At 36.9% G+C, this 72,089-nt stretch overlaps 3 protein-coding genes across 6 annotated transcripts; 1 reads left to right on the top strand and 2 right to left on the bottom strand.

The window, feature by feature from the left end:
• Positions 1–27,547: 27,547 nt before the first annotated feature.
• On the bottom strand, positions 27,548–43,760 carry LOC114311871 (Glutaredoxin family protein). Of its 4 annotated transcripts, XR_014342848.1 has the most exons (6): positions 43,361–43,673; positions 41,896–41,969; positions 41,577–41,675; positions 41,328–41,466; positions 40,226–40,307; positions 27,548–27,835 (listed from the first exon to the last, which is right to left on the bottom strand). XR_014342848.1 is itself a non-coding variant. In XM_028258047.2 (4 exons), the coding sequence occupies exons 1-4, from the start codon at positions 43,540–43,542 to the stop codon at positions 41,411–41,413; spliced, it is 411 nt and encodes a 136-aa protein (XP_028113848.2). In that variant the 5' UTR covers positions 43,543–43,760; the 3' UTR covers positions 41,119–41,410. The 4 variants fall into 4 exon arrangements, 1 of the variants encoding a protein (XP_028113848.2); XR_014342850.1 differs by lacking the exon at positions 40,226–40,307; XR_003646659.2 differs by lacking the exon at positions 27,548–27,835 and having other exon boundaries at positions 40,008–40,307.
• Positions 33,816–35,352, top strand: LOC145822258 (zinc finger BED domain-containing protein RICESLEEPER 2-like). The gene is made up of 3 exons (XM_082918878.1): positions 33,816–34,030; positions 34,143–34,821; positions 34,915–35,352. Exons 1-3 carry the CDS (start codon positions 33,816–33,818, stop codon positions 35,350–35,352), a joined length of 1,332 nt encoding a protein of 443 aa, XP_082775004.1.
• A 9,802-nt stretch (positions 43,761–53,562) lies between the features above and the next one.
• On the bottom strand, positions 53,563–53,913 carry LOC145822249 (uncharacterized). The gene has a single exon (XM_082918870.1). The coding sequence runs from the start codon at positions 53,911–53,913 to the stop codon at positions 53,563–53,565; it is 351 nt and encodes a 116-aa protein (XP_082774996.1).
• Positions 53,914–72,089: the final 18,176 nt, after the last annotated feature.

Below are 72,089 nucleotides of genomic sequence, written 5' to 3'. Positions count from 1 at the left end.
CTACAAGTAAAAACCTCAATCAAATCCTTTCATACAACTTCGAACTTTAAGGTTTCAAATTCCCATGGGAATTGCTAAGAAAGCAGAGGAATATGAACCAAACAAATTGTACTCAAACGAATCTTCATCAATCTTCAACGAGTGAAAAAACTAATTTCTCCCAAGTAATACTAAAGTTTTCAATCACTTTTTTCAGCAACCAACATAACCAAGGAGGTGACATTTAAATACCCAAACAGTACCCCCCCCCCCCCACAAAAAAAAAAAAACTTAAATCCAAGTACTTAAATCCCTACATCTCTTCATCAACCAAGTAATGCGTCCACAGTTCTGCATATAACATAAAATCAAAACATAGAAGGAAAAAAAATGAATAAATAAAAATTAACCACGCAGGTAGGGGTGGAATAAGTCTAGGTTGCAAGGTATGTACATAAAAAAAAATTGAGTTAGTTTGGTACATGAAGAGAAGTATGTCATGAAGAGAAAAATAAATAAATCTAACAAGCATTTTTTTTAAAAAAAAAAGAAGTTTTGAACTATTAATTAGACCAGTTTTAAGAATTTTATTGATTGATATAAACAAGTAAATAAAAAGCAAAAAATAAAGGCAGGAAGCAACACTTAGAATTCTTATAATGAATGCCAAAACTCATTAGCAGAAATTGTGGGCAACACAAGAAAAAAAAATGCATAGATGTGATGTGATAAAATACACAAACTTTAAAATAAGCAATGCATAAGTAGTTAGATTGGCCACAAATGGCAATAACATAAGATTAAACAGACAAAGAACTTAAGAGCAGTAGTTGGATTGACCATATATGTCAATAACACTATCTCTTAAACACCATTAGCTCCATTACCCCTTAAAGAAAACAACTCAAAAAAATAAAAAACTAGAAAACAAAATTGTTGAATTGAAGATCGATATTGCTAAACTAAGTAAAGAACAAGACAAACAATATGTTTGGGTAATCTAACAAATAACATACAGATCGAATAAAAAAGGTTGATTGAGAGAGAGAAATAGAACTGAGACCTTTTTAAGGGATCAAGTTGGGATTTGGCGGAGACGGAGCACTAGAGAGGTGTATAAGCTTCAAACAAAACAAGCAATCATAGAAGTGGAAACCCTAGAAATCAAAATCAAAGAGATGAGAGAGAAGAAACTGAATTAATTGAATAAATTCAATAAAGTGTTGCTCTGTTTTTTTATGCATATCTGAATAAGTTAATCGAATAAGGGATGTAATTCAAGGCTCTCACATTCCCAAACTCCAAATAGATGTGCAAACACCAAATTAATCAACTAGAGATTGAAAAAATAGATATGCAAGCAACAATATATGCCAAATTAATCGAATGAACAACCTGATTCAAAATCAAATCAAAATCAAAGAGAGATGAGAGATGAAAACCCTAGAGATCAAAATCAAAACCCTAGAAATCAAATTAAAATCAATTCAACAAGGGAAACTTAATTGGTAAATTACGGAAACAAATTAACTGATCTCCTATACCTTTATTAACTAATGTAGATTAGATTTCAAACCAAATCAAAGACCCAGATACCTTTATTAAATCCAATTGACACAGGTCAATGAACATATAATCCAATATGATAGCATCACATTATTTCTTGCCCTCACATGATAAGTATTTATAAGCATGCTTATGTAGATTAGACTCAAAACCAAATAGAGGACCCAGATACCTTTATTAAATCCCATTGACACAGGTCAATGAACATATAATCTAGTAGATGACAACATCACATTATTTCTTGCCCTCATATGATAAATTTACAATACTCAAATGTTAGGTGAAATGATGACTTATCGGGCTTGAAAATGGCAAATTCTTGCTCAATCCAACTTGAATTTGGGATTTCTGTGTAAAAATCAACACAAATCCTATACCAAGTGTGGGAAATCAACACAACATTAACTCAAATTAAACAACAAAAATCATATAAAACCCTAGGGCAAGTGTGAGAAATGGAGAAATAGAGGAAGAGAGAGAGAGAGAGAGAGAGTGTGTGTGTGTGTGTAACAACCCCGATCCGCAATTAGCCACAAATCTGTAATTAAGGATGTTAATTAAGTGGATTAAATAAATTAGGTGTTTATTATGTATTTTTGCATGATCTTTGACTTTCTATCTGTTACTTGTAGAAATATCTGTCTGGAACTCCACTTTAACATGAAAATTGAAAATCTTATCGGCATCCGACATCGGAATTGGTTATATGAATGTGTTATTTGGAATTTTTAGAACCATATGACAAATTTTATTAAAAACTGATTCAGTCTGATTCATTAAGTTGCGTTTGGCAAGCCTTATGTTCTAATTAATGTATTTTAGCATCATAGCTATATATATGAGCCTTAAGCTCATTTTTGAGCTCAATTCTTTTACCTTTTAGTGCCAAAATCTGAGAATTTATTTTAGAGAGAGAGAGAGTGCAATTCTAGAGAGAGAAAAGAAGAAATTCAAGGTAGAGTTGAAGATTTTGCTTGAGTTCATCAATATTGTGCAAGAATCTAGTTAATTCAAGACTATAGGTATGAATTCAATCCCTAATTTATGAATCTAAGTTATTAACATGAAGATTATGAGTTTAAATGTGTACTTTGAGCTTAGGATAAAGGATTGGGTTACAATTCATACATACATGCTCATGTAGGTGTTAAATTACCAAGTTAGCTATAAGTTTCACCAATTGTGTTGAATTTGGAGGTTGAATTGTACATGCATGCATATTTCATCAAGTTTTGTAAGTCAATCCCATGTTTTTGAAGTCTTGAAAGGGAATTTGGAAAAGAAATCCACATGCATGCATGAATATATGGAGTTGACATGTTAAGTTTGATTTTGAGCATCTAAGTTATTATGGTAAGTTATTTGGTACATGCATGTTAGAATTACCATGTTAATCACTTGAATTCATGTTTTGAGAAGGAATTTCTTACATGCATGGAGCTTATGAGCTCAATTTTGTTAACTTCACAAGCTTTAGAGAAAAGAGTTTGAAAGATTTTACATGCATGTCTTATTTCTTAAATTTCAAGATGAATTGTGAGCTTTTGGCAAACTCTTGGGCCATGATTTTATGAAATGATCCTTAATTCATCACATTTTACAAGTTTACTATGTTATCTCAAGTTTTGGGGCCCAAGAGATGTGTTTTGATGAGTTGAATTCGAGTTTTGAGCTTGGTGATTAAATCTGGAAATTCCAGAATTTGCATCTATGCTCGAGCGTAGGAGTTCACGCTCGAGCGACCACTCTGAGTGCGTGCACTTCCGTTCGAGCGACCAGAAGTCCGCTCGAGCGTGAAATGCAAGCTCCCAGAAGTTTCCTATCTTTGCAGACTGCTCGAGCGAAGGAAGTCTCCCTCAAGCGACCCTTCGCATTTTGCATGTCCGCTCGAGCGAGGAAAACTACGCTCGAGCAGGGACCCTGTTTTCAGAAATTTGACTAAGTGTTTTTCAATACATTTTGGCACCCTCATTGCATCTTAGGCATTCTTATGACTTAATTAAGCCATGGTAATGAGGTTATAGATTAGAAACACACTAAGAAAATGAATGTACTATGTTAAGAGTTTATAAGTGTGTGTTTTAAGCAATGTGATAAGAAAGAATAAGAACCATTGTAATGAAAGCTAAGCCATGATTGCCACATGTATTCGTAATGATAAGATATGTTGGTGTTATATACTTTTGTGTTTGTAGGTCCACGTCTGGAGATTGATTGACCGTTTGCGAGAACCACTGTGAGTAACATTTCTGTAAAGATATGTTAATATGAATTATGTTCCAAACGAGACATGACGAGTTATTATTTCTGAAATGATCATTTACGTGAACGAATGTCCTATGCTTGAAATCTGTTATGGCATCCATAGATAGTCCCAAGTCATGGGGGACGGCATGTTAATGGGGGTTCATGACATATATGTGATTATGAGATCTCATTAGCCACTTCATTGTGGTGATATATGTTTAATCGGTATCCGGAACCGATTCCTCTAGTCGGGAGACGATATGTGATGTGTTCTATAGGATATACCATTATTATGTTCAGATACAAGAATGCTTATGCTATGATCTGTTTTACGCTTATGACATGTTCGAATTTCGTTCACTAACCTCTTTACCTTAATGTCATTCACTGGGCTTTAGCTCACTGTGTGTATATATATGTATAGGTGGGCATTTTGGAGACCGAGCCTAAGGGCTTTTGTTTGGATCTATGTTCTGTTGTCAGCCAACCATTGCACCTCACGTGGAGGTTCCAGACGTGTCACATGTTATGAGTTCTAGTTACTTATGTATATCAGACTTTAATGTTTTTGTTGGCTGTACTTAACTATGTGTGTGGGTATAATGCAAGACTGACTTTTGGTTATGTATATAAAGTTTTAAATATTATGTTTCATGCAAGTTTACACAGCTCACTGGACAACTATACTTATGTATTTGCTTCCACTAGCTCCTTAATTTTGCTAATTAGTTCAGAGGCCTTCGGTAATCTAAGGATTACTGGTCGGTTACGATGTTAAACCTATAGGGGCGGGTTTAGGTCGTGACAGAGGGGCATCAGAGCACGAGTTATACCGCACACACGAGTTCATATGAGCTATAGGATGTTCTAGAAATAAAATAGGGACATTGCATTATCATGTGTAAATATGGGACCTATTACGAACATATCTTTAATGAAATGACATGAAATGAAACCTATGAGCATAAACAAAGAAGTTATGAGAAATAACATGTAATATTGATTTCGATATTGAACGTGTAATTCTTGTAAACGTGACCATATGAACGTGAAAGACTACGTGACCTATGTGAATATATTTGAGTTGATACAAAATGACGAACTGTTTGATTCAAAGTGAAAGATGAAACGTGAAATCAATGAGAACTTTCCCTATATTGATAATCACCCTGTTTGTGTGTAGACAATGGAAAGGACAAGGAATGTAGACGAATCTGAATCTTCTGATACTAGAATTAGCCGGTTAGAAAGAATGGTCGAAACCTTAACCGAATCTCTGAGACAACAACAACAAAGGCAAATACTTGTACCTGAACTAGCTAATTATGATATGATAACACTGACACCGAAATATAATAAGCTGAAGCCATCGGAATTTCTGGGGGGTTTTGAACCGATAAAAGCCGAGGCTTGGGTTTTAGAAACTGAGAAAATATTTGAAGTATTTCCGTGTGCTGAGGCACAGAAAGTTTTGTTGGCAACATTCACACTTAAAGAAGAAGCTAGGAGATGGTGGATGTTAGTAGGGAATGATAATGAAGGCGTAACATGGAATAAATTTAAAGAAACTTTCTTTGAAAAATATTTTCCCTAATGCATCCGAGATAGAAAGGTATTCGAATTTGTATAACTAAAACAAGGTGATATGACTGTGGTCGAATATGAAGCAAAATTTACTGAACTAGCCTGATATGCACCACACATGGTAGACACTGACTACGAAAAGGCTAGAAAATTTGAAGATGGGCTTGACCTAGATGTGTATGACCGAGTTGGCGTTTTAAAATTGCCAAAGTATGTGGACGTTCTTGATAGGGCCTTAATGTCCGAGGCAAACATAACAGGCTTGAAAATATCCAAGTCAACATTATCAACTGAATCAGAAGGAAAGAAACAAAAGAAACAGAGAGTTGAAATGACCAGTAATTCAATGACCTCTTTGAACGAAAAATCTAAGGCAATGACTTTTGACAACGTAAGTCGGGAAAACAATGTGAATAATGATATACCTATTTGTAAAGAATGTGGGAAACAACATTGGAGCATTTGTCGTCGCCTATCAGGGGCTTGTTTTAGATGTGGACAGAAAGGACACTTGGCTGAATCTTGCTTACGAGCTTATCCGAACAACACTAAGCCTAATGTTAGTACGACTGGTTTTGTTCCTGTACCTAGAGGCAAGGAAGGGTTTACACCCTAGTCCTAGGAAATGCTCAGAATACTGAAACAACTGATGCAGGTATTACCTTATTTATGTGTAAAAGTATGTATGAAAAGTGATTTGGGAAACCCGTATGACCATGACTTGAACTGACCTGTTATATATTGACTAAAATCATTGAATGATTAGACCCATGATCTCGAATCGTATACATGAATCAGTCACGTATGGAACTTCTGAAATTGAGAACCTATGTCAGTATGGAAGAATGAACTCTTGCTTATGAATTTACGAATGAATGCCTAAATGATAATTGATTCTAGACTCGTATCTGCATGTATATGTGTCCTTACTTGCAATGCTATTAGAATTGATGGGGCTGAACTGTGGTTAATAAACGCTTTGAAACCCACTGCCTGATGTGAACTAAATGTACGACACTTTGAACGCTTATGTTTAACAATTATCTATGCTATGAAAAATGTTTGGACTTATATATATGCATACCTATGCTTGTGGATGTTATTAGACTCTGGACATACACATATATGACTATACCTTTGCTCAGAATGATTGATATGTCATTTGTTTTATAACTTGACAGTTGGGATTATGACTCTGGGATTGTGTGACTAAGTAAAGACCTCGAATGGTAAACTCTAAACTATGAACTGTGATTGTTGAAAATTAACAAGACTATTTGACTAGACCAGCGAACCTATGCTTTAGTGACTATATGACCAATTTGGGACTTCTACATAACAACTTGCTATTTGTGGACGCGCCACGAACGTCCCGGGGAAAATCCCGTTTCATTCATCTGGGCTTACCACAGTTTGGACTCAAATGTCACGGTTCTGAATCTAATCTCACAATGTGCGATGTAAGATTGATAAATCACCAAAGAGTCCAAATTCGGCAAATCGTTTTGGAAAATTGATTTTTAATAAAGAAGTGCCAAACATGGACTGCTTTGCCAGATATAGAGTCGCCATCTAAATATTTTATTTTGGGGAAATTTAGGAAACCCTGACTCGTGCCTAAGGCCACGTGTCTGTCATCACCAAAGTTGCCTCGGCTCGGGAATTTGGCTACGATTGGGGAAGGTCATTTAATGAGCATCCCTGCACGCCAGATCAAAGATCGACCTGTACTAAGCATGATATCTTATTTTTGAAAACACATGTGTTCTTATTCCGATTAATTAGCTAGTCTTACTACGTGATGCGCACAGCAAACAAGTATAGACTAGATCGCCTAATTTGGAACGAAGCATCGCATATCCATTTGTTTGGAAAATGGTTTGAAGTTTGCTACTCGTAAGTAGGCTAAAATATGGATTTCAATGAATTGTTCCAATTCAAGTAATCCAACATTCACCCACAGGCGTTCAGGCAGTTAATCACATAAGCAGTTAGCCTCATGGCAAGCATGCTTTCATGGCGACATTAACACACGTGCAGTATGCTAAAGCGTAAACACTCACAGTGTACTCCGAGCCAAAATAAAGAACTAGTTAGAAATCATGTATGATCCTAGTTCATGTTAAGATGACTAATGTAACACATGCGACAATGCAACTAAAATAGGCTCGGCTATCCTAAGATGTCATGTGAAACGTAACTTGATAACATGCTGTTAAACACATATTCAAGTAATGTTTTGGAAATACAATGCAATTAGTATGATGCGCCGAGCCCGGTGCATGCAATACAAATAAATGGATGCACACATGCGAGCATAAGGTATGCTAAATGAAATATGCCCTAAAACTAACCATCGTAAGCGGTTAAGTAAAAAGGAGAAAGAAATGGAGGTTGGAAGACATGCATCACACACACGCACGCTTATTACAACAATGTGTTATCTCGAGGGAGGGACCAAATAAGAAGCTAACTAGCTAATCTAAGCTAATTAAGCTAATTATTACACAACAAATTAATTAACTAATCCTAGTTAACTACTTATTACAAAATGAATTGAATAGCTAACGCATTAACTAATTAAGAGTACAAACCAAAGCAAAAGCGAGCTATCTAAGCATGGCAACTAAGGAAAGCAGTAAATCAAGAGGCTCAAAGGGAGAGGAATGCATGCAAGCCCGGTCGCCTCGTTCGGAAATTCAATGCGATGCCCCGATTTGCCTCTGTTTTCATCTGCCCTCAGAAACTTGCACCAAGCTCCAGAAAGCTGAAACTCCACCTAAGGAAACTTGTGGGAGGGTGGCCGACCACTTTTGGTCTCTCCAGACACCTGCCGACCACTTTTGGTTGTTGAAAAACTAGAAAAGTGGTCGGCCAGCTAGTTTTTCTGGCTGGCCGTCCAGTTGTTGTTGCTGAACTGCAATTTGCTGCAACAGAGAGCAAAAAAGGGCATGGCAATGTATTTGCAAGATATGTGTGCACAACCACCCTCCCTATCATGTCATGAACTCAAGGGAGTGTAGGTTCTCGACCCTCAGGTCACCAATCGCGCATTTCAATGCATGATGGCTGAAAGACGAAGTTGCACAATTCAATGTGAAATGAATGCACAAGTAAACATATAAAGCCTAGAACTCTATCATGTATGATTAAGAGCGTCGGCGACCGAGAATTGAGGCACGTTTCATCACTTTAATTATGAAACGTCCCTATTTTCTCGTGTTTGGACTAACACCTATTCCAAACACGATGCAAACAAGAAACATGGCATGCACAATGCTATGTAACGCAACCTTAGCATGCGAACATGCAACTACATGGCATATTTAATGCAACTAGCAACCTAGCATACACAATGCAAGGCATAACATGGCATACACAATGCTAAATGTTAAGAACTAGATGGCATACTCAATGCAAGGCAATCATGAGGGTTCTTAACACAATGAAATGCATGCATGCACAATGCAATGCAACAAGGGCAACAATGTGTAATGCACCGAACATGCTACAACATGCAAACCATATACTCTATGGACTTAAACCGAAATGGACAGACCTCAATCATGCCAAAACAATGGCCATAAGGATGAAATTAAGGCACATAAAGCACATACAAGCATGCACAATGCAATGGCCTATCAAAGAGACCTAAGAGCACAACTCTCAAGAGTGCTCAAAGAGTGACAAATGTGCAAGTGTGACAACACTAAGTGCACTGAAATTAGACAAGAAATGATGCCAAATCACTTAATCAACACAAGCATGGCATGCTATGATCCTTAAGCATTAAAGTTAGCAAAGAGGATTACAAAGGAGGCATGCAATACATTATGGCACAAATGCATGAACTAAGCATAGACATAGCTCAAGTAGGTCAAAACAAAGACCTAAACATGCTGAGATAAGGGCTCAAATACCTAGGCTTGCAAGCATACAAGCTAAGGCATAAGCTAGGCAACAATGCATAACACTCAAAGGCACTTAAAGGGTGAATGAAGTGAGAACATGGCAAGTCTATATGCTCTGAAATGTCATGTTAAGTAATGCCAAATCATGTACACAACACAAGTGAAGCATGCAATGGTGCTCAAAGCTTGAAGCAAGCAAGAGCATTTGTACTACAAGTATACAAAACATGAAGCATGTGACCAAGGCAACCCAAAACAGTCCTAGAACATGTTAAAATGAGTCTAAAACATGCATGGAAAGAAGCCAAAACAAGCTATCATGAAGGGCATAAGGCATGATGCATACAAGGCAAATAAGGTGGATTACACTACACCTATTAAGACCAAGCATGGAATGACTTAACCAATAAAAATCAGAGTTATATCATAGCATAATAACCCCAAATAAGCACTGAAATGATGGCTCACAAGTTATGGCATGAAGGCATACGTAATGACCCATGTTAAGGTATAAAACACAAACTATCCAAAGCATGGAATAAGTGATAAATGCAAGTGTGTGACCATGAAACATGGACTAAAATCACATAACAATTGATGCCAAATCATTCAAATAGTCCAAGTAATGCATGCTAGAGGACTCAACACACAAAGCTAACAAGCTAGGTTGAACCATAACTATACAAAGCAAGTCATGCATGTCCAAGACAACACAAATTAGACCTTAAACATGCTAAAACATGAAGATAGTCTTCTCAGAGCTAAGCCAAAAGCATGCTAAAATGACATGTTATAGCATGATGCATGTTAGGCTATTTCATGGAACTACACTACAAGTGTATGGAGCATGCAAGGGCCAACAAAACCAAACCAAAACAGAGTCATGATATGGCAAAATATCACCAAAAACATGCTGAAATGGAAAGAAAAAAAAACTAGAATGACATGCTACTTCATGAAGCATATAAAACTAGTTTGTGTGATTTACATTACAAGTGTATTAACCATGCATGGAGTGACCAAACTAAGTAAAATAGTGGTATGCCTCAGCAAAATAAGAACAAATACATGCTAAGAACAAGCTAACACAAGCTTATCAAAGGTGCTCAAACATGAGGCATATGAAGCTAGTAAACAAAATACAAGGAGAGGGGATGGCCCTCTCCTATTTAGGACCTCAAAACACCATCCCCCCCACTGAAATCCAGAGATTTCAGTGGTGAGAAGGCCAAAACAAGGTGGTCCCGAAGCTCACAAAAAGGGTACAAAAACAAGGCCAAACAAGGCCTAAGAGGGGCTAAACAACCCCAAACACAAAAGTGACCTTAAACAAAGATCAAAAGCATGCAAAAAAAGAACTTTTATCCATTAAGAGTTAAGCTTAAAATAGCATGCAAGATAGGCTAAAAGCTTAAGCAAGAAAGGAGGATTTAAGGGTTAGAAACTCACCCTTGAAGACCTTCTTTATAAATGCAACTCCAGCAGGTTTTTCAAGCTCAAAGCCACCCAAGAACACCAAAACCAGGCCCTAAGCACCTCAGTAGCAAAAAGAAAGTGTTTGAGTGTGTGTTTGTGTGTTAAAGTAAGACAAAACAACACTTTAAGGCACAAAAATGAAGTAAACAAGGCAATATAGATACAAAGCTATATCTATCTCTCTAGACTCAAGTTTCTGAACCTGGAAGAGGGAGGAGGAGCCGCCCTCTTATAGAAGAGGAAAGGCAAAGCTTCTAGGAGAAGCTAAGCACCAAGGCAATCCCTCCATACATGTGTATGGAGGATGGCCCTAATGTCCTCCACAACTGAAGGAAAATATCTCCAAAAAGGTATCAAAAAGTAGTGGTCAGCCGACCACTTCAAGTGGCCTCTAAGAGCGAAAACTGGTCGGCCATAGTGGGAGAGAGTCCAGGGCATGAAAACAATGCAGTGGTGTGGTAGCCGACCAGAAAAGATGGCCCAAAGACCAAGAAAGCCAGTTGTCCGACCAGAAAACTGGCTGGCAGAGGAAGAAGTGGTTGGCCAGGAGAATACTGGTCTCCCACCCTTGGACCACCTTCCAAACAAGGAAAACATGGTTTGTACCAAAAACAAACTAAAGCGGATGCAAGACGAGAGATCAAGAGGCAAAGCACGCGGCCGAAAGCCTCGAAAACTAGTCTACAAGCATCAAAAGTGGTATGCAACCACAAAAGTGGTCTCCCGGACCACAGTGTCCCTCTAGGCAGAGGCGACAAGGTGTGGTTCAAAAACCACGCCAAATAGAGAACGCTAAGCGGTCCCGAGACAAGGCGCGCGACCAAAGGCTCTAAAAACCAGAAACTAGTCTCCATACGGGAAAAGTGGCGTATGACCACAAAAAGTGGTCTACGACCACAAAGAGATGGTCTACAAGACCACTCCCTCCCTCTGGGAAGAGAAAACAAGATTCGGTCCACAAATCGAGCCGAAGCACAAAAGAGTTCAGAGACCTGGGGGTAAGGCTCTTAGCCAAAACTCCAAAACCTCTAAACGAGTACAACATGCACCATCACCGAGTGCTCAATCGATGACGTCTGAGTCTTAAAGTCTGTCAAAAATGGGGTGTCTACACTATTGTGTGCCATCGAAAAACTTTATATGATACGCTGTTGTGTACCGTATGCCTATATGAAAGACTTATTTGGGAAGCTGCCATGTTGACTATGATACTTACCTCTTGATATGGACAACTGCATGCCTGTGCATTTACCTGTAAACTTATTTGGAGAATACATGGTCTATGACCTGAAACACTGTGACATGAACTATTATGATACATGACTCTGAGGTGATTTTGAGAACTGATGAACCTAAAACCACTATAGAATTGATGATTGTGTACCTAAGCAAATGTAGTACGAACTATAGAACCAAATGTACCTTGTTTGAAAATGATGGGAATAGAACTTTACCTGGTCTGATCTGATAAAACTATTAGGTTGATGAGACCTTTGTTTGGACTGATGGGACTTGTGTTTAATGACACATATTCTGAACTTTTGTTAGATATAACCCCATAGAACTTCCATTTGATTCGATCTGAGAAGACCTTTACCTAAATTGAGAACTATTATCTGATTTGTTTACGATATGGGGGACTATGAATTACTTATGATTGAATGACCGGGCTGTGTTGCTAATCGACTGAGAACTTGAATCAAATTTGAACACTTATGAAAAATGTGAACTGTCAATAGCATGCTATATGAATATAAGCAACTTTTAACCATATGCCTATAACTAATTGGGAACACACGTGAATGGGATTATAGGAATTTGTAACTTATGCCCTAGGCATGGAAATGTTATATGTATGGCATGTGGTTAAATGGTCCGGTATTACCGTTGCTACCGTGAACTTGTTTGAATCAGAGAATGATTGCTTTTATGTTACTATACTTCAAAATTGATACTATGGGACTTGTTGACAGCAGACCAGTTTGACTATAACCCTGACTATTTGGAAATACACGAAATCAGTATGTTCTGTGATTGACTACTTCCGTGGTAGCATGTGATACAATTGAATCTGTGAAAATTGAGGCTAATGATCAGTGTGGGAATGATTACTTCAAAATTTTGTTTATTGCTATGGGATTTATATGTTAATTTGTCTGGTATACTGATAACTTTCGAATGACCTGAACTAACTGTGATGGATTACCGAATTGAAAACCAAATAGAACAAAGACCGGACGAATGACTCGGAAATGAATAAATCAAGTCTCTGTAACTTGATGGGGGAAATTACTTATGAAAATGGAAACAATGTGAATCTACGATCTTCGATAGGTATTTGATATAAGTAATGTGAGTAATAACTTTGTAAAGTTATATTTAGCTTTAATTATTTTCTGATGATATGAGATGATAAGTTTCTGAAATGCTATATTTTGTATGAATGAATGATTGTCTAATTTTCTTTGAAATGTAATTGTGGTATCCTTAGCAGAGGTCCTCGCCCAGGGGACATAATACTGTGGCTTATGGTCAGGAGGCCTAAGCTCGGGGGTTAATACCATGGCCCAGGCCCTCGCCCGAGGGAAATAATACCGTGGCCAATGTATGAGATATGTTACTCGGTACCGGAGATTCTTTTATGGAACTAACAAGTATGACCTTTGATGCTTTATATGTAAATTGTAGCGCTAACGAATGTGCTATGTAAGATTAAGCATGAACTCTGATCTCTGTATATGATTTATGATTCTGTTTCTGGTACAGAGATAGTGTCAAGATTGGGTTTTGAACGTATTTATGAATATGGTTATGCTTCTGTTTTATAAAGAGTTGAAGTTATATTTATGATGGGCATCATTTCTTTTAATATAAGATAACTCAAGTTTGGAGGACCAAACTTCTTAAGGTGGGGAGACTGTAACAACCCCGATCCGCAATTAGCCACAAATCTGTAATTAAGGATGTTAATTAAGTGGATTAAATAAGTTAGGTGTTTATTATGTATTTTTGCATGATCTTTGACTTTCTATCTGTTACTTGTAGAAATATCTGTTTGGAACTCCGCTTTAATATGAAAATTGAAAGCCTTATCGGCATCCGACATCGGAATTGGTTACATGAATGTGTTATTTGAAATTTTTAGAACCATATGGCAAATTTTATTAAAAGCTGATTCAGTCTGATTCATTAAGTTGCGTTTGGCAAGCCTTATGTTCTAATTAATGTATTTTAGCATCATAGCTATATATATGAGCCTTAAGCTTATTTTTGAGCTCAATTCTTTTACCTCTTAGTGCCAAAATCTGAGAATTTATTTTAGAGAGAGAGAGAGAGAGTGCAATTCTAGAGAGAGAAAAGAAGAAATTCAAGGTAGAGTTGAAGATTTTGCTTGAGTTCATCAATATTGTGCAAGAATCTAGTTAACTCAAGACTATAGGTATGAATTCAACCCCTAATTTATGAATCTAAGTTATTAACATGAAGATTATGAGTTTAAATGTGTACTTTGAGCTTAGGATAAAGGATTGGGTTACAATTCATACATACATGCTCATGTAGGTGTTAAATTACCAAGTTAGCTATAAGTTTCACCAATTGTGTTGAATTTGGAGGTTGAATTGTACATGCATGCATATTTCATCAAGTTTTGTAAGTCAATCCCATGTTTTTGAAGTCTTGAAAGGGAATTTGGAAAAGAAATCCACATGCATGCATGAATATATGGAGTTTTGACATGTTAAGTTTGATTTTGAGCATCTAAGTTATTATGGTAAGTTATTTGGTACATGCATGTTAGAATTACCATGTTAATCACTTGAATTCATGTTTTGAGAAGGAATTTCTTACATGCATGGAGCTTATGAGCTCAATTTTGTTAACTTCACAAGCTTTAGAGAGAAGAGTTTGAAAGATTTTACATGCATGCATTGTTTCTTAAATTTCAAGATGAATTATGAGCTTTTGGCAAACTCTTGGGCCATGATTTTATGAAATGATCCTTAATTCATCACATTTTACAAGTTTACTATGTTATCTCAAGTTTTGGGGCCCAAGAGATGTGTTTTGATGAGTTGAATTCGAGTTTTGAGCTTGGTGATCAAATCTAGAAATTCCAGAATTTGCATCTATGCTCGAGCGTAGGAGTTCACGCTCGAGCGACCACTCTGAGTGCGTGCACTTCCGTTCGAGCGACCAGAAGTCCGCTCGAGCGTGAAATGCAAGCTCCCAGAAGTTTTCTATCTTTGCAGACTGCTCGAGCGAAGGAAGTCTCGCTCGAGCAACCCTTTGCATTTTGCATGTCCACTCGAGCAAGGAAAACTATGCTCGAGCAGGGACCTTGTTTTCAGAAATTTGACTAAGTGTTTTTCAATGCATTTTGGCACCCTCATTGCATCTTAGGCATTCCTATGACTTAATTAAGCCATGGTAATGAGGTTATGGATTAGAAACACACTAAGAAAATGAATGTACTAAGTTAAGAGTTTATAAGTGTGTGTTTTAAGCAATGTGATAAGAAAGAATAAGAACTATTGTAATGAAAGCTAAGCCGTGATGGCCACATGAATTCATTATGATAAGATATGTTAGTGTTATATACTTTTGTGTTTGTAGGTCCACGTCTGGAGATTGATTGACCGTTTGCGAGAACCACTGTGAGTAACATTTCTGTAAAGATATGTTAATATGAATTATGTTCCAAACGAGACATGACGAGTTATTGTTTATGAAATGATCATTTACGTGAACGAATGTCCTATGCTTGAAATCTATTATGGCATCCATAGATAGTCTCAAGTCATGGGGGACAGCATGTTAATGGGGGTCCATGACATATATGTGATTACGAGATCTCGTTAGCCACTTCATTGTGGTGATATGTGTTTAATCGGTATCCGGAACCGATTACTCTAGTCGGAAGACGATATGTGATGTGTTCTATGGGATGTACCATTATTATGTTCAGATACAAGAATGTTTATGCTATGATCTGTTTTACGCTTATGACATGTTCGAATTTCGTTCACTAACCTCTTTACCTTAATGTTATTCACTGGGCTTTAGCTCACTGTGTGTATATATATGTATAGGTGGGTATTTTGGAGACCGAGCCTAAGGGCTTTTGTTTGGATCTGTGTTCTGTTGTCAGCCAACCATTGCGCCTCACGTGGAGGTTCTGGACGTGTCGCATGTTATGAGTTCTAGTTACTTATGTATATCAAATTTTGATGTTTTTGTTGGCTATACTTAACTATGTGTGTGGGTATAATGCAAGACTGACTTTTGGTTATGTATATAAAGTTTTAAATATTATGTTTCATGCAAGTTTACATAGCTCATTGGACAACTATATTTATGTATTTGCTTTCGCTAGCTCCTTAATTTTGCTAATCAGTTCAGAGGCCTTCGGTAATCCAAGATTACTGGCCGGTTACGATGCTAAACCTATAGGGGCGAGTTTGGGTCATGACAAAAAGAGAGAGAGAGAGAGGGAGACCGAGATGCACAGAGAGGGAGAGAGAGCTCCATCAACAGATAGAGATAGTACCTGAGAGTGATAGAGAGGGTCAGAGACCGAGAGTGACAGAGCGAGAGAAACATACCTAGGATTAAGTGGCGCTGGTGCTTTGCAGGTGGCAGTGGCGATATGCGACGATCTCTGTCATCAGTGGCCAATGAAGGTAGTGAGCAGGGTGAGGCTTGGTAGTGTCGAAAGAGAGCGAAATTTGTTTGAGACAATGTACATCGTGTGAGTGTGTGTGAGAGACAGATATCGGGCGCCAAATTATATTGGTTTCCCTCTAAAAAACAAAATTTCAACTTTTAGCCACTATTTCACATTTTAGTCGCCAAATAGTACTGAATAACGACAACCAGTTTTGCAGCCAAAAGATTATGTATTAGCGACTAATATATTGGTAGCCAAAAGTATCTTTTGGCGACTAAACTATATTCTTGTCGGCAAATCAACTTGTTCTGCGACTAAGCTTAGAATTAATAGCGTAAAATATTAACTTGTGGTGACTAATTGTTTTTTAGTCGCCTATAACTATATATTTCGCGACTAAATTTTTTTTTAGTTGCCAAAAAACAATGTATGTCGACTAAATTAAAATGGTAGCCAAAATTTGAACCTTTGGTGACTAAAAAAAAAAAAATTAGTCGCCAAAAGGACTATTTTTGGCGACTAAATTTGTTTTAGTCGCCAATTTTGGTTGCCAAATGTATAAATTCTTGTTGTGATATTTTAATCAAAAAATTAAAAAGTCATTATAATTTATCATATCATTCTATTTACTCTTTTACATATTTTTTCATAAAAAATAAAAAAATTATTACTTGAAAAAAAATTACATAATATCACAATTGTATTCAATATTTACTGTTTGGCCACCATTATATGGGCCGGATAATTATTTAGTATTTTCGAAGTATGGACACGTGGTATTTCGTAAGGTTTTTATTGGTAGAGAGGGGCAGGACCCTACGATTTATGTTGAGAATAAAGAAACGACATAGAAATTAAGTAATTAATAATTAACTTAATATATGATCACGTGATATTTCAAAATTATTACACAATTTCCCATAGGGGCCTCATTTTAACCTAATCGCTAGTTGTCGACGCAATAATGCACTATTAAAGTTGAGAATGACTTTGGGGTGTACTATTTGCTTTTCAGTTTAGGAGAAAAATGAGTCAACTCAGTACAAATGTACTTACTACACCTCGTTGCATAGGCATTGCCAAAGCGTGAACCTTTTTCAATGTAAAAAAAAAAAAAAAATTATTTATATAGGCACTTCTTAAATTATTAAAAAATATTATATTGATCTTTTAAATTATAAAAACGTATAAATGAATCTCTTAAATTATTGAGAAATTACTTTTTGTCTCCTAAATTATAAAAATATACAAATAGACTCCCTAAATTATTGACATGTTTCACTTTGACTCATTCCATTAGAGAGTCCAATTAGTACGTTTTTATATTTTAAGGAGTCTACTTGTATACTTTTATAATTTAGAGGATTAAATTGATATTTTTCAATAGTTTAGATATGCTAGGTATATGTTTTTATAATTTAAGGGGTCAATATAATATTTTTCAATAATTTAAGAATTTTTTTATGTAAATAGCATGAAAAAAATTGCCAAAACATGATAGACTTTTGCTAATAAAACATTAATACTTCGGCTTTCATACACTGCGATTTTTCAAAGTGCTGTTTCGGTTTAGTTAGGAATGTTATTGGTTCAGTTCAATTAAAATTAAAATAAAATTGAGAAAATTAGTGATAAATTTAATTTAGAAGATATCTAAGGCATTGAGTCTAGTGTATTTTTTTTATTGGTAAAAAGTTCATCATTTGTAAAATAGTTTGGTAAGAGGTCATTTTACTTATTTTGAAGGACATTTTATTTTTAATTTTATCTCTTAATTTATCTGTTGATTTTTTTATCTATTACTTTTTTGATTATCTGTTCAGATTATTTTCTATCTATTCAATTTTTTTATCTATCTGTTTAATTTTGTGTCTCTATTCAATTTTTTTCTATGTACATTTTCTATCTGTGCAAATTTTATTTGTATAATTTTTTTATCAATCCAAATTTTACCTGTCTAATTTTTTATCTGTTCAATATTTTTATGTATACAAATTTTCTATCCAAATTTATCTGTGCAAATTTTCATATCTGTATGATTTTTATCTGTATAATTTTCTCGGGCACCACCACTTCTTCCCATATGTCCTTCTATACCTCTCTTTTCTTTCTCTATCTATTGAAATTCTCATTTTTTCACTTATCTGTTTAAATCTATCTGTCTAAATTTTATTATTTATTTTCAATTTTTTTTTTATAATTTCAAATTTTTATTTTTTTCTATTATTTGTTCAATTTTTATCTATTGAAATAGGTCTGATCTATTGTTTTATCTGTTGAAACAACTCTCTTCTTCTTTTTCTTCCTCCTCCCACCACCACCACTATCGAAGAACATACCTACACTCACCCCACCATCGCCAGGTGCCGCATTTATCAAACACAAAAAAAAAAAAAAAACACAAACACAAACAAATTCATTTCTCTCCAGAATCATCCAAACACATAAAAACAACAAAAACAAGAAGAAGAAAAAAAACAAATCAATTGCTAATAGTCTCTCTCTCTACAGTCTTTGTATAGGCTTTTGTTAAAAATAATACAGTCTTTAAAAATTGTATTTTTTGAATGAGAATATAAAGAGTTGTTAAACCTTCTAGGACACAATCTTGAAGAGCTGAAACAGAAAGCCTTGAACTGGAAAAAAAGGCCAAGGCAAGCAACACACCAAAAAGCAATCTCTCGCTCTCTAGTCTTTTTGTACAAGCTTTTGTTGAAAATAATAGAAGAAACAATATTTGAGGTTCAAGGAATTGATATATATATATATATATATATATTCACATATCAATCTTTTTTTTCTTTTTCTTTTGCTTTTTCTTTTTTTAACTACACATATCAATTACCACCTGATTGAGCGCGTGCGCGCGCGCGCGCGCACACATATATATAAATCTAAATAGATTTTAAACCATGCGTAACGAAGACAGAATCACTACTAGGGGTGGCCGCAGTTCAGATTCGGACGGTTTGTGGATCGGTTTGGACCTGCTTGCATCTATGCGCAGTTTGGGAAAAAGTCAACTCGCAACTGCCTGCAGAGTGATTTGCGGTTTGTGCGGATAAGGTTCGCGGATGTGCGAGCGGTTTGCAGATTGGACTTTTTTCTTCTAAAATTTATTTTTGAGCCTTTTTTTCCCTATTTTGTAAATATTTATTTTGGGCCATTTTCCCTTTATTTTATAAAATGCTCCAACATTAATAATTAATGAATTAAAACTTACAAAATTAAAAACATAACAAAATCCATTCCTAACACAAATAAATCATTCAAAGTCCTAAATCAAATCATAAACTAACATAAGCACATCTTTCAAAATCCTAAACTAGATCATCAATCCTATTCACTAACTATTATCCAACAATACAATTAAAGTACAATCATTCAAAATCCTAAACTTACTTAAAAGTAATTCTTCATTAACTTTTATATTCATCCAAAATGTAATAATAATAATAATAAAATAAAAAATTATTGTCAAACTTCATTCAATTCAAACCCATTAAATAAAATAAAAATATTTGTAAGATCTCAAACTCCATCATGAATCATATCCAACTTTCAAAAATTTCAATTCCATGCATTTGGTTGATGAACCATGCATAAAAACAAACTAAAAAAATATAAACTTTAATCTTCAATCTTCATAATTCCTTCGACAAAAAAAGTGTAAAAGAATAAAGTAATGAAAAGATAAATAAATGTCTAAAAAAATGTGTTGAGTATATGAAAAATTTTACCAATGAAGAAATAGATATTAGAGTTCAATTATAACATCAACATTATAGGTTGAACTTGAAGATGAGCTTTGACTCCAAAGTACCTAATTAGGAGTCAACAAGAGAATATCAATAAAACTTACATTAGAAAATGAACAATACAAAAATAAAAATAAAAAATGAAGATAAATAAATTCTCATATTACCTGAGTCATATTGCTCAAATTCCTTCACATCATCCATCGCTTTTTGAAGAGAAATTGGAAAGTTGCGTCGAAGTCAATTTTGAATACATATAAGAGATTCAACCATAGAAGATGAGAGTGAACTACGAAATGGGTCAAGAATACGCCCCCCCGTACTAAAAGCCGACTCCAACGCAATGATAGAAATAGGCATGGCCAACACATCCCTTGTAAATTGCGATAACACTCTATATTTGGTTGCATTCACCTTCCAATAATCCAAAATCTCAAATGTTTGATTCTTTGCAAAATGTTCAACCTCGGACAAATATTGTTCTAATTCCGACTTAAATCCATTAGTGCATCGCCCCTCCAAATAAGAATTAAATTGGGAGTCAACCAAAGAATAGGGATCATCATCATCATCTTCCACCATATTCACAGCTTCACTCACACTTGGAAGTTTCTCATTTAAAAGATAAAGTGTGACATAATGGCTATACAAACTACTCAAACAACTCTTAACCTTGTCTACCATATCTTCCACCTTCTTATTATCTCCAATAAATAAATTTAAAAAGCAAAACTCCAAGTTTGCCATTTTTTTGGTAGGATCAAGAACAACCGGAATATACAATAACAAATTGATCTTACTTCCACCCCTCCAATATTAGCTAAACTTTTGCTTCATAATCTTTTCCATTCTGCTCAAAGTATCATCCTACTCCAAAATTAATTAGTTAATTTTGCTTTCAATAACAAATATTTCTTTGTAAAAAGTATTGGAAGTAACAAATAGAGACCCCAAAAACTTCTTAGTTGCAAGATAAAATAATTTTAGAAACCTAAAAAACAATCTACATTTTTTTCCAATCTAATTAATTCGGACTTCTCCTTATGCCACCATCAACATCCTTGAAATAAGGTTCAAAATTGGAATCCATAAACTTCAAGTGATTAAAAGCCTTCTCATACTTTTCGGTGCCTCCAACATCAAATAGGTAGAGTTCCACCTAATTGGTACATCTGGGCATACAAGAGCTTTTGAATCAAGTTTGAGTATGGCCGCACACTTCTTAAAAATATAATTCCTATGAGGAGAAGACCTCACATAATCTCACCGCAAGTCTAATGTTGGCAATAATCGTCTATTTCATTCAACCCATCACTCACAATGAGATTAAGAATAAACTCATGTTGCAAAATAGTCCCCTTCCATTAATCTTTGGTTATCGTTTTCAAATATTGAATGGTAAGATTACTATTATCAACTGTTAAGATGAATATGCTATCAATGTTTCACTCAATCAAATACGACTCAATTTTCTAACCCAATGTTTCTTCTTTGTGATTTTCAACTTGTTGAAAATTTATGATTTTTTTTTAAGTTTCCAGTTATCATCAATGAAATGAGTAGTCAAACACATGTAACACAAATTCTGAATAGATGTCCAAGTGTCCGTAGTAAAGCAAATTCTACGACTCTTCATGGCTTTTTTGAACTTATCCTTTTCATTTTTGAATATGTTAAGCACTTCTCTAGATATGGTTTGACGAGAGGGAATTGGTGTGAATTTTACATGACATTACAAAATCTTTTAAACCCAACTCCCTCTACAAATCTAAATGACAACTCATTAATGACAACCATCTCCGCAAGAGACCTTTTACAAACATCAAAATTAAAAGTTGTTCCTACAACCTCAACACCCTCTTCATTTTGTTTGGGTCTAAGATTTAATGTTTGTTGACCATTTGTATCCCTATTTGGATATTCTTTATAATTAGGTGTATGACTCTAGTCCCATGAAGTCTAAAGTCAGCCAAATACTCTTTTTTGCAATATTTGCATACAGCTCTATGCTTCGCATCGGTCCCTACAACCTTATCAAAATGATCCCAAACTGTGAATCGTGTTCTCCCCCCTCCACCCTCACTCTTTCTCTTTGAGGGTCTAGGAGGCTTGGGTTCGGGTTCGGGTTCGGCTAAGGGGAGATTCATTTGAGAATTAAAGGATTCTGGAGGTAAAAGATTGATTACGGGAGATTCAACACTATCCTTTATTTAAACTGGATTACAAAAATTAGAATGAAAATTAAATAACAACTAAATGATAAATATAATATAAAAAGTAATTAACATATTCAATTTCCTCTCTAAATAACAGATTTAGTAATTAACAGATTCAATTTCCCCTAAGTATAAAGATCAAACCCACCCACCATATCACCTTCTAAATAAATTTCAATAATAGAAAACTCCCAAAAAAAAAAATTAAAAAACAAAAACAATTAAAATCAAACAATGTTCTGTACAAGTCTATGAAGAATCTAAACAGATTCAATTAAACAGATTCTAAACAGATTCAATTAAAATTCAATAGCAAATTCAATGTCCACTTCTAATTTTTTAATAATATAAACAAGTCTGTTGCAAAATAAACTCAGAGAATAAACAGATTCAATTTCCACTTCTAATTCAATTTCCAAAATCTTAATCACCATTGAAACATAATCTTAGTCACATAAACAGAAATAAACAAATAAACTTAGAGATCTATTACTACACGTCTGATTGCATAAAAAAAATAAAAATTCAGAGATCGAAGAGAGACAGACAGACAAATCTGATTGCCTAAAAAAAAAATCAAAGATCGGGGAGAGAGAGAGAGAGAGGTAGAGAGACGCTTACCTGAGAGTTGCCGGAGAGAGAGAGAGAGAGAGATGGAAGAACGAGAGAGTGAGATTAGAAAAGAGGCTGCGCGTAGAGAGAGACAGGTCTGATTACCTAAAAAAAATCAAAGATCGGGGAGAGAGACGCAGACAAAGACAAAGAGACGCTTACCTGAGAGTTGCCGAAGAGAGGAAGAGTCGATCTTGCGAAGGTCGATTGGTGTGATGAGAAGAGAGCTGAGCAGATGAAAAATGAGACAGAGTGAGATGAGAAGAAAGAGAGCTGTGCAAATTTTTTTTGAGATATTAGGGTTTGGTTTGGTTTGTTTAGGCATTGATGAACGGTCCAGGTTTTTTTTAAAATAAAAAAAAAAATTAATGCGGCGAGTTGTGGCAGGTGTAGTTAATACTTGCAACTCGTCCACAATCTGAAAGTTAACCATAATCCAAACCGCACTCGACCCTATTGTGTTTGTAAAATCGCCCACATGTGTGCGGGTCAATTCGGGTAGGGCGGGTTATGCGGGTCGGATAACTTTATGCCCAACCCTAATCATTACTTTCCTGAGGTGTTCAAGGCTTACATGAACACGACTCGAAAGAGAATCACGACGGACGATGGCAGATTTGGATTTGGATCTCACAATTTCAAGGCGGTGGTTCAAATTTTGGAATGACGGCGGCGGATTGTTGTGGATCGGCGGTGGATCTACAGTGGTATGTAGCTTTCAGACGGCGGCGAGGCCACCGACTCCGATGATTGGACTTCACCATCGGAAGAAAGAGATATGCCACTACCTACGACAACGAAAATGCAGGATGTCATGCGCTTCGTTGTCGTCGCAAATCATGATCTTGTTGAACGGATACTGCGGGTCAGAGCCACTGCCGATCGAGGCGAAGATGTTGAAACCGAAGAGCATCTAAACAATATCGATACCACCTCCATCATCGTATTCTTGCCGGAAAAACTCCTAGAAGGGATCGCATTTGAAGAGGTTGGTGCCAACGGCAAAGTAACGGGAGTCCAGGTTGAAGGAGGAGAGTTGGATTATGGTTAGGGTTAGGATTTTGGGGTATGGTGCTGGAAGAAAAGTCTCCAGATCTAGATTTGGGACGACAACAAAGAGAGGGAGAGAGAGGAGAATGTGACTGTTTGGGAGTTAGACCATGTATATGGCTTATATAAAGGAGGGAATGTTGGTCATTTTATATAAACTTGTCTTTATAAACAAAAACAATGAGCGTCTGGATCTGTCAACCAAAAAAATTAAAAATTAAATTTCTCAACCGAGTACCCAATAAAATTTAGTTCTGAACCGAGTTTTTCAATTTATTGATTGAGGAATCTAAATTGACCATTTGTCATAGTTTTATTTTTGTGAATTTTGAATTTATTGTAAAGGAAAGATACGCATAAGGCTATAAAGATTTCATAAAATTGTTAAAATCCCACATAAAGCGGAAAAAAATGAATAATATATATCATTAATTATTTTAATTTATCTTCCAATGCTCAAAATATCAAAATATAAAACATTTTGTTTTACATGAAATGTATAAATTTCAAAATTTTCATAGCTTTGGCTATGTGCCCCTTTGCTTTGGCAATAACCCAAGGGCATGGGCAACTAAGAGCATCTCCAATGTTGTTTGCTAAAATAGCATTGTCATTGCTATAATTTGGCAATGAATAGTGCTATTTTGTCAAGTTTCAACCAACTTTTCCTCCACGTTTGTAGGTGTTGTTTGGATATAAGTTTTTGAGTGATTTTTTTATTGTTTATTTTTTGTCTTTTGTGATCTTTTTTAAAGTTTATTTAAAAAAAATTAAATATTTACATGGTACCCGACTAAACAAATATAAAAATTTAAAAATTGAAAAAATTAAAAATCTTCTTTTATATAATTCACTCCCACCAAAAAACAAAAATAACAAACTACAAAAAAAAATTTAAAAAAATATTAACTACATTAAAATTGCATCCAATAAATCATATTACAAAATAAAAATTATATTTAAAAAGACTCCTCTCTCAAAGTCCTCTCTCCACTATCTCAAAGCCCTATTTAAAAAGACTCTTCTATCCACTGACTCCTCTCTCAAAGCCTTATTTCTATTTCTCTCTCTCATGCGAACTCCCCCTGTCTCTGCTTCGCTCTCTTTCACTCCTCGGCTTTTCACACCTGTCGCGATGATCATGAGCCCTATCTCTGCTACTTTCCCTCTCATTCCTTGGCTCGTACAATATTCCTAATTTTTTTTCTCCAACCCTCTTCTTTACCACAGTGAAGACCATCCAAAGAAGATGAAGATCAACCAGAAGCCCTAACGAAGATGAGCCAAGGAATCTTCAAATTGAAGGTATTTTGTAGTACAAAGTTGTTGAAATTCAGTTTTTATTTTTTCTTTAGATTACTTGAAATTTCTGAAATTGATTGATTCATATTGTTTGAAATTTTTTAAACTCAATTTTTTTTTTTGATTTATTGATTGTGAAATTTATTTATTTTTTGGTGAATTTTTGGGTGAATTTTGTTTCTGTTTGGAAGTTTTTCCTGGGAAGGATAATGAGACAAGTGAGGGAGAGAAGAAGGAAACGGTTGGTTTTGGTGACTTGGCAGCTTTGGTAACTGCCAAAGCTTGTGCCAAATTTGACACAAGTTTTGGTATTTGCCAAAGATAGCAGTTGTCAAAACTCACCATTGGAGAACATTTATGCCCCATACTTGCTATAAAATGACTCTGGCAGCTCCAATAGCAAACCATTAGAGATGCTCTAACTCTCTCTGTCCTTCTCAATTTTGGTTTTCATTTTTTTTTGGGTACATTTTTTAATTTTGGAAAACTTAGAAATTAATTTTAAACTGTTTCTTAAAAAATTGATACTTTTAGAAAATTTTCTTAAAATAATCTGTCAAACAAGGTTTTAAAAACAAAAACAAAAACAAAAACAAAAACAAAAACAAAAACAAAAACAAAAATAAAAATAAAACCAAACACACCCTAACATTATGTTTGGATCATGAGATGAGGTGAGGTGAGAAGAGAAAAGAAATAATTATGGTTTCTCACCATTATGTTTGAATGAATAAAAGAGAAGAGAACACGATTTCTCATCTATCTTGTTTGAATAGAATAAATAAGAGAAAATAAGAAAAATGTTGTATTTTATTTTATCAAAATAACCTTCCATCTTAATAAACTATATTTTTTCATAAGGACAATTTTGATATTTTAAAAAAAAATTCATTAAACCCAATTCATTGCTCACCATTTTTGGTGAGAAGCAAAACATAGGTTTGGTGAGAAACACCATCACTCATCATTTCTCACTTACTTAACTATGCAAACATGTGAAGAAGTTTTTTTATTCTCATCATTTCTTTTCTTTTTCTTTTTTTTTTTCCTCACCAAACTCCTCCATCCAAATGAAACGTACGTTTTCTCAAAGGTTTTGGTAGTGTAATCAATCAATATTGAGTAAAGTCATCCCAATTACGGATAAATTTGGGCTAATTAAAGGCTTTAAGTGCAACTCCAATCTAATCTAATCCAACTGCAGCTTGGACTTGTTTGGTCTAGCCTATCCCACGGTAGTGGAGAGATAGATCTTACAAAACAAACAATGGTTACAACTTTTCTTGCTTGTATATCCTATTTCATGTTTGGATTGACTTAAAATTATGAGGGATTTTGACAAAATATTATGAATTTTGAAATTTATCTAATTAGTTTGAATCTCTCTCAGGTCTTTTACTTTGTATCTCAACCCCATTTGAAATTCAATAGTTCCTAAAGGGAAATATCGTGTCCGAGTAGACTTTTAGTCCAAATCCTAATTATCTTAGCCATACACATGAGATTATTTACTTTTTTTAAGGGTACTCGGGCGAAAAATCCAATCTTGCATTTTTTATGCCCGAAAGTCCACATGCAACTTTATTATGTACGTAAGGACAAGCCTTTGCGAAATGACAAAAATACCCACATATATATATATATATATATACGTGGTTCCCAAATCAAATCCAAAACAAATCATTTTCTCACTCTCTCCCTATTTCTTTGCGCAACTCTCTCTCTCTATTCCTCTCTTTCTCTCTATATGCTTCCTTGAAGCCGCTAGCAACTTGGTGGTCCACGCTGCCGCTATTTCGAAGCCCTATATCAGAGCCCTATTGATCTGCTTATCGTAGACTCCTCTTCTGCCCAAATCAATGCCGGAGGTGACCCTCTCTAATCAATCTCTGTTGGCAAATCACATAGATCTATACCAATAACCACTGCATCACCAGTTCCTCACTGTTGATCTCCCTATTCTACCAATCTCTTTTATTTCTCTCTCTTTCACCACCGTCTGCTCATTGCTAACTCCTCTATCGCCAACGCCACCAACTCTCCAATTTGCCCGATCTGCTTCACATGGCTCGTATCTTGACCCAAACCCGCCCCTAAAAGTTTGGTTCATAATCGGCTAGTAATCACCCGATTACATACGACCTCATATAGAAAACAAATGTTTTTAATAATGGGGTCTTAAGCGAAAGCAAACATTATGTATAACGTTCATTGAGCAGTGCTTACATGATTAGGATAAACTCCCATATACATATCATGATTTCCAAACATAACCTATATACACTGGAGTCATCAACATTAAGTTTACATATTCACAAACCTGTTTGACAAAAACCAAACAGAAGACTTAATATAAAATATAACACCAAAAAAAAAAAAGAGACAAAAACTCTATCTTGGAGGCTTGGTATAACAGGTCCACATAGACAATTCCTAAGGCTGACTCTAAGGCGCCCTGCTAATCACCTATATACATATAAAATAGAGAGTGAGCGAAACTCAATGAGTAATAATAGTGCAAAGGATTAATATATGAGTTTGAACCATCGAACATATTTAACATAAACAACAAGTTTTCGGAAGTAAAAACGATCCATAGTTTTCTTTATATTCAAATTTGTCAATTGGTCTCGGGTCCAACATGTTACGGAACGACCTTGGGTCAAATCATACGGAACAACCTCAGGTCCAATTATACAAAATGGCCTCGGGCCCAAACATACAAAATAACCTTGGGTCCAATGTGCAAAACGACCTCGAGCCCACGTATAACAAAACGGCCTCAGGCCTAACATATGATAGAACGGCCTCAAACCCAACACATTACATTATACTGAAAACGAAACGACCTTGGGTCCACATATCATTTATTATAACATTCGTAAAACATTCCATTACATTCGTAAAGCATTCATCGAAATTCATTCATATCATAACATAAGGCAACTTCAGAAATCTAGATATACAACATTCATATCATTTTCAAAATATTAATTAAGAACATATTTATACAAACTTATTACTTACAGTGCTTTAGGCCTTGCGATAATCCCACGTGCAAGTGACCTACACTACATAGTACACATACGAATTCAATAGACAATTCAAACACTTTTCTTTTTATTCAATCACTTATTTCTCAATAGGTTTCTAGTTCTCTTCTAATTCTCCAGAAGGTCTAAATAAGTTCCAAACCATGTTCAGAAGGCCGGATAGATCAACAAAAACTGACAGAATTTTCCCTTGTTTCCTCACATGCGGATAGGGCTGCAACTCGGGTTTAGGAGTGCAACTCGGGTGGGCTCAACCCAAGCAACCCATGCCCAGCCCGAGTTTTTTTAGGGCTTAGGCAACAATATCTTGTAATCTGGATGGGCCTGGGCAGATTTTTGATGCCCGAATTATAATTCAGGCCAGGCCTAGGCAAAATCAGTGGCTAACCCGAGCAACCCAAACCCAAATTGCATTTAATATATTATATAAATTGTATAATTTATGTATAAATTAAATAGCCGGCCCTTAATTTTTTTATTTTTTTTGGGCTGTTCTTTGGCCCTTGGATTAGCATCTTTTATTTGGACTATTAGATTAAAATTTAAAAAAAAACCCTACCTAATCTATTCTTTTTTTCCCTCTCTCTCATACTCTCTTTTCATTTCTTCATGAGAGTTGAAGAACGACGGAGATACAAGGGCCACGAACACGAAGTGCAACCACCAACAATGACGCCACCCTTTTGATAAGCTTCGACGCCACACAAAACTGGCAGATCTCTCTCTGTGTTTGTATTTTTGGTCACTCGTTCGATTACCACTCAAAACCGATGGATCTATGAGTTTATAATTTTTTCTTAATAGATTTGCAAAATATGTTAATGTTAGTGAAATTTGTATATATATATATATATATATTTGTTTGGGTTAGTGAAATTTTGTGCTGAAGTGCCATACTCAACATTGTCTTGTTCTTGCATATGGTTTGTAAAAGTTCAACAAAATCATGCATCTTTGAGCTAAGTGTCAACATAAATTTCAGAACATAAACCTTACACTTTGGATCATTTACCATGTGTATTATTAAGAAATCAAGACAAAATGACATACCTGAATCCATTGATGAACGGTTAAACGAAAGCGTGATTATCAATGAACTCTTTGTTATTGATTATGTTATTGCCTTCTAATCCTTTCCCCTTTGGTGCCTTATGTTTCTCCTTGAGAGGATTTAGAAAGAAAAATGGCAGTGTTCTTATTTTTCCACTTAGGAAGGAATAGGGACCATAATCTTTTAAAGGTTGTAATTGGTTTTCAAAACTGAAAGGTTGTGGAAGTTCAAAAGGAATGAAAACCAACTTTAACCATTATTGGTTTTAATTTCTATTTATTGGTTTTCAAAACTGAAAGATTGTGGAAGTTCAAAAGGAATGAAAACCAACTTTAACCAATATGTTTTAACTTCTATTTCTGCCCCTCATAGAAATAGAAATTATACAACTAGTATCTACACATTAGGTCCATAACACATATACCCTTAAGCCTATTAACTAAATTGAATCACTTAAATTGTAGGCTTCTTATAAATGATAACACCACATTTAATTATGTGGTCCCATTGAGACATTATCTAACAATCTCCCACTGGACCACATATGTATCCTGAAAAACGTGCTTAATTTTAGTGAGCTCAGAAATTTGTTATCATAACTTGAAGGTATCCAAACAATCTTGTCCATTAACTATATTAATATAGGATCAAAGCGGTCTTCGTTACATCAATCGTAACTCGACCCACCAATGGTCACGTATACTAATACAGCTAAATGACATAGATCAATCATGGATGCGTAGCATGAAAATTACATGTGATGTGATCCATACATGCCTATTTCCAACTGGTCCTACTTAACTTTATTGAGATCAATACTTCACAATACGTAACAGAGCGTAATAAACTGAATATTTCATTTCTGCAGAAATTAATCTAATTACATAGATAAAACTCAAGGCTGACATAAAGCAGTAATATAAATACAAACTCCCACTAAACCAGAATGTTCTCAAATAGAACAACACCCATCTGAGCAGTGTGCTCATGAAAGACCTTGGGTGGTAGTCCCTTCGTAAGTGGATCCACTATCATGGAGTTTGTCTCAATGTGCTCTATGGAAATCTGTCCACTCTCCACTTATGAGAGTTGGAACTTTCCATGGCTTGACGAAAGTTGATTGGATCATCTTTCGACATTCCATTTTCTACCTTATGTTCCTGGAGATATACAATATTAGGGGTGTTCGCGGATCGGTTTTGTGCGGTTTGCGGTTCGGTTTTGACCCGCCCGCATCTATGCGGTTTGGGAAAAAGTCAACCCGCAACCGCCCGCAGTGCGGTTTGCGGTTTGTGCGGATAGGGTTTGCAAATGTGCGGGCGGTTGCGGGCGGTTTGCGGTTTACACTTTTTTCTTTAAAAATTAATTTTCGAGTTTTTTTTTCCCAGCGAATTTAGGCATCAGATTCATTTTATATATTTGTGATAACAATTTTTTGATGAGTTTACAAATAAAAATTGAATATCAATGCATTAAATGAAAGTACCCAAAACAAAGAGACCCTACACTAGCATTTTTGCCATGAAAAAAATGTATATCAATGCATTAAAGGTTGTACTCAATTAGAATTGCCAGTTCAGTAATCAATAATCAAACTATAAGTTCCATCGACCATTAGAAGGAAAATTTTATTAGGAAAAAGTGGATGAATCACCAATGAAAATCATATAAGAAACCAAGTTTAGGACTTGATAATTCTACGGCATTAAGAAAGTTGAGAAATACTTAAAAATAAGGATCCTAGTGTCATAGAGAATATAATGGTGCTCCTGTAAAAGTTACAAAGTTGATATATAAAAAATAATAATAATAATAATAATAATTAAAGTGCGGGCGGTTTTTGCGGGTTGCGGGTTTAAACCGCGACCCGCCCACAACCCGCAAATTTGTCATATTTCAAACCGCATCCGCCCGCATTATGTTTGCGAAACCGCCCATTTATATGCGGGTTGGGCGGATTGGGCGGTTTGAGCGGTTCGGATAAACCGTTGCCCACCCCTATACAATATAATCATCTGAAAATGCAAATCTCCTTTCTCTGGTGGATCGCCTTAATGGCACAGATTCTTGAGGTTGAGGTTGAGGTTGTAGAGTTTGTTCCTCAGGAACAATTACCTCATCTTGAATGGGGGTTTGAACTATATTATCTTGAACAACATTGTCTGGTTGAGGAGGATCCGAAATTACTTCTTGAGCAATGACAGGTATAGGAACCTGTGATTGGTCAAAAGTAGTAGTAGGAAGTGGGATTACTCTTGCTTCCTCCTCAAAGACAATGTCTCTAACTGGATTTCTCCCCCTAAACTCAACATCCTCAAAAAATGTTGCAATTACCTCATGTTCACATTAAGTAATTTAATGACAACATCTCAAGATACCTAGCACAACATTAATACCAAGCTTTTGGGTAGTGATATTAACTGTAAGTGGTATTCTTGTTATAATGATCAAACATTGACAATAAGTTATGTCAAATAACAAATCTATCTTTTGATGGATTTATTATTCACATTAGGTTTTCTTGACAATTGGCACATGTTTATCACCACAAAATGTGTGTGTAATTCTGCCAAGTCTTAATCATGTCTTTGGACCGATAAATACCCGCATGAGATACACAGACATGAACTTCAAAACATTCCATATAAAACAATCTAGACATGAGAGATCACTTTTGTGACATCTTGTTTGAATTGACTTATATTGAGAGTGTTAAAAAAATTAAATTTCTGTAGACGTCGTATGAAATTACATTAAATTTAAAGATTTCTAAATTTGTGACCCCGTATATGTTATATAATCTGCAGCAATACATATATAAATAGAATTGACGAGTCCAAAAACAAATAGTTTTTTTTTTATGATGTTCAAAATTAAACCGATCAAATCGCAAGATATATCTATATATATATAAATACATGATGTTCATCCATTTGAGAGAAAAAAAAAAAAAAACTGCCCACCGAATCATTTTACAATTCCAGAAACAGATTGCCATTTTCACAGAACAAAACAGGAAAAAACTGAATTTACATCCATAAGAAAATTCAGAATCTGATTCTAGGAAACTAAATAGAATGAATAAAACATATCAATTCTGATAAGACACATGATATGCATGCTCTGATACCAATTGTCAACATAAATTTCAGAACATAAACCTTACACTTTGGATCATTTACCATGTGTATTATCAAGAAATCAAGACAAAAAGACATACCTGAATCCATTGATGAACGGTTAAACGGAAGCGTGATTATCAATGAACTCTTTGTTATTGATTATGTTATTGCCTTCTAATCCTTTCCCCTTTGGTGCCTTATGTTTCTCCTTGAGAGGATTTAGAAAGAAAAATGGCAGTGTTCTTATTTTTCTACTTGGGAAGGAATAGGGACCATAACCTTTTAAAGGTTGTAATTGGTTTTCAAAACTGAAAGGTTGTGGAAGTTCAAAAGGAATGAAAATCAACTTTAACCATTATTGGTTTTAATTTCTATTTATTGGTTTTCAAAACTGAAAGGTTGTGGAAGTTCAAAAGGAATGAAAACCAACTTTAACCAATATGTTTTAATTTCTATTTCTGCCCCTCATAGAAATAGAAATTATACAACTAGTATCTACACATTAGGTCCATAACACATATACCCTTAAGCCTATTAGCTAAATTGAATCACTTAAATTGTAGGCTTCTTATAAATGATAACACCACATTTAATTATGTGGTCCCATTGAGACATTATCTAACACTAAGTTGCTTTCCAAAAGAAATCAGGAATATGTAACTGATTTATGTAGCTTGCTATATTCTTCTATCAGATGCACTCATATATTTGTTCCTCTCTGTGGTTGTTTCTTTCTTCTTCTTTGGGACTGACTTATTGGATTTCGTCTTTCTTCTTCCACTTTATTTCGTGTTCTCGGGTTTATGCCTGTGCTCTGCTTGTGTTTGATTCCAAGTTGATATATATATATATATATTATTCAGTAAATTTTTATTTTTTGTGTTTCTTTGGTTATGTTATGCATATGATTAGATAAAGAAGATGATTAGCAGCTTCTGATTTATTTGGTGGCCATATTTATTTATTTGTTTGTAAATATCATCATATTTCTTTTTTCAGTATAGAGGAAGCTCTTGCAAGATTGTATGTCAGAGATGGTGAGGGAAACTAATGGAGCAAAGAACAAAGAGGAAGATCCAGTTGGGGGTGGTGCAAACCAAAGGAAGTTAAGCAGCGCAAGAAATCATATAAATCTAAGTCTCTAGTGTGGAATCATTTTACAAAGATTATACAAACTAATGAGAGTAAAGTAGAATGAGCAAATTGCAACTATTGTGGACATGAATTTGCTTGTCCAACACCTTAAGCAATGCTTTTATTATGACAGTAATAAGGACCTAACCCAACAACATTTGTCTTTCTCCTCAACAGTTGATAGTCAAGCTCAAATTATGAATTGGAAATTTGATCAAGAACATTGTCGTAGGGAACTTGCTTGTATGATTATCATTGATGAACTACCTCTTAGTTTTGTGGAGAAAGAGGATTTTAAAAGGTTTGTGAATGCCTTGCAACCAAGATTTCACATTGTCTCAATAACCACAATCAACAATGATTCCATAGAAATTTATAATTTTGAAAGGAAACTTTTGAAAGCAACCTTTCAGAGTTCAGCTTCATGAGTTTGTCTCACCACAGATTTGTGGACTTCCATTCAAAACCTTGGGTACATGTGTCTCACAACACATTACATTGATATTGATCGGAAGTTACAAAAAAAAAATTATCAATTTTCATGTTCTTCCAACTTCACATCGTGGTGAGGTAATTCCACAAGCTGTGGAAACATGCTCACTAGAGTGGCAATTGGAAAAATTAGGCACACTTACGATAGATAACGCAAGCCCCAATGATGTGGCAGCTTTAAGTTTAAAAAGGAAGCTTGTTAAGGGGGATGGGTTGTTATTGAATGGTGATTTTTTTCATGTGAGGCGTTTTGCTCATATTCTAAATCTAATTTTGAGGAATGGAATTGAGGAGGCTAAGAGTTCAATATTGGTTTTTAGAGATTATGTGAAATATGTGAGGAGTTTCCCATCTCAATTGCAGTTGTGCAAAAAATGTGCCAAGGAGGACAGAGTTTTGGGTAAGAGGGCTTTGTGTTTAGACGTACAAATGCAATGGAATTCAACTAATATCATGTTAAACAATGCAATTGAATATCAAATAGTATTTGAGAGATTGGAGGATAGGGATGTGTATTTCAAAATCGAGGTTAAGAATGTTATGACGGAGGAGGATTGGATGACAGTTAAAAGTCTTCATAAGTTCCTTGAGAACTTTTATGTAATAACAAAGCCTGTCTCTGGTTCCAAGTATGTGACTTCTAATTTTTTCTTTCTTAAGACTAATTGGATTCAAACTCTCCTCTTGAGTTAGGCAAATCATGAGAACGAGTTCTTTTCTAACATGGCCATGAAAATGAAATTGAAGTTTGAGAAGTATTGTAACATCCAGAAGATTAATCCTTTGTTGATTGTTGTTATGGTTTTAGATCCACGTAATAAGTTGAAGTATGTTAAGTTTTCTTTCACAAGGTATTATTCCATTAGTGATGTTGATGCTATGATTGAAAAAGTGAAGCTTATTATGAAGCAACTTCAAGAACATTACTCCTCCTCTGTGTTAGAATCTATGAAAAATGTGGGTGTCTATAAAGGTGGAAATGATGTTACAATGGATGATCTGGGGATTTCAAGTGTTGGGGTTGATATGCATAAACAAGATTGGCATCAATTCTTGAAAGTTGAAGAAACTATGGTGATTAAATCCAAGTTTGATCGTTATTTGGAAGATAGGGTTGAAGAGGAATTCTAACACTTTGACATTTTAGCTTGGGGGAAAATGAAAGCTTCTACATATTGTGTGTTTTGTCTTATAGCACGTGATATTTTATCCATTCCTATATCAATTGTTGCTTCAGAATCCGCATTTAATACCGGGGGTCAAGTACTTGATCAATTTCACAGTTCTTTAACGCCTAAAATTGTGGAGGCTTTGATTTGTGGACAAGATTGGTTAAAGAGTTCATCAAGTCTAATTGATGTTGAAGAAAAATTAGAGGATCTTGAGAAACTAGAGTCAAGCAAGTTAGTCTTTACACTTGTCCTTTGTTTTTAATTTACAAATCTTATTATATTATCTCAAGTATTTTAATTTTCGCAACTATAACGGATGAAATTGATACTCTTTCTATATCAAGTTTAAGTAATGTTTGAAAGAAATTTTACCGCAAGACAAGAATAATTTAATATTTCATTTGATTTGTATTATTTTATTTGAGTTATTTGTAATTATGTTCTTTTTTTTTAGGATTTGGTTGCATTGAGATGAAGATGTGAAGATCAAAATATGAAATTTCTGTTGGATTGAAGTTTCAACTGTACTGCTACTTGGATCACTTCTTTTTATTTTGTTGTTTTCAGTTTATGTTTGTCATGTCAACTTTATGATATTTTACTTTTGTATGTAGTAGTGTTTGTGGATGGGATGTTGTTTAAGTTTGTTGTATGGACTAATGGACTTATATATGGAATAATGAAGCACTGTTAGTTGTATGGAATAATGAAGCACTGTTTGTTGCCTTGTGAAATTTACTTTTATATGTAGCAGTGTTTGTGGCTGGGATAATGTTTAAGTTTGTTGTATAGACTAATGGACTTATGTATATAATGAAGCACTGTTTGTTGTATGGAAAAATTTAGAAACTATTTGTTGCCTTGTGAAATTCGGGCAATTTGGGCTAACTTGAGTTCAAATTATGAAGCTTGGTCCGGGCTTGGGCAGCCATGCTCGGGTTGGTGGTCAGGCTTGGGCACTGCCAAACACAATTCGGGTTGGGCTTGGGTAAACCTCCAAGCCGACCAAACCCGCCTGAATTACACCCCTACGTGCGGAAGATCCTTACCACATGTGTGGAAGGTGCCACACTTACGGGCCACATGTGCAATTAAAACAGTGTGTCACGCTCTGCTCTACCCTGTATTTCGCACTTGTAGGGCTCACAGCCGCATGTGCGGTTCTGGGTAATTTCAGGTAGTCCGAAGTCAGTCCAAAATTCAAGCTTTCAAACTCATTTTTGGGCCCAAAATCATGCAAAATTACTTCAAAAACATGATATACAAACATAGGTAAAGTGTAATTCAAGCTCAATTGAATTAAATCTTGCTTTAATTTCCAAAATCGAACTTCCAATTTCATGATTTCATGCTTACCTTCATTTTCTTTCAAATGTTTATCACAAATATTTATGCACTTTCGGTTTTTGGTGCCTCTAAAGGCTTTCAATTTTCAGTTCAAAGTTGTAATTTCAACAGGTTTTCCTACGGACAACAGATATAATGTCAAATTCATATAAATCACACAATTAAACATGCAATTTCACATCAAACACATAATGATATACACAATTAGGGAAGTAAAGCATAATACGGAATATGGTTATCACAACTCGAATCTCACTACCCATGCCCGTTGTGTTGCTAGATCCTTGTCGTAGCTCAGTGTTAAAAGTGCGGTGAGTGTCCAGCGATCTTCGGCGATAGTTGAGAGCCTCGAGTGAGGTTAAAGAAAGGAAGAGAGAGTTGATCTCTACTTCCTGGTTACTTTCTCTGCTTTGCTAAGCTCATGTAGCTCTGTTCCATGAGTTGTCAACACTCACAAATTCACAAGTCTATTATTCTATCTTACTCTATTATAATTATATATATTGTTTTGTTTTGATTTAGTGATCTTTAATAAGTTGTGTTAATTATTATTCTCTTCGATTTAAGACATTTCTATTGCAGATTAACCACCACTGATGCCCTATTTGGAGTTTTCTTCTTGGAACATTTCTAGATCTACGTAATACTAATGTGTGGAAGCTAAATGATTTTGTGTTTGGTTGCTTATAGAAGCCCTGTTTGGTAGGGCTTATTTTTAGCTTATTTCAGCTTTTAACTTAATTTAAGCTATTTTGATGTGTTTGGTTTAGCTTAACAACACAACTTATAGCTTTTTGTAAGTCAAAAATCAACTTATTCTTTGAGTGGGAGAGAAGAAGCTTAATTTATAAGTCAAAAATCAGCTTATGTTCACAGTTCTAAGCTATAAGCTATTAAGGTATAAGCTATAATCACTTTCCCACAGCTCTACCAAACGGGGCCAGAAATTGAAAGAAGTGAATCTCTCTCTCTCTCTCTCTCTCTCTGTGTGTGTGTAAGATATTTATTTATTTATTTATTTATTTGTTGAATCTGGCTTCTTCTTGTATGTATGTATGAGTTGATGATGATGAGTCTGATTGCCTGGTTTTTGTTCTTCCTCAATTTTTCACATCTCCTGCTTGTTGTAGGTGCATTGATTGAAGATTTTCAATTAGATAGGTTGAGAGTTCCATTAGTACAAATAGGTTGAACATTCCATTAGTATAGATAGATTGAAAATTCCATTTTCCACCTCTCACCCTATCTGTGTATGTACTAGAATTTGAATAGATAAAGAGAGAAAATTTGAACATACAAAAAAATTGAACAAATAAATTTTTTAAACAGAGAAAAAATTGAACATATAAAAAAAAATTTGAGCAAATAGAAAATATTTGATAGAAAATATTTTGAACAGATAGTCAAAAAAATTAAATATATAGAAAATAATTTGAATAGATAGATATAAATTTGAACAGATAATCAATAACAATCAATAGATAAAAAAAAAAGTCAGCATATAAGGGTTGATTTGGCATCCTTCAAAAAAAGTCAAAAAGTTACTAAAAAAGTTAAAAATTATCACTATTCACCAAAAAAAATATAAAAAAATTAATTTTACACCAAAAAAAAAAATACAACCCACTTCTCACGTGAGTTATACTTTAGCTGACTTTGGTTGGACAAAGAGAACAAGCGGGTGCACAAACAAGACGGTGCTGTTCGGCCCGTAAAGGCCCATCACGGATCCCGTTTTGATAATTTGAACCGTTCAATGTGTAAAACTCGTAGTACTACATGTTTGTAAAAAATCACGTTGATCGGATATCGCTCTATATGATCAAATCAGTTTGGTATAAAAAAAAATGAATGGTATTATAGTTAACGGTTGACAAAAACTAATCTGATCAGATAGCTATCAATATCCGATCAACGTAATTTTTTATAAGCATATAGTACTCGACGAGTTCTACACATTGAACAGTTTTAATTAGTAAAACGGGACCCATGGTGAGCCCCCACATGCCGAACAATACCGTCCAATTCAATGCCCGAAAAAAAGGCAAGCATCTCCTATACACTACTCTGCTCAACGCTGCCACTGTACTGCCCACCGTATTGCCTACTCGCCAAAAAACTTCTCCTATACACTAATTTATTCAATTTTTTAATATATATTTTTTCGTAAAAAGTCAAAAAATTATCTCAAATAACCATCTTTTTTCCCTCAACTTTTTAGTCCAAAAAGTCCAAAAGTACACTTATTTAGAACATCTCAAACAACCCCTAAATTAATGAGTAAAATTAAAAACAAAACGTCTTGTAAAACCAACTAAAGGACTTATCACCAAACTATTTCACAAAAAGTAAACTTCTCACAAATAAAAAATATTCACTGAAACTAATAAATTATACCTCCCATATCAATAAAATTGTTTAAAATTAAAGAAATTTTTAAAGCTTCAATGTCATAGTAGTTATAGATCATTAATTTTAAATTTTGATGGTGTTGGAATCTTATGGAATGCACAGTACCCCTCACGCTGGAGAAGTTATTAGTTGGCTGTGGAATACAATCACTTGGCGTCCCAGGTATACTCTCATGCTAGAGAAGTTAATAGTTGGTTTTGGAATACAATCACTTGGCATCCAGGTATGTTTTAATCGGCAGAATGATAAAATTTATAATTTTATATTAAATGATTGAAAAAGATAAGAAAACATAAATATTTATAATTAACTAGAATATAATCATGTCCATCCTGGACCCACCAATAATTTTTTCTCAAAGCTGTGACTGAATCTGCCCATTAAGAAGAGACAGGACCCTTGTCATTTCATTCAATCATTCTCCTTCAAATATAACGAAATTACAAAACAAAAATTATTAAACTCCTGATATACATTTGTTGTGTGGGTAGAAAGAGATGAATTAGGATCCTCTCCACGGTCACTCTCCTTGTCTCCCTATTTACAATGGCAAAAACATATTCTAAGATGATCTAATGGTTCAAATCTGACTATTTAATTATTATTTTTTTAAATAGCTAAATTTGGGTTCTACCGTTGCAAATAAGAAGATAAAGAGAGAGACCAAGGAGAGAATCTAAACTGAGATGAGTTAACTATTTGTAATTGTACTTGCTGTGCCCGATCCGTAATTATAAGATTTTGAGCTATGACTTTAAAATGACAAATGTATAAAAATTAAAAAATAAAATAAAAAACTACTTTTTAACAAGTGAGTAACCCTAAGGAATAATGCAACATCAACAGAGTAAGATGTAGGTGAAACCCCAACGAATAAAGAAGCTGACCACCACAAAAGCTTACAAAGACTAGATATCACACAAAGACCCAACAGCAAACAATGCAACATCAACAGACAAAAAGAAGAAAAGGAAAAGCCAGAAAATTAGCCACAACAGAGTAACAAATTTAAAGGAGCAATCGCAATTCACAACAAGAGATTCAAGTGGGAATAAGACACGATCAAAGCGAACCTGATGAAGCACTACCCCACAATCCCATTCGTCCGATGAGAATCAAAGCTCTTCAAAAAAGCTGATTTTATGATACACACTCCTACAAAGATGTGTACAAACGGCCTTAATTACAACTTCCAAGTGGTGGTCAAATCAAAGCGGGGTCTAACTATGGTCAGATCAAAATGGAAGCAGACTTGGTTACAAATTACAGTATAGTGTTTTTGGTTATGTTCCAAAATAGTTTTGGTAATAACCCAAAGTAGTATGGTATGCACCCAAAAGGTGGGTGTATTATAAAGAAAACAGGTAGCCTACACAAACCCAAGTTGATAGCTTAGAAACATGAGATGAAACTCAACATAAAAAGAGCCAACGTGAGAGCAATTAAATGTGGTAAACAAAGACACCAAACAAAAAGAATAGAAGGCAAGACAATCAAATTCAGATGATTCGGACTTAGAAAATAGAGTTCGGGAATACCAAAAAAATAGTAGATGTCATGGTTTAACTCAGACAGACGAATCCGAGAATGAAAAAGAGAGATGGAAGAATGGACCAGATGGCCAAGATGGGAGCATCTACAGATGCACATGATAGCTGTGTAATGTAACTGCAGGTACAGACTAACTACCTTGTTTGGACAAATAAGAGAAAGCATTGAGGAGGGGGGGGGGGGGGGGGGGGGGGGGGGGGGGGGGGAGAGGCACTGCAAAGCATTTTGAACATCGTGAGAGGCATTGCCCTGAGGAAGCCCCAACCTGTCTGGTCCCACTCCCTGAGGGTTACAAGAGAGAGACTCAGCAGGTGGCCTAAAAGCTGAGAGATCTCTGCTAACAGCCTGACAATTCAGATCCAAGAATCATGGGCTCTCTCATTTTCTAGCTCTCAATATCCATAAGATATTTATATGTTGCTTGAAAGTTGCATGAATGTCATATTGCAATCAAAAGGAAAATACAGAACTGTGGCAATTTGCAATATGTATTTACATGTCTCCACATTCAAATTAGTATATGATATGCATTCCCAACAATTTGTCAAAAGCTTCTGTTTTCAATTAAAAGAAGCAAAGTCAAACCCTAAATCAACATGAATTGTCAAGGACGCAACAAATTACCTTCAGGCTCCAAATTTTTATCGCTGGTTGTAGAAAAATATAAGATGCTGACTTCCGGAGTTTTCTCATATTACAGTATTTCATCAACCTTTGCTAAGAAGGTTCTGCAACTGACCATTCTGGACAGCAGTTTTGAGATCTGAATTACAACAGAACATAATGAGAAAACAGTGTCATGTCAATGGAAAGTCTTGATAGAAATCCCAGGAAGAGAATGAAAACACAAAATTCTATGGGCAGAGAACTAACCATCAGAGCCTCCAACATGTTTACCATTAACAAACACTTGCGGGACAGTGTGTTGGCCCACCTGATCTAGAAGGACATCCTGAATTTTATACCCATCATCTACACAATCCCACATAATCATGATAACAGAATCACTTCAAAACAGAGCCAGATTATATTTAAAAAACTAACGAAAGGAAGTTGTAAACCACCATCACCACCACGAAAAAGAAAAAAATAAATAAAAAAAAAAGCAAGCAAGCAAACAAATAGAGAACACACACAGAATAAATGCCACTCACATATTTGTTATAATGAACACAACTTGGATAAGAAGTACCTCGCAGATCAAGCTCCACAACAAAAGGTTTCTCATTTAGTTCACTGAATATACGTTTGGCTCGCAGGGAATACCTGGACAAATAACAGGCAAGTTATGCCTTGTTGTAATCAGAAATATGGGATTCATTGACATCAAGGAATGCTGTAGAATTTGTTATTTGACAAAAAGTCACAAGTGAATGTGAATCCATATGTAGCCAAACGCAAATAGTTGGCATAAACCTTGTAGAGACTAAGAAAGAGAGAGCAACAGGGAATGCGAGGACAATTCTGCATCAATACCCCAGTTTGATGGGCAATTCACCAGGAAAGATAAATATCACATAAACATGATGGGAAAAAAAAAAAAAAAAAAAAGAAAGAAAAGAAAGGAGCTACAATTACATTTGTTTCGACAATGAATCTTCTAAAAAATTATATTTTTTTTTGGGCAAGTAATCTCATAAATTATAAAATATCCAACATATCTTCTTTCCCTGAACACAATGAGACTCCAATAAAGTCACTTCACCGCCCTCATCTGCATGGCAACTTCTCATGAGAAATAAAGTTTACTCACTCCCGCCATTCCAAAGCAAGCCATGTTGGTTTTGGTTGTTGAGCATGTATCAATGTGAGTACATGTTGGCAGCTATGATGGTGAGAGATAGCATAGCAGTGACAACACCTAGCACTACTCCGAGAGAGTGGTGAGTGGAAATGGATGTTGTGTTGCAGCCACTGACTGTTGCTTTTGGGATTAGTGAAATATTCTTGTTAGAGGTGTAGGGGCTGGGACGATGGTGGTATGGTTAATTGGTGGAAGGATAGTTGTAGTGTAGCTGTTGCCATGGTGTACTTTCGCCATGGTAACATAACAGTAGCATAACAGAAGTGATTAGAGTTTACAGCAAATATGAGAAGTGGAGGCGGGCAATAATGATTGGAATGCATAACAAGTACATTTAAATCTGACAAATAAAACAAGTAAATATTAAGGTTACTAACAAGATTTATTAATTTTCCTTTTCTTTCACTACAGGTTGTAAGCAAAGTCATTACTTCAATCCGACGAAAATGAGGCAACATGTTTTTAGCACGGGGTAGCTACACTCCAGTGAAGTCTGTGGTACAACAAGTAAATTCCAGTATCAATTTGTAATAAATAAATGATCTGTGAGCAGGTCACCTTTCATAATTCGGTCCGTTCATTTTTTAAGATTATTCATGAAAAAAAATCAAATTGATCCCACAATCCATACAATTTTATCAGATTTACAAAATTATATATGATGCTCACTAAAATTCATATCCGAGAGGCAATTAGGAAATGAAAACCCTAATCATAGGGGCCAGGATTTTGCATTATATCTAGAATTGAAGAGTTAAAGACATAGCAACAGTTATTTTCGACTAATTAGAGATTGAAACAAAACCAATTACCAGAATTGGGAGAGAGAGAGAGAGAGAGAGAGAGAGAGTACGGGCAATAAGATTTGGAGAAGATGGCAATCTTGTTGGAGTAGATAACGTTCTGCACGAAAGCTGTTGCTGAATTGGAGGCTAGGGCTTGTTTTGGTCCACTATTCAACACCAACAGTATAAACACGATTAGTGTCGTTCTTGCAACAACCCTAACCCTAGTGAGCTTATCATACAGCACCATCTTCGTCTCTCTCTCTCTCTCTCTCTCGTTCTGTGTGCGTAAGTATTTGAAAATTTCCGACAAAGGGTCAGTCGGGCTTCAAGGAAATCTTTCCAGGTCTAAAATATGATCAGTACCTTCAATATAAATTCATAAATTTAATTTCTATTATATCTTAATATAAATTTATTAATAAAGATAATACATATTAAATTTTAAAATTTTTTTCATAATACACCCTAATGAATTATTCTTATTCAAATCTCTATATCTTTTTTCTGAAGAGATCAAAGTTATTTCTTGTTCTTCTTCCTCCTCCTCTTCTTCTTCTTCTTCCTCCCTCCAAAACTTTAATCCACTCCATCTGTACAGGGAGAAAATATTTGTCGCTCTCCATACTCCTTGTGTCCAAGCCTCGTGTAACGTCACTTAACCTGAGAACAGAAAGATGGTGAGCTGCCCGACGGTGTACTGCTAGATAAACCCTCCGACGATCAAGTTAGCACACTTAGAGAAGAAGAGAGAAGGCAGAGCACTTTCTAGATGGTGAGAGTATATCAAAAATAGCTTACCTTTAACGGTTGCATGCTCCTCTTTTTCAAAGTTGGCCATGCAGTCTTAGAGATTATGGGCGCACTACTTCTGTTGTCCTTCTTTGGACAGATGGATGTGCTCCATTTTATACTTCTTACACGTGTAAAAACCAAAACCTCCAAACAGTGTTTGTCGCACCACCAAATGGCATTGACGCATACCAGGAGTAGATTTATCTCTTCTCTTTATTGGTTCACGTGGAACACCCAACCGAGCTATTACTTGCAAACCACAAACGTTACATCGACTTCTTATATGCTGGGTAGAACCTAACCAGACTATCAGATGCGGCGCGCTCAGCCAAAGCCTCAATCACTCGACACCAACCGAAGGTAAAAGCACTATGTGGCATCTCAGCTGCACATCGCGTTCCTCCGAACGGTATGCCGCGTTGGTAGTAGCCCAAACAGGTTATAGTTCGGTCGTCATATGACTCTGCTGCCTTGGACTTCCACGTTGGGCCAATTCTGCCCGCCAATCGGAGGGCCAACTCTACCGCATTTGGCTGACATGATACTTTGAGTAGGGTATAGCTTAGCCTAACGCATCTCGGATAACCTCAGTCTCACACTAGCACTGTATTGACAGCAGACCTAGTCTGGCCCAATGATGCGTCTTAGGTTCTCACTTGGCCCAACAATACATTCCGTCCTATCTCAGCTCGGCCACACCGTTTGGCACAAATCTCCCTCTTAATTGCCCGTTAATCTCATCCGAGATGAACGTGAGTGGGATTACCTTTTCTGACCAAGCTATCTGCTTCGACTGGTTGTTGAGACTTGTGCCGGTTGTCTCATCGTCAATCAATCAGCCGCGTTGTCAACCCATTAGTCGTACTGACAACCCATCACATCCATGCCACGTGGCTCTTCTCCAGAGGCTCCGTGCAGTCTCGTAACTGTCATCATCACGCCAAAAATTTGAAAAGTTGTTGCCTATTGGGTATCCCCTCATATATACGCACAAGAATCCCAAAGACCCTCAACACTGTTCATCTCCTTTCTGCAAACCCTAGTTTCCTCAGAGCTCACGTTGTCGCCATTGTTGCCATCACTTTAGTTCATGCTGTCTACAATGTTTACCATCATCTAGGGCATTGCAACAAAGGCTCAAGTCGATTGAACCTAGATTTGTCTTCCGAATCGGTGAGTTTATCTCGTTCCTCTCTATTCTCTATTGATGCTCTTCGTGTTCTTTATTTCTTTTTGTTTTAGGACGGTTGAAATATTGTCGATGCCCCTCTTGTGGGATAAAATTGATTAACATCTATGGAGATTAGGCTAAATCGAAACCCTAAGTATGAACGGGGCTTCCTTGCCCCTCATTTCCCTTGATTATTGTAAGTGATTCTGAATTTAGAATGAACAGTGAAAATTCTGGGTAAAATCGATCAAAAACCCACTTTAAGATCTAAAAATAGGATTGAGCTAAGCCAAAACTAGTTTGTGGTCCTCCCTTGTGGTTGAGACCGCACTGTAAGTTTGTAGGAACATTGAACTGAGATGGGAACCGAAATACTAAAGAATGAGGCCCAAAATTGGTTAAACACCCCAGGATTTCAAACCAAGCTAAAACACTCTTCAACCTAAAAGCCGTGCAAAGTATACCGCGCTAATGGTTGGACTTATTTTTTAATAATGCAAAACAAACTAGGATCGACCAGGCTCATTTAACATTACTGTTGGTGAGGCTCAAAGACCGAGCAAACAATCATCGGAGCCATCCAATTTTGACCGAGCTGTTCATCTTACAAAATAAAACCAGAACAAATGGGAAAATACCGATTTATGGTTAGTTCTCCAGGTACCATGGCTAAGTTCTGAAGGGAATTCAACATTCCAGACGATGTCCACATTGAGCTGGCCAAGAAAGGAGACACTCCATGGGGCAAATTGGACTTATGCCCCCTCACGGTCGTATCTATTGTGGAAGGCGACTTACGCTTTTTGGTCCAACCCTTGGTCTGTGAATTTTTTAGGCAGACTAGGCTGTGTCCAACCCAAGTGTCCAATATAACTTACAAGATAATAAACGGTGTGGCCGCGCTGAACTGGATCCTCGGTTTAAACCTCGGCCTCGCCGAGATATTCCACTAATACACACTTAGTAAAAATAAATGAGGCTTTTGCTGGTTCCTTAAAGTTAGGAAAAGCCGAGCAAAGCTCATAGAAGGTAACCTAGACAAAGAACTAAACGATGACGATTTCCTATGGGTGTCTGGCAATTACGAAGATACCGAGGCACCCATACCAGGCTGGTACATACGCAAAAATTTTGGGAAGGTTGGTGAACAACATAGCGTTGTTCAATTTTTCGCACTTGATTTGTCTTTGCTGATCTAACCTTTGCTTTGTTTTTGTAGATTACAAACTCTTGGCAAACGATTATTCCCACGCCAATCAAGAGGCCATAAGGATTTTTTTGCGTTATCCGGCCGAGGAACGAGGAACGAGAGGCGCAAAAACTGCTCAACTTCGAACTGAGTTACCGGCATACAACACCGTGCAAGAGCAGGGTCACCAATTTTCTTTGTGCCCCTTTTCCAGAACCGGATCCAAACCTCCCGCCGATTAGACTTGTGCCTCTAACAGCCAATTAAGAAATGGCCAATCAAAGGAGAGCCGAGCGATTCCCAACAAACCGAAACAGTTGCAGGCCAAACATCGCGGCCAACTGTGCAGGAATTTGGCCCAGTTCTAGCTTTAGCCAGCGAGCAAGGTGCTGGCCGGTCGAAAAAGAGGCCAAGGCAGGCACAAATCGAGCAGCGCTTGGTCGACGAAGATTCAGCCTAGTTATCGTCAGCCAATCAGGGAGAGGAGACTGATCAACCACTTGCTGAGTAATCCACCCGCTCCACTGCCCCTCTAGTTTGGTCACCTGATTTGAAGTATAAGGGCCGAGCAATGACGGTGGCAGATTCAGTGTATACGGATAAGGACCATTCGTTTGACTTCAACATGACCAGGGGTTTACTTCTTCCCGCGAACATAAAGAAACATGAGGAATTGTTCGACCTGAAAGTCCTTTGGTCGGCGACAAAGTCAATCGTTTTGGTAAGCAATCAAGTTGCTTTATTTGAAGTTATTGCTCGGCCTCCACTACTAACTTTTGCCATACTGTAGGCTGCGCAAAAAAACTACCTTGCTCATGAATGCATGATCTCTGTCTGGCAGAGTCTGTGGGAGGCCATCTCAGATAATAAAGTGAAAATAGTCGAGCTGGAGAAGTTAAAGGTTGCGCAGAAGGTAGCAGTGATCGAGCGTGACCAACTTGCAGCGCGGTTGGCAAGGACGAATGAGGACAAACAAAAGGCTCTACAGGCAACCAAGGCTAGATACATTGCCGAGCTATGCAAGCTGTGTGAAGCACACAAGGCCAAGCTGGAGAAACAAGTTGACAACGCTGAAGATTGTGGTTACACGGAGGGCAAAAAAACATATAAACGGCAAATTGAAAGAACAAAGGACATCTTTTTCCAGTGCAGCTGGAAAGCTGTTGTTGAAAAACTTGGCCTTGGGCATGGCTCCGACGTGTTCAAAAATCCTCCAGCCATTTTCATCCTGGCCCACATGCAGGCTTATGCCTATGCCGTACAAGAAAAGCTCATAGAAGCGGTGAAGCTTGTAGCTGCGGCCAATGTGTCTGCCGCCCAACCAGCCGACCAAAATCAGTCACCGGGACATCCGCGGAAAGGGCCAACCCAATCGAGGGGGATTCCGAGCTAGATGTCAATCCCGTGCTTAGCGAGAAAGAAGAGGCCAAGGTGGAGAAGCCCAAGGTAGAAGTGACTAACCAAGCTGGCACTGTGAATTTGGAGTAAATCCCACTTTTTATTGTTTTGTTTTGTTTTTTTTTTTTTTTGTGTGTAACCGGGCTAGTGGCCCTACCTTTTGTAGCCCAATTTCAGCTTTAATGAAACAAATGAACTTTTTGCTCACCATGCATTTGCCTTTCTGTTTTCTTCAGTTCTTGGTTTGAATGAATGTGATGTGATCTTATATAATGGCTAAGATATGGCTACTCGGTTTAGCTATGTCAAGTTATATTTGAAAATTTGCTACGCCGAGTTGATTTTTGCTCGATTTGTTCCGTAATTTTAGAAATGTAAGATTTCTTTTCAAAATTGGGGAAGTATAACTTCCCCTGAGCAAAAATTCAACTCGATATAAGGGTAAAATCAATCCATGACTGGACAAAGTGCAAACTCATTTGCAGGCGAGCAAAACCAGCTTGGAGTAACGAGCGAACTTGGCTTGGTATTATATCAAAAGTCATTCATAACAACAACTTTCTCCTCAGCGAGTAAAAATCGCTCGGGGTAGCGAGTAAAAATCGCTCGGGGTAACGAGCAAAGTTGGCTTGGTTTTCACCTGAAGTTGGACAAAACACCAATTATTTGAGCGGGTGAGCAAAGTCAGCTTAGAACACGCAGTCACAGTTAGACAAAACACCAACTGTTTGAATGATAGTCAAAGTCAGCCCAGATTGAATTAAGTTAGTTCGGTTCACTAGCTGTTTTAGGGGCGAGCAAAACCAGCTCGGTTCACATGGAGAATTTGAGGATGTCACCAGTTTTTGTCACAGCGAGTGAAAATCAGCTCGATCTAGTATCCAACAGCTCAAATACAACACTTCTAATATATGGAAAAAAGTGACACGTAGACAAATCACAGGGTCCTTTCCATTGCGCATTAAACATTACTTACAATGCCAATAGGCCAAATTTGATTACAAAGGAAGGGAGATTACACTTCAGAAGTAAAACAGATTGAGATTGGCCGCATTCTATGGTCTTGGAATAGTTATGTCATCCAAGTCCTCTAAATGGTATGCCCCTTTGCCAGCAAGGCCGATTATCTTGTATGGACCTTCCCAGTTTGCGCCCAATTTTCTCTCACCGGGGACCAATGTGTTGCTCATCACCTTCCTCAAGACCCAGTCTCCAACTTTGAATAGGCACGGATGCCCGGTCTTATTGTATTTCTTGGAGAGCTCTTGTTGATAGGCCACGATGTGAATTAACGCTCTTTCCCTTCTTTTTTCAGCCAATCCAACTCCAAGGCGATAGCTTCACCATTCAAGTTGGTCTCAAAATTTTTAGATCGAATAGTTGGCATGTCGATCTCTAGAGGAACGACCGCCTCCATACCATATGCCAAGGCAAATGGAGTTTCCCTAGTCGAACGTCTTGGGGTAGCTTGGTATGCCTAGAACACGTTGGGAAATTCTTCAACCCACCCCCCTTTGGCCTTCTCTAGCTGTTTCTTTCGCCCGTCCAAGATAGTCTTGTTTGAAGCCTCGGCTTGACCATTTAACTACGGGTAGGATGGCGTGGAATTATAGAACTCAATTTTCAACTCTTCACAAAATCTACGGAAGAGTTTTTTATCAAATTATGTGCCGTTATCCGAAATAAGGGCCTTTGAGACGCCAAATCAAGTGATGACATTCTGTCAGATGAATTTCTTTACATATTTTTCTTTGATGGTGGCCAACAGCTCGACTTCTACTCATTTAGTGAAGTAATCAGTAGCGGCGATAAAGAACTTGCAATTGCCTGGAGACGTTAGAAGCAGTCTCACAATGTCTAGCCTCCAAAGTGCAAATGGCCATGGGCTAGTCAAGGGGAACAACTCCCTAGTCGGCTGGTGGATCTGGTGAGCAAACTTTTGACATTTCTCGCATTTAATAGCCTTGAGAAATGGCTCAGTATGCCAACGATCTATCCCCAATGTGGCTACCACACATTCCTTCATAAATTTCAAAGAGGAAAGCTTCAACTTTACTGGGGTGGATGCATTTTAGGTATGGTCCAGTGAAGGACTTTTTATACAAACCACCGGATAGAGAGAGCCAAAACCGCTCTAACTTGGCCCTTATCTTGTTGGCTTCCTTCTTTTTGGTGGGCAACACTCGATCTCTTAGGAAGGTGATGATGGGATCCATCCAGGATGGTCCTAAGTTAGTGCAAAGCATCTCAGATGTCTCTGGTTCCTTATGCTAGGTCTGGGCAAGAACTCAATCATCAACAGATTGGGAAATGCGGTCTACATAGACGCCAAGCCAACCAGCTCATCTGCCTTACTATTTTCTTCTCGGCCGATCTACTCCATCCTTATCGCGGTGAATTTTTTAATCTCAGTGCACACCAACACTTAATACTTAGCCATCCTTTCATTTTTGGCCTCATATTCCCCTAAGACCTGATTGACCACTAGTTTGGAGTCGTTGAATATCATAAGCTCTGATGCCTTCATCCGTAGAGTGCTTTTTAGGCCGGTGAAGAGGGCTTCATATTCTGCCTCATTGTTGGATGCTAGAAATCTAAGCGTGATAGCATGCTCAATGATTAGCCCATCCGGCGAGGTTAATACCATTCCTAGCCCGGCGCCATATCTATTGGAGGCTCCATCGACAAAGAGTTTTCACATCTCGTCGATGAACAATTTCTAGCAGTCAGACGGGTTTTGAGAGTTTCGCAAGCCGAAGGTATCGCTCGACTCTATGCATGGCTTTTCTGCATGCTCACCTAGCATGCCGTCTGGCAGGTCGGTTGGTTTTTGCTCCAGAGTGTTTTGTCTTTCTATTTCTTGCACCTCATTCTCTTGTGGTGGTATTGTGATAGTGGGTCGTGCTACATCCGCATTGACCATCTCTCGTTGCTCAGTTTCATGCGCCAGATCAATAAGACAGACCGGGTGAGTGCCGGGGGTGAATTTTGCCACGAAATCGGCTAGGGCCTGTGCCTTGATGGCTGTTCGGGGTTAAAACTTGATGTCGTATTGCCCCAGCTCTACCGCCCACTTCAAAATTCTGTAGGTGAAATCTGTCTTCTCAAAGAGCACCTTGAGCAGAAATTCGGTTAGCACTACTACTGTGTGGGCATGAAAATAGTGCACCAACTTTCTGGAGGCTATCATGAGAGCTAAAGCCAATTTTTCAAGCAGCAGATATCTCAATTCGGTCGAGAGTAATGTCTTGCTGACGTAGAAAATAGGGAGGTGTTGAATCCCCTCAGCTTGGATGAGAATCACGTTTATCGCATGCTGAGAAATTGCCAAGTATAGATAGAGCTCTTCGCATGGCCGTGGTATGACCAGGATTGGGGTTGAAAAGAGATACACCTTTAGATCTGCTACAGCGCGGTTACACTCAGCATCCCAGAAAAACTTGGCTTTCAAAGTCTTGAAAAAAGGCCTATAATGATCTGATGACTGGTTGATAAATCTGTTCAGCACAGTTGCCATTATGGTAAGATATTGCACGTTCTTTGTGGAGTTTGGCCGCTTCAGTTCTTGTATTTCTTTGATCTGTGAGGGGTCAGCTTCGATGCCTCGGTTGGTGACCAAGAAACCCAAAAATTTTCTAGTCCCTACTCCGAAAGTGCACTTGGAAGCGTTCAGCCGCAATTTGTGGCGCTTGAGGATGGTGAAAATTTCGGCTAGGTTGAAGAGGTGTTGGGACTCGTCCCTACTCTTTACAACCATGTCGTCAATATAGGTCTCCATAGTGCGGCCAAGAAGATGAGCAAACATTTTAGTCACCATCTTTTGGAAAGTTGCCCTAGCGTTCTTAAGTTTAAATGGCATGACTTTATAGTAGTACAAGCCCCGTGGTGTGGTGAAGGATATGATCTCTCTGTCCGGTTCATACATGGCTATTTGGTGGTAGCCGCGGTACGCATCAAGGAAGTTGAATCTTCGATGTCCAGCGGTAAGATCCACCAGCTGGTCAATTCGCGAGAGTGGAAAGCTATCCTTCGGGCAGGCACGGTTGACCGTCTTGTAATCAACGCATACTTGCCATTTCCCATTTTTCTTCAGCACTACCACCGTGTTGGAGATCCATCTGGGGTATTGCACTTTTTCAATTGCCCTAACCTCCAACAAGTTTTTGACCTCTTTCGCCACTACCTCGGCATGGTGCAAAGTTGAGCGTCGTGTTCTCTGGATAACTAGTCGAGCATTAAGGAAGACGTTTAATTGATGACAAATGAAGCTTAGGTCGACGCCTGGTATATCGTAAGGCATCCATGCAAAGACCTCAATATTAGAGACCAGAAAGTTAACATACTCCAACCACTCGGCGCTGGACAGTGATGAGCCCAAGAGAAAGAATTTGTTCGAATTATTCTCATCAACCCGAACCTCCACTGAGTCTTCAACGCACTTTTCTTCCCACATCTTCCAAGACTTCCTTTTCTTCTAGCCCTTCTATTATTTGGACAAAGTCTTTGGCAGCTTGGCTGCCATTTACTGCGACGAAGCATTGTTTTTCCATCACTTGGTCCCCCCAAACCTCTTTGATTTGCCCGGATGGAGCAAGAAAGTGTATGACTTGGTGATCAGTTGACGCTACTGCTTAGGCGTGTAACCAACCCCTCCTTAAGATCAGGTTATAGGTCGATGAGACTTTCAGCACCCAAAACTCCACTTGCTTCGTGATTGACCCAGCCTTGACCGGCAATATGATCTTCCCAATCGGTCATTCTGGTTGAGAGTTGAAGTCGACCAAAGGAGATGTTGCAGGAGCCAGGTCTTTGTCCTCAAACTTCATCTGCTTGAATGCATCGTAGTATGTGATCTTGACAGAACTCCCCTGGTCGATCAGTATTCTTTTAATGTCAAAGTCCTTGACGCGAAGTGTCATAATTGAGGCGTCATTGTGAGGTGTTTGAATTATTTCCTAGTCCTTACTTGAAACGGTCAAGATGTCTTTTATTTCGATCTTCTTCTTCTTTACGGCGGGCTGAATAGAGAGCACTTCCCTCATATGCTCCGCCTTCTTAATCATTCCTTCGAGCTGGCATACTCTAGCTGGTTTAATGATTCCATAAATGACGTTGATAACTCGTTGAGATGCTACATCCAGGACGACTAGCCCATTTGGCTCGGCTTGCCCTTGTGGAGCGGCCCTCATACCTCCGTCTATGTACTGGTCTAAGTGCCTTGCTGCGACCAGTTTTTTCAATTGTTGTTTCAATGGCGCGTAATCCTCTGTTCAGTGCCCCCTTTCTTCATGGAAAGTGCAGCGGTATCTTGAGTTAAAGCCCCTCTGTGCGTCTCCTAATTTTGCTGGCCAACGGATGTATGGCTCACCTCGGATTTCACTAAGGATGCGATAAATCGAGATTTTGAAGACCGTCATGATATCGGTCCGCGCCTTCAACTTTCTCTTGGTATCTTCCTCTTCATTGTGTGGAGTATTAGCTCGATCATTTCTGCGGCCTCTGTTTTTGTCGTTGCGACCAGTTCTGCGATGTTGTTTTCTTACGCGGTTATTAGAGCGGTTATCCTCTTACCCTACTGAGTGAACCTTTCTAGTCACTCGTTTGTTCGCTGAAATAGAATTTGCCTTCTTGATTACGGTTGTGCCAGCGGTGACGGCATCATCCTCAACTCGGATGTGCTCGTTAATCCGCTGCATTAAGGATTCCATGGTTGTAGGTTAATGCATCGTGAGGGAGTCTCGTAGCTTATGTCCGACTAGTAGACCTCGCTTGTATTGGGCGATCGCCAAATTGGTGGGGCAATCGAGGATCTCATTGTAGGTCTCCCAATACTTTGCATTGTATGCCTTCAAAGAACCGTCCGACTCCATCTTGATACCCAAGAGGTGGTCGACCTCCTTCAGTGTACGAGTATTAGTCTTGAATTTGGTAACAAAGAATTCCGCTAGTTGTTGCCACCCCTCGATACTCTTCTTTGGGAGCCTGTCAAACCATTTTAGCCTCAATTCTCCCAAACTTGTTGGGAATATGAGACACATCAAGGCATCATTGCGCCGATATCCTGTCATCACTTGTCGGTAATGACTAACATGCATGTACGGATCCGTCTTGCTGTCGTACAGTGTGAACTTGGATTGGTGAAATCCGGCAGGGAATGGTGTGCTCTCAATCTTTGGAGACAGTGGGTAGCGGTAAGTCTTACCAGCTGTAGACACCCCATTTTGACCGGCCCTAAGACTTGGGCGCTTCTTTTTTATCACCCGATAATGAAAACAAAAAGGTGTATCTCACAAAATCCTCAATAAAAAAACTTAGAATTTGAGCCCTATTTCCAACCCTAAACAGCCACAAATTACCTTTTTGAGGGAATATTCTAACCTCACGGCTGCATCCAAAATGATTCATTTAGCTAGGATCAACCTTTGCTGCACTTTCGGGGGCCTCACTGAAAAATTCTCCCGAAATCTAGGTTATAACACAATTATTTGAAACTTTTGGACCAAATTATAATTTTTAAAACTAAGGGAATATTCTGTTATGTGAGGGAATATTTTGTTAAGTCAGAGAATATTTCGTCCATATGCAAAATATTCCGTCAATGCCGACTGTGACGCTGACGTGGCGGTCTTGCTAACGTGGCATGACTGGTTTGGTCCTTGCTGATGATGTGGTGCTGACTTGTCTTTACCCAAAAAAATAAATTTAAGTAATACTAGTGAAGGGGTTTGAACCCCCAACCTGTAACGCCCTCAAAATAGACTCATTATATATTTGTCACTGACATGCAATATTTAAAGTAAACAATTCATTATCTCATTCATCAGAGTATTTCTAAATAAAAGCATTACATGTAACAGCAAATTAAATGCCCTACGGGCTTACATCTTTTCAAGCCAACACTTGGACACAAAAATATGAGTTCTAACTCAAATACAAGTAAAGCCCTAGGCTTGAATGTTTACATGTACTATCAAATCAAAACAACTAACTGAAGATAGTCTTCAAAATCCAAAAGTCAAATCCTTCCAAGCTAAGTCCTTGGAGGTAGCTTATCACCTGAACCTGAAAATGATGTTCCCATAAAGGGTGAGCCACAGCCCAGTAGAAAAATACTAAACCAAATATAAGCATTGAATAAAGCTATAGCATTCAATAGATGGTTAACCAAGATAATCAATTGTATCATTATACAGTCTCATGACACTAATGTCTAAGACACATTTCACTTTCCATTATTATCAACATGGCTCAAAACCTGGCCAAACTTACAACAGTGAACTATATATCATATTCACATTACTTTCAATATCAACAAAACAAATGAGACTCAGGCTCATATCAAAACACTTCATACTTCCCGTTTGATACACATTGTAGTGCTGTATCAATAACATGTAAAAACACTTCAATATAATAAGCACACATAATAGTGATGCTAATGGAGTCCATCCCCTATCTCCTCCCAAACAAAATCCGGTTTAGAGGTCCATCCCCTATCTTTCCCTAAACCGTGGAGTACATCCCCTATCTCCTCCCAAACAATATGCATATGCAATGCTCAATCAATACATGTAATTTCTATATTAATTCAATAGTCTAAATTTATGACTTAAACAAATTGATTAGTTTCAATTTTCCCTAATCCACATGCAATGTCTACAACAAACACGATTATCCTCCACCGATAGCCCAAAACAGTTATTTCTAGACTGGAAATAAATATATCAACAATTCAATAGGCGAGTGATTTTAATTATCCAACTACACCATTTAATCAATGAATTCCTCAATTTCATGCATTTAACCAATTTCCCCAATTTCCTTAAATTAATTATACAAATTAATTTATTAATACAACTAGGGTTTTTCCCAAAATTACCAAAGTACTCCCAACATATCAAAATACCAAAACTTAGAACAAAACTAATAGGATGGAGTAGGAAATCCCTACCTCGAAGAAAATAACCCGAATGGAGAAGACGAAGATGAAGACCTAAATTCCAAAGTGCTCCAAACCACCAAACGTTCAGATTAAATGGAAGCCCTTGACTCACTCTATCTTTTTAATAAAGGACTAAGGTTAGATACTCATCCTAGGTAGATCAATTCTTAGAGAGAAGGCAGGTTTAGAGAGAGAGAGACTCTCAAGGGGCGGTTTTTAAAAGTTAAGAAAGAAAAGTAGGTCAAAAAGTGATCCAAAAAGTGAAATCACGGACTGATGTAGTCGACTCCCCGCTCGAGCGTCCAAACTCCCGCTCGAGCGTCGAATACGCACTCCCAGTACTTTTGAAGAACCAGGTCCCCGCTCGAGCGTCCAACTCCACGCTCGAGCGGCACTCACACATTTCCACTCGAGCGTCCAATCCCACGCTCGAGCGTCCAACACTGCACAGGAAATACTGGATGAGTGATAATCCCGCTCGAGCACCAAAACCCCCGTTCGAGCAGACAAGCAACAAAAGAATCCCCGCTCGAGCGTCAAACTCCCGCTCGAGCGGACAGGTCAAAATCTGGGCAACTAGTTTTGGCATCTAAACTCAACCGACTTGTAACAGACCCGCCCAACACATCCTATAACTCAAATACAAAGAGATTATAGGACGACAACAACCAATATATACTGACCGGATCCACGGAACCTAAGTCTGGATACAATAATCTAAAGGAAAAAGACCGGGGTCGCTATACAACCTAAGACTCTACACTCAACACCTTAACCACTCTACCAAAGCTTTGTCTTATGTTATATTTCTCCTCAAATAATATTTGACCATTTCAAATCAGCAGGCAAAGAAGGTGTATTCTTTACTTTTTTTTCTTGTGTGTGGGACACTTCCCTACCCCATCGGCTGATCCATATATCACCAAATACATACCTAATCATCCCTTATTGTCAAAAAGAGGTTTTGTTTGTATCCATAAAGGAGTATCTCATGTAACCACCTTGAGAATTTTTCCTCCTATCAAATTCTTGTCTCCCACCTTCTTTTTGACCTTCACTCTCCCTCATTGCCTATATAGAATGATCATATTGTACGAAAGAGAGAGAGGACCACGAAATTGAAAAGAAAAGAGTGAGAAAAGGGTGAAAAGAGAGGGGAAAATTGAGTTTTTGAGCCAAAAACACTCATATCTTCCACATACACCCCATACCTTCCATACAAACTGAAATTCCATCTTTCTTACACCTAAAACTCCTCTAAAAATTCTGAAATAGTTAAATTTCAGTAGTGATTAATCAAAGGAAAGAGTGAGTGTTGTTGAAAGTGACAAAAAATAAGAGAGTTAGCCACTTTTCCACCATACATACCCAGAGTTCCATTATGGTTTCGAATTGCGGATTGAGAACATACTTTCTAAACTTGAGGGTGAGCAAAAGAAAGTTTGGAAATCAAGAAATTCAATCTTTCTTTGGAAGGTGAATTTCTAGTCTTTCATTTTTTTATATTTTCTATCTTATATTTATTCTCTTGCTTTTTATTTCATAGTGTTTTGTTATAATTCAAATGGATTGTTTATCTCATATTTATTTTCTTACTTTATATTTCATTGTGTTTTGTTATAATTCAAGTGGTTTGTTTATCTCATATTTATTTTCGTACCTCTTATTTCATAGTGTTTTGTTATAATCCAAATGATTTGTTTATCTTGTATTTATTTTTATACTTCATATTTCATAGTATGTTGTTGTAATCCAAGTGGTTTGTTTGGCTTATAATTATTATTATTTTATTTTTTTTGCTTATTTGCTTGCTCTTGTTTCATATTAGTTGTGCCGTTAGCTAACCAATAGTGGTTAGTTGAGTCACCTACATATTTCTTATTTGTTCCTTTTCTTGGTTTCGCAACAAGACAGGTTTTGCTCGGCCTAGTTGGCTGGCCGGTCTATTTGGCTTGTCGAATAGCTGCTTTTGGACAAGATAGCGTAATCTCCTAATGTTGACCAATTTCCGTTGACTGTTCCAAGGAACATGAAACTTTTATTTTATTTATTTTTATTTTGAGTGTTTTGCGAGGTTTTTATTTTGATGTAATATTCTCCTCATCCCTCTCTAATTTGATTTGTAATTATTCTTTCAAGTGTTGTAATAATTCTCCACCCCACTTCTTTCTATCCCGTTCTTTTACTTGCTTTCTTTATCTGTGAATATGCATCATATTTTGTCTTTCATTATATCCATGCTTTGCATCCATGTTTTATGCATTTTGATTCGACTAATTTTGCATTTGTGAATTTAATCAATTCTTATGTGATTATGTGCGCTACCTTATGTTCTTGAGATGATTCACATGTCATATCTTAGAAGTCGAATCTTTAGTTGCATCTCATGAGTGAATTGCATTAGGATTTTGTACATAAGATCATGCATGTTTTACTAACTTTGTTTTGTAGCTTGTTCGCGGGACGTCAAACATGTAAGTTTTTATGCTTTAGCATCCCTTGTGTATGTGTTTTTCTTACTATATTTAGCATTCTACCATGAGACTATTTGTTTATGTGATATAACTCTATGAATGCTAGTGGATGGAGTTGTGTCGCTTAATTTGAAATGATATTGATTTTCATGTTTATAAACTCAATTTATTTGGGTTGTATATCTTCAAAACTCTTTCAAAACTACATGAAACCAAGTTATTCCAAAGTGGGTGATATAGTCTATACTTGTATGCTTCACACAGTAATTTTTTTAGAATTTATTAAATAATCAGAATATGAACATATAAAGTAAATAAAATTCATATAATGGTTTAGTAAAGGCAGATCTTTTGATCGGATGAGCGGAGGTGCTCAATTAATGACCTTTCCCTCTCATACCTAAGGTTCCAAACCGAGACAACTTTGGTTATGACGAACAGTGGCCTTGGAATGAGTCATGGGTTTCCTAATTTCCCAAAATATTGGGTGGCAACTCTGAGATCTGATGACGCAGTCCATTTCTGGCAAAATGTTTTTTGCAATTAAATGGATTTTCTAAAATTTGCCAAATATGGACTCTCATCTATGTTTCATATTGCACTTGTGAGATTAGATCAAAGAGACAGAGGGTCCGAACTGTTTAATGTGCGCGGCTACTCCCCGGGCATGTTACACCAGTTCTCTGTTCATCGATGCTGGAGCCACCACTCTAGGTGGCAGCATTGCTACTTCCTCACTATGGCAGATCCTGGGACTCAGCCTTTGCAGCGCTGGCACTCTTTGGGTCTCCCTGTAGCGTGTTCGTTCCTCCAAGACGTCCCTCAAGTCTCCCGAACGAACAGAGTGAGAGTATCTCGACGTCGTCGATGAACATAAGGGGCAGTAGCTGTTGTCTAGCGTGGATGACCTCTCCACCGGTGGGTTTGAATTGCCAACGCCGTAACTCCTGGTGATGGAGAGGGAAGGCGCGCCTCACTGATGCTGGCTACCTGAGCAACGGGGTTGGATGTGCTCACTGTGGTTTCCCACTCCAATAACACTCTTACCTTTGATTTATCATTTCAACGCCTCCATCTCAGCGGCCATATTCCATAAAAGGGCATCCTGGTCTCTAAGTTTGTGCTCCAGGTGTTGAGAGTGTGACTCTCCTCGTTGCCGACGCCCATCAGGACTTTGTGAAAGGTTAGTGTTCCTCGTGTGTCTCTACGTAGCCCTCTAGAGGAGGTATCTAGGCTCGCCATGGGTGGAATGGTAGGAGGGCCATATCTCATTTGGACCGACTCTGGTGTGGTGTCGTTGACGACAGACAGCGGTGTTTCGTCGTTGTTTGCCATGGAAAACGGTTGAAAAAGCTTGGAGAGCAAGGTTTGTCTGTCAAAGATTTCCCACAGACGACGCCAATTGTACAAGGAGGAAATATTTGTCGATTTCCGTACTCCTTGTGTTCAAGCCTCGTGTAACGTTGCTTAACCTAAGAATAGAAAAATGGTGATTTTCCCGGCGGTGTGCTGTCGGATAAACCCTCTGACGATCAAGTTAACACACTTAAAGAAGAAGAGAGAAGGTAGAGCACTTTCTAGAGAGAGAGAGAGAGTATATCAAAAATAGCTTACCTCTAACGGTTGCATGCTCCTCATTTTCAAAGCTGGCCATACAACCACAGAGATTGTGGGTGCACTACCTTTGCTGTCATTCTCTGAACAAGCGGTTATGCTCCCCTCTACACTTCTTACACGTGTAGAGACCAAAACCTCCAAATAGTGTTTGTCGTACTGCCAAGCGGTATTGATGCATACCAGGAGTGGATTTATCTCCTCTCTTTATTGGTTTACGTGGAACGCCTGACCGGGCTATTACTTGCAAACCACGAACGTTACATTGACTTCTTATATACTGGGCAAAACTTGACCAGACTATCAGATACGACGTGCTCAGCCAAAGCCTCAATCGCCCAGCACCGACCGAAGGTAAGAGCACTGTGCGGCATCTCGGCTGCACATCGCGATCCTTTCGGACCGTACGCCGCGTTGGTAGCAGTCTAAACAGGTTATAGTTCGGTCGTCATGAGACTCTGCTGCCTTGGACTTCCACGTTGGGCCAATTCTGCCTGCCAGCCCAGGGGGGCAACTTGGCTACGTTTGGCCGACATAATACTTTGAGTGGGGTACAACTCGACCTAATGCATCTCGGATAACCTTAGTCTCGCACTAGCGCTGTATTGACAGCAGACCCAGTCCAGCTCAATGATGCGTCTCAGGCTCTCACCTAGCCCAACAATACATTCCGTGCTATCTCAGCTCGACCACACTATTCGGCACAAATCTCCATCTCACTAACAAAACTAACCATCACTATCAACATTGGCCCCGTTTGGTAGAGCTGTGGGAAAGTGATTATAACTTGTAGCCTAACAACTTATAACTTATAGCTGTGAACATCAAAAAGCTATAAGCTGTATTGTTAAAGAATAAGTTGATTTTTGACTTACAAAAAGCTATAAGCTGTATTGTTAAGCTGAACTAAACACATCAAAATAGCTTAAATTAAGCTAAAAGCTGAAATAAGTTAGAAATAAGCCCTACCAAACAGGGCCATTATTCACTATGCTTGGTTATCATTTTTCAAAAACACTTTTTAGAAAATTCTACTTTTTTATTTTTCGTGTTTTTTTGTTTTTACTGAATTTTTTTAATATTTTGAGCAATTTTTTTTAATTTTTGAACATACCTAACATACATATACCTAAAAAGTAAAAAAAATGAAAAAAAAACCTTTTAAAAATTCACTAAATACCAAAAATATAAAAAAATACGAGAATTTAATACATTTTTTGTATTTTTATGTATTTATTAATTTTTAAAAATATTTTTTCACAAATTTTTTACTTTGTAGATACATCTAAGTAAGGTGCATCTAAAAAAGTAAAAAAAATGTTTAAAATTTTTAGAATATTCACTAAAAACAAAAACAAAAAAACACGAAAATCAAAAAACTCAATTTTCAAAAAAATTAATTCAAAAAACTCAAACCAAACACACTGATTATTTTTTTTATTATTTTGAAACCCTAAACCTTAGAAAAAAAGTTTGAACAAAATCAAACAATAAATAAGAGTAACAATCAAAATAATTTTTTGAAGCAACCCATCAAAAAGGAAGTAAGTATTTATATAAAAGGGTTTCACAATTTTTGTAAGGTACCATCAAATATTTTTTATATTGTTTTTTTGACAAAAATTAAAGGGACCAGTAGTTAGATTAACAATAATATATTATTAGAGTTGTTCTTATTTTGTCATTTAAATAGTACATAATTTGAGAACTACTTTTCTTATTAGTGCCTGATACTTATGTGCTTATAAATTTAGTTTTTATTTTTTTCATGAGTATTGTTGTGGATAATTTATAATGTAAATTTTTTTTTTCTGTATTAAAAAGTTTTATAATGCTTATATAAAAGTTTAGTTTTTTTTCTGTATTTAAAATACTTATATGCTTATAAATTTAGTTTTTTTTTCCTGTATTTGAGAATTATTTTATGTTTTAAATTTTTTTGAAATAATTTAGTTTTTTTAGATTATTTATTATTTATTATTTGGATTTACCTTAAAGATAATTTGAGAAAAATAATAAGATGTAATGAGAATAAAATAAAATTTTAAATAATTAAACAAGTTGTACTTAAAAATTTAGAGTACTTAATAATTTTTTTTTAGCGTAAATAGAATCCCCCATTCTTCAGTGATTTCGGGGAGTTGACGGGCCTATGAGACTTGGGTTCAGGCTTGGCCCGTGGTCCTAAGTGATCGAGCTTTTTTCTTTTTTATGTTTGAGAGAATTATTCTGTGAAGCTTGAAATATGATTAGCTTTAAATTAATTATTGTGTTTGGTTTTAATTTTTTAAAAAATTAATTTTTTTTTTATTTTTTGTGAATTTTTTTAATTTTTGAATAATTTCTTTATTTTTTTTACATACACCTTATTTAGATGTATATAAATAGTAAAATATTTTTAAAAAATTAATAAGTACACAAAAATGTAAAAAATGTATAGAATTTTCATATTTTTTAAATATTTTTGGTATGTAGTGAATTTTTTTTTTTAAAAAATCACAAATGTTATACTTTTTAAGTGTATTTAAGTTAGGTGTGTCTAAAAAATTTTTAAAAAAATTGCTTAAAATATTAAAAAAATCAGTAAAAACAAAAAAGAATATGCAAAAATGAGAAAGTAAAGTTTTTTGGAAAATGAATTATAAAAATGAAACCAAACAGAGTGATTATTTTTTAATTTAATTTGATTTTAAAAAAAAATAAATTCACTTTTATCCAGATGATAACTATTGTTATGGATAAATTATTAAAATGTTTGTGTGAGGGGACTATGACGCAATGCAGGCCCATCTATAAAATTAACAACAACAAAAAAAAAATTAGATAAATTCGAAGTGTGGAAAAAATTTTAAAATTATTGGCCAAATTAAAAATAATAATTAATTTTAAGAAAAAATACAAAATATATTGGAAACAGCATATGATAGCCAAAAAGTTATTTAAAAAAATCAAAATTTAAAGAATTATACAAAAAAAAAGTCAAAAATTTATTTTCTCTCTACTTTGTACACTTTTTTCTTCGTAAAAAATCAAAAAAATAATTTTAAATATATTAATTTTTTTTATTTCATATTTTAATCAAATATTTATTTAAATAATTTATTCCCAAACCAACCCGTAATACATTAAAAGGAGAAATTGTTATATTTAAAATTTACCACGTTGAACCAAGTTAAAATTCTAATATTTTGACTGGCCCCAAGAGAGCTTAGACCAGTCCATTGTATTCGTTCTTAGGAAATTGCTTCAAACTTAAGGAGGCACTTGCATGCAAGTTGGTGTTGAAAGTGTTGCATGAAAAAGTTTAGATAACGTTTGCTTTACTTTTTAAAACTTAATTATATTTTTAAATCATGATTTAGATACAATTTGTTAACCAAACATATTTTTAAAATGGCTGGGTTTCTCTCCAGTCCGTGATCGGACTTGAGAGTACTGTTGGACCCGTGGAGGCCTACAAAAGGTTCTGTTTCGATAATCTGAACCATTTAATGTGTAAGACTCGTCGAGTATTATATGGCGTAAAAAATCATATTGATCGGATATCGATAGCTATCGCATTTGATCAGATTTTTATCAACCGTTTATTTTTTTACAGTCCATTTTTATTTTTATTTTTATACAAAACTAATTCGATCACCTAACTATTGATATCTGATCGCAGCTTGGCCTCTTAGAGCAGCTTTAGCAAAAGCATTTAGACCTCCGGCGTTTATAGCTTGTCCAGCTACCACAATTCTTATTGTTTAAGCTCAATTATCTACAACATCTTCTATGTTAGTTACACAGTCAAGATCAAGATATATTTTATATTTAGTAACAGGCTCATTTTTTGCAACTTTAGTAATGAAGTCATATTTTATATAAGGTTTTAATGACCCTTTTTTTCCTAACTTTATTTCCTCCTTAAAAGATTTTTCTTCATTATCGCGAAAGATATTCATAAAATTGGGATTTTTTGAAAAACAAGAATTTCCAAATGCTTTATTTATTTTGAATATTTCATCATTTCTTTCTAATTGATGCAATTGTTCTTTTAACTCTGCTGGATCAATAGAATCGCTTATTAGTTTTTTAAGCATTTTTTTCTTTTATAATTATCCATATATAGATTCAAAAAATTTTGAAGACATTTTGAGGATATTCCTTCCATAGGATTTTTTAGTGTGGATGCACCACATCCGTCCCGATCTTTTTCATCTATTGCAGTTTTTGCAGTTTGTTCAATAACTATAAAAGAAGTTTCAAATCTTTTAATAAAACTTTCTTTTTGATTTTTAAGAGAAATTTCTTTTATTTCTCTTAACTCTTTAGATCTTTCAACAATCATGATATTTTAATTTCTGTAAATATTTAAAATTTCTTTACTCACATCCATTTAACTAATTAATAGTCTTGCTATTTTAGTTTTACTATTTTTGTGATCAAGATGTATAAAGTTTTTATATCTATTATATCCTACATTAAATATTGAATTTTCAAGTTTAAAATTATTCCTAGATTCGATTTCTAGACTCTAACACCAAGATTAAGTCAATCTCGCAATGTCTTACAATTGAAAACTAATTTTTTTGAAACTTATACTAATTTAAAAGTCCAACTATAAAATTATTTTAAAGTTTTTGGGTTACTTTGTCATTTTAAAAACTTGAGGTTAGTGGAAAGATGAGTGAGATTGTTTGGTAAGCGGAAAGATGAAGTGCATGAGGAGGTAGAGTGCCACCTAATTAAAGGTCTCTTTAGGCCTCCAAAAGTAGAAATTCCAATCTTTATTCTATTTCTTATTCATTAGGTTTTTTAAAAGATTTTGAAGATTATTTTTTTCATATTTAAAAACAAAAATTTTATTATAAAAAATATTCGGAGATCAATTCTGCTACCGTGGTCTTATATGGAATTTTTTTTTTTTTTTTTTCCAACTTTTTGGTTGAATGCTCTTCATCTTTCTAGTTGTTTATGGGATGTTGCATATAATTGAACTTTTTGTTTTTTTGTTTTTTTATTGTGTCAACGTGGGATGAATTAAATTTAATTGTGTTGCACTATGCACCTCACGTTTATTGATTTGTGGTTGTATCCGTGCCTGTACATTTTTACATTGATAAAATCTCTTTATTTGCTGTAAGAGAGAGAGAGAAAGGCAGAGGGAGAGTCGTCACTAAAAGACTGTCCTGAAGTTGAAAAAAAATGAATTTTTAAAGACAACAATTTTGTGTAAAAAAACATTTATATTTTTGAGATAAAAATTTTAGTAGTATAGTAATTTATTAATAAAAATACAACAATGACACTTTTAAAAATTAAGATATTTCATCCTTAAAAAACAATTTCATTCATAAATTTTACGTGTAAAATTTTAATTTGTTTTCGTGCATATTGCTATATAAACTCATAAATTTACATGCGTGGCATCAATTTGATAAACAAGATATGTTAAGGAGTCAAGATCCTTTAAAGTAATTTTTTAGAGTGATAAAGTTAGGTTTTGAAAGTTAGAACTTGAAATGATTATTGTACCCTTAACTTTGATGAAATTAAATTTCAACCATCCCAAATGTTACTCTCAAATCACTCTAAAACAAAATCACTCTACATAGAAAGAAATTTTTTTATTTTTATTTTTATCAAGGTGATGCTATTGTTAGAAATTAGTTTTATTTTTTTTTTATATTTATCTCCCAAAATTTGAATAATTTAGTTTTTAAATAATATTTGTTATTTATTTTTTTATAAATAAATGTTAAAAATTAACGTGGTTACTGTTATCGAATTAACATATTTTTTTGTGGATGATATATATGTTTTTTTCTAAAAAATTAATAATTTAGATCATAAAAGTGAGGTAAATGGTAAGTCTCACGGCCCAACCAGCTAGGTTCAAACGAACTAGTTCTATTTTTTGTATGCATATAATGTTAATTATTGCATTTGTTTAATTTTTTTATTTTATCACTACCTATGTGATAAAATATTGTTATTGATTAAAATTTATTAATAATATTATATATATATATATATATATTTAAATAAGAAATCAATCATAAATATTAAAGTGAAGCAATAAACTGTGATGAAATTTCTTTTAAGGTATAAAATTTTTGTCCTTCGTAAATCATAAATACATATTATTCTTCTTTAGAATGCAAGCTTTTTTTTTTTTTTTTTTTTTTTTTTTTTTAAACTAGTGGTAACCCGTGCTATGCACCGCATATAAAAAAATTAATAATATATTTTATACAAAATAATATTGTACGGGAAAGAAATAAACCTTCTCGTATAATCCTGTTGATCAAGTCTGCGCTCCTCCGTACGTCGTCGCTTTATTCCCTGAAAACACAAACGTGAGCTAGCCGGCGGGTGTGTGCCGGATACTTCTCCGATGCCTAAGTCAGCAAAATAGACAAAGACAAAAAGTTCCGTGTATTCGAGAATCAAAGTTGTGTGTTACCTCCCCATAGGTGATGTTATGAGCTTTTATAGGTTCCGCGTGGCACAATCCTAATAGGACTCTTACTCTTCCATGTAGAGTCCTCTTTGGATTCATACTCCTGAAAGATAATGCTTATTCTTCAGCACCCCCCTCACTGCTTAAACCAAGTGAGATGGTTTTAGTATGGCCAGACTTCAACATGACCGAGGTAAGCATGGTTATGCTAAGCCGCAGATTAGACCGAGATAACTCTACCTCGGTTCTTCCATTCACTGCTCCTACCACGGTTTTCCCAGTGTTGACCTTAGTATTGCTTAGACCGTGCTAACCATTAGCTAGGTCCGATAGAGCGAGCTGCGCTATACCGTGACCGGACTAACTCTGTGTGCGGCATCCTAGTGACCGAGCTACCCGTAGTACTCTCCCAGACCGAGATAACACTAGGTTCTTTGGGTCCGGATTAACTTTAGGGCTGTCTGGAACCGGACTAACTTCAAGGCTTTGGGACCGGACTAATCTTCAAGGCCTTTTTACTCTGCCCTCCGTATTGTGGTCCATAACGGCCCATTACCCAGCTTGGCCCACTTTTCATATAAATTTCCCTCTCAATTGCCCCTTAATTCCATCTGCGCAGCATGATAGGGATTACCTTGTTCTACGAGCCGAGCTAAAAACTTTAATCTTATTACTGAGCTAAGCTTTTAAGTTTTTCCAGCCGAGCTAAAACTCTTTTAGCCTTTCCAACCGAGCTAAACTCATTCCGGGCTGTAGCCGTTCGGACAAAACGTCTCTTCAATCACAGCAACTGAATCGCTTCTCATTCCTATGACACGTGGCCCCCTCTGATTGGCCCAACGCAGTTGTCACGCCGTCTTCGTACTCCGTGAATTTTGAACAGTTCCCGCCTCTGGTCCTTGCATCAAAACAAAACTCTTTGTTTTTTGAATCACTCACCATACTATTCATTTCCTCATCTCTCTCTCTCTCATTCTTGAGCTTCTTCAACCCTGAACTTGCTGAGTTCGTGTTCTTCATTGCCGTTGCTTCCATCTCTGATTTCTTCCTCTTGACCTGGTAAGTTTACTCAAATCTGCCTTGTTTTTGTTGTTTTCGCCTTTGCTTTTACAATACATGTATTTTGTGTGTTTTTTCAAAACACATACCTTTCTTTCGTGTAATAGAACCTCTGGCTTTTCACGAATAAACTGAAACACTGATTTTGATCCAAAATCACTGTATAACCGAACTAAAAAGTCGTTTGTAGTTGATGTCACTCTAGCCAGGCCATTCAACCGAACTAACACTTCACGTTATAACAGTAGTTTCAACAAGTCAAACCACCTTTTGTTTTAACTCAACCGAGCTAGCCAACCGCACTAAGTCTGCGTAATAGTGCGTCTGTTAGTCTCAACCACGGCCGAGCTATAACTTGGGGCTAACCCAACCTTTGTAGTTAAAACTGAACTAAGAGCGCTGCCCCTAGAGGTTCAACCGGGCTAACACTGACCTTTGCACAAAATGGGCTAAGACACGTAGCATTTCACATAGCCGAGCTAAGATTTGAAATATCTTGCCTTTATTTCTCTTTAGCACTGTCCAACAGTCTGTGCTTAACACCTTTGTTTTTTCACTTTGCAGACTATAGGTTGCCCAGGCACTCCTTTGAGCGCTCAACTGAGCTACTCAGCTCACTTCTGCGACCGAGCTTAATCACAAGTATAATTTATTCATAACTTAAGACAAAATGGGTAAATATAGGTTTTTAGTAGAAACACCTGGTGGCCTGGCCGAATTCCGAAGGGAGTATAACATTCCTGACGACGTCCATCTCACCTTAGCCGAACAAGATATCATACCTTGGGGAAACCCTGGTTTTGTTCCCTTCACCCTCCTTTCCATTGTAGAAACCAGCCTAAGATTCCCTATACCGCCTTTACTTTGTGAATTCCTTAGGCAAACTAGGATATGCCCAACTCAGCTTTCCACAAACTCATACCGCATAATAAATGGTATAGCCGAGCTAAACCGCCGTGCTGGTATTAACCTCGGCTTAGCCGAACTCTTTCACCAATATTCTATAGGCTCAAAAGAAGATGGATGGGTTTATTATTTAAGAATACGACGCCGGCATGAGAAAATAATAAAGGACACACCGGACAAAGACTTAAACGATGACGATTTTTTCTGGGTATCTGGCAATTTCGAAGACCACCAAGCCCAGATCCCAAGCCGCAGTATAAACTGGAATAAATGAACCCCTGGTATAATTACTTCGGTTTCTTTATATGCTTCTGTTTTATTTCGGTTTCCTATTCTTGAATCGATCTAATAGTTATCTTCTTTATGCAGATTCAGCCCATCTTCAATCGCTATACAGTTACCCCAACCTAGACACACTTCGCGCCGCACTACGATACCCTGAAAGAAGTTGGGCCAAACTACTGAATTTTGAGCCGACGTATAGATATAGCAGCCGATGAAAAGCCAGAGTAACAGATTTTTTGCTAGAGGCCTCTCCTGAACCGGACCAGACCTTGCCACAAATCAACCTAGTCCGTACTACTGCTGAAGAAGAAATTGCGAAGAGGAACAGAGTGAGGGCCCTCCTAACCGAAACACACCCAGCCGAAGTACCACCAACCACCCAGACTCAAGAGACCGTGGTGGCTCTTCCATCTCAACAACCCTCCTCATCTCGCCCCAGCAAGTGTGCCCGGACTACCCAAACCGAGCAACGCCTTGTTGATGAAGATGAAACCACTCTTCCACCGAGCCCTCCACCGTTCACTCAGCCGGAGCGTTCTGACCAGGCTAGCTCCTCCAAGTGGGCTCCAAAAATGTCTTTCCAAAACCGCGTTATTCGTGATACTAACTCAGTGGTGGCTGACAAAGACCATATGCTAGCCTTCAATCTGGCTAAGAGTGTATGTCTGCCCCCTAATATGGAGCATCACAACCAGTTGACCGAGCTCAAGGCCATCCGGTCTGCAACGAAATCAATGATCCTAGTAAGCAGCCCCTCTGGTCTCTCTAATTTTTTGGGGTTTTGTCATTAATTTCTTTCCATTCTTCTTCAGGCCATGAAAAAGAGTCAAATTGCCCACAAGCGTGTGTTGGAGCTCCGAAAAACAGCAAGGCAAGCCATGGCCGAAGTAACTAAAAAAACTGCCAAGCTAGAAGAGGCTAAGAAGCAGCTAGCTGAGCTAAAATTCGAGAACGGTCGTCTGGCCGGTCTTGTTAGCTCGGCTGATGCAGAAAAACAAAAAGCTGCAGCCGTGATCAAAAACAAGTATTTGCGCGAACTTGATAAACTAGAAGGAAAGAAGAAAGCCGAAATTGAGGAGATGAAGAAGAAGCTGGAGGGTGCTGAGACCCGCGATTTTAAGGAAAGTGAAGCCCTTTATATTAAGCAATGTGAAGCGGCAAAGGACCTTTTCTTCAAGTGCGGTTTGAGGGCGGCCGTGACGCAGCTCGGTCATCAACCAGAGACCGAGGTCTACAATCCTCCACCATATTTTATACTGGGCTCAATGGCGGAGTATGCTGCGGCCGTTCAACAACAATTTCTTGAAGAATCAGATGAGGAAGAAGAAACCGTGCCCAACGATACCTCGGCCATCAATGACCCTACCGATCAGTCAGCTCGGCTGGAGCTAGTGGTAGAAGACCTGACTGACGAGCTGCCTACTGAAACCGTACTCACAACCGGGACTGTGCTGCCAGCTGAAACCGGTCTTAGAGTTGATCTTGACGCCGATCTAGATGCCGAAATTGATGATCTGTTTAACTGACTTTGTATTTTCTCTTCTTTTCTGCTTTTGGACAATTGTAACTCGGCTAAAGTAGCATCCTTCTGTACTTGTGAACTTTGAATGAATGCTTCTTTTTTGTTCAAACTCTTATTTCGGTTGATCTTTATGTTTATACCTTTTACTTTCTAACTGATGTCTTGCATGAGGTACATCATTCTCTTGCCGAGATACTTTATCTCGGTCTTGATCTTGCAATCTAATTATAGCTGCCAACCACTCTTCAGCCGAGATACTTACCTCGGCTGAAGAGTACTAACAGTTGGCTCAGTCCAGCCAACCATTCTTTAGCCGATATCCTTACATCAGCTGAAGAGTATTAAGAGTTGGTTTAATCCAGCCAACCACTCTTTAGCCGAAATCCTCACATCGGTTGAAGAGTACTGAGAGTTGGTTTAATCCAGCCAACCACTCTTTAGCCGATATCCTTACATCGGTTGATGAGTACTAAGAGTTGGTTTAATCCAGCCAACCACTCTTTAGCCGATATCCTTACATCGGTTGAAGAGTACTACGAATTGGTTTAATCCAGCCAACCTCTAAATTGGTTATTCTTGCCAATTTAGAAAAATGTTTGGTTATTCCAACCAAACGTCCTGCAACCTGTATCCTTATCCTGGGCTTAGGAAGGGTGTTGGTTTTTCCAGCCAACCTCTAAGTTGGTTTTTTCCAGCCAACCTAGAGTGAAGTGTTTGGGTATTCTGACCAAACGTCCTGCAGCCTGGATCCTTATCCTGGGCATAGGACGGGTGTTGGTTTTTTCAGCCAACCTCTAAGTTGGTTTTTTCCAGCCAACCTAGAGTAAAGTGTTTGGTTATTCTGACCAAACGTCCTGCAGCCTGGATCCTTATCCTAGGCTTAGAAGGGGTGTTGATTTTTCCAGCTAACCATGTTTTCAATGCCCCTAACTTACTAAAACAATTTTTACAGAATAAAACACTTATGTTGAAAAAACTACTTGTTTTATTGGAGAAAAGAAAAATTACAAGTATTTTGAAGAAAAGCTAAAAATAAAATAGTTTGAGATTGGCAGTGTTCCATGGCCTGGGAATTGCTTTGCCGTCCTCATCATCTAAGTGGTATGCCCCCTTGCCTGCTAATCCAACCACTTTGTAAGGTCCTTCCTAATTGGGCCCTAACTTGCCATCTCCCAGAACCATGGTGTTTCCCATCACTTTGCGCAGTACCCAATCTCCAATCTTGAATTGCCTTGGATGCACTGTTTTGTTGTATTTCCTGGATAACTCTTGTTGGTATGAGGCAATGTGAACCAGTGCTTTTTCTCTTCTTTCTTCGGCGAGGTCGAGCTCCAATGCTATGGCTTCTCCATTTAAGTCTGGATCAAAATTTTCATTTCTAATTGTGGGGAGGCCAACTTCCAGCGGGATTAGTCGGTCTCTCAGCACGCAGTGTTGAGTGCAGCTGCCATTTCTAAGTGTTGGTCCGTGCGGAAGGAATCTAACATTCTGACGACCGACTAATAAAGCGGTTGAGTGCAGCTGCCATGCCTGTGAGATGCTGCACTTCCTTTACTGAGTTAGGCCTCTCCAGATCCTGAATAGCTTTGATCTGGGAGGGGTCTGCTTTTATACCCCGGTTGGTCACCAGGAAGCCTAGGAATTTGCCAGATTCTACACCGAACGCGCACTTAGATGCATTAAGGCGCAACTTGTGCCTCTTCAGAAACTGGAACATCTCACCTAGGTCCCTTAGATGGTCGTTCTCATCCTTGCTTTTGACCACCATATCGTCGATGTAAGCTTCCATTGTTCTGCCTAACAATGGCTCAAACATCTTGGTGACCATTCTCTGGAATGTTGCCCCTGCGTTCTTGAGGCCAAATGGCATGACCTTGTAGCAATACAGTCCTCTTGGAGTTGTAAAGGACGTGACCTCTTGGTCTGGTTCGTACATGGCGATCTGATGGTAGTCTCTGTACGCATCAAGAAAGCTAAGTCGGTTGTGCCCCGCCGTT

The sequence above is a fragment of the Camellia sinensis genome, chromosome 1 (assembly GCF_055761805.1).
Source record: "Camellia sinensis isolate YWXY chromosome 1, ASM5576180v1, whole genome shotgun sequence".
NCBI classification, from domain to species: domain Eukaryota; kingdom Viridiplantae; phylum Streptophyta; class Magnoliopsida; order Ericales; family Theaceae; genus Camellia; species Camellia sinensis.
Note: the sequence above shows the minus strand (reverse complement) of the source record. Positions and strands in the feature narration are given on the sequence as shown.

Bases quoted from the DNA above. Each gene is read 5' to 3' on its own strand.
- LOC145822258 (XM_082918878.1), top strand. From the start codon at position 33,816: ATGAATTTGCTTGTCCAACACCTTAAGCAATGCTTTTATTATGACAGT. The intron at 34,031-34,142 runs GTTTGTGAATGC...GCAACCTTTCAG, and splicing joins GAGAAAGAGGATTTTAAAAG to AGTTCAGCTTCATGAGTTTG. The intron at 34,822-34,914 runs GTAATAACAAAG...CTCTTGAGTTAG, and splicing joins AGTTCCTTGAGAACTTTTAT to GCAAATCATGAGAACGAGTT.
- LOC114311871 (XM_028258047.2), bottom strand. From the start codon at position 43,542: ATGGTGCTGTATGATAAGCTCACTAGGGTTAGGGTTGTTGCAAGAACG. The intron at 41,970-43,360 runs GTACTCTCTCTC...TTATTTGTCCAG, and splicing joins TTCTCCAAATCTTATTGCCC to GTATTCCCTGCGAGCCAAAC. The intron at 41,467-41,576 runs GTTAGTTCTCTG...GTTGTAATTCAG, and splicing joins ACATGTTGGAGGCTCTGATG to ATCTCAAAACTGCTGTCCAG.
- LOC145822249 (XM_082918870.1), bottom strand. From the start codon at position 53,913: ATGACAGGATATCGGCGCAATGATGCCTTGATGTGTCTCATATTCCCA.